The sequence below is a fragment of the Gorilla gorilla genome, chromosome 8 (assembly GCF_029281585.2).
Source record: "Gorilla gorilla gorilla isolate KB3781 chromosome 8, NHGRI_mGorGor1-v2.1_pri, whole genome shotgun sequence".
NCBI classification, from domain to species: domain Eukaryota; kingdom Metazoa; phylum Chordata; class Mammalia; order Primates; family Hominidae; genus Gorilla; species Gorilla gorilla.
In genome coordinates this window covers 75,638,008-75,710,096 of record NC_073232.2, presented here as the reverse complement: position 1 = coordinate 75,710,096, position 72,089 = coordinate 75,638,008, and positions in this window count along the sequence as shown.

Below are 72,089 nucleotides of genomic sequence, written 5' to 3'. Positions count from 1 at the left end.
TTCTTTTCATAGAGCAGTTTGGAAACACTCTGTTTGTGAAGTCTGCAAGTGGATATTTGGACCTCTTTGAGGATTTCGTTGGAAGCGGGATTTCTTCATCTAATGCTAGAAGGAAGAATTCTCAGAAACTTCTTTGATTTGTGTGTGTTCAACTCACAGAGTTGAACCTTCCTTTAGACAGAGCAGATTGGAAACCCTCTTTTTGAGGAATTTGCATGTGGAGATTTCAAGCGTTTTTGGGCCATCGGTAGAAAAGGAAATATCCTTGTATAAAAACTAGAGAGAATCATTCTCAGAAACCAGTTTGTGATGTGTGCGATCCACTCACAGAGTTTAACCTTTCTTTTCATAGAGCAGTTTGGAAACACTCTGTTTGTGAAGTCTGCAAGTGGATATTTGGACCTCTTGGAGGATTTCGTTGGAAGCGGGATTCCTTCATCTAATGCTAGAAGGAAGAATTCTCAGAAACTTCTTTGATTTGTGTGTGTTCAACTCACAGAGTTGAACCTTCCTTTAGACAGAGCAGATTGGAAACCCTCTTTTTGAGGAATATGCATGTGGAGATTTCAAGCATTTTGTGGCCAACGGTAGAAAAGGAAATATCCTCGTATAAAAACTAGAGAGAATCATTTTCAGAAACTACTTTGTGATGTGTGTGTTCCACTCACAGAGTTTAACCTTTCTTTTCATAGAGCAGTTTGGAAACACTCTGGTTTTGAAGTCTGCAAGGGGATATTTGGACCTCTTTGAGGATTTCATTGGAAGCGGGATTTCTTCATCTAATGCTAGAAGGAAGAATTCTCAGAAACTTCTTTGATTTGTGTGTGTTGAACTCACAGAGTTGAACCTTCCTTTAGACAGAGCAGATTGGAAACCCTCTTTTGGAGGAATTTGCACGTGGAGATTTCAAGCGTTTTGGGGCCATCGGTAGAAAAGGAAATATCCTCGTATAAAAACTAGAGAGAATCATTCTCAGCAACCACTTTGTGATGTGTGCGTTCCACTCACAGAGTTTAACCTTTCTTTTCATAGAGCAGTTTGTAAACACTCTGTTTGTAAAGTCTGCAGGTGGATATATGGACCTCTTTGTGGATTTCGTTGGAAGCGGTATTTCTTCATCTAATGCTACACAGAAGATTTCTCAGTAACTTCGTTGATTTGTGTGTGTTCAACTAACAGAGTTGAACCTTCCTTTAGACAGAGCAGATTGGAAACCCTCTTTTTGAGGAATATGCATGTGGAGATTTCAAGCACTATGGGGCCAACGGTAGAAAAGGAAATCTCCTCGTATAAAAACAAGAGAGAATCATTCTCAGAAACTACTTTGTGATGTGTGCGTTCCACTCACAGAGTTTAACCTTTCTTTTCATAGGGCTGTTTGTAAACACTCTGTTTGTAAAATCTGCAAGTGGATATGTGGACCTCTTTGTGGATTTCGTTGGAAGCGGGATTTCTTCATCTAATGCTACACAGAAGATTTCTCAGTAACTTCGTTGATTTGTGTGTGTTCAACTCACAGAGTTGAACCTTCCTTTAGACAGAGCAGATTGGAAACCCTCTTTTTGAGGAATATGCATGTGGAGATTTCAAGCACTTTGGGGCCAACGGTAGAAAAGGAAATCTCCTCGTATAAAAACAAGAGAGAATCATTCTCAGAAACTACTTTGTGATGTGTGCGTTCCACTCACAGAGTTTAACCTTTCTTTTGAAAGAGCAGTTTGTAAACACTCTGTTTGTAAAGTCTGCAATTGGATATTTGGACCTCTTTGAGGATTTCGTTGGAAGCGGGATTTCTTCATCTAATGCTAGAAGGAAGAATTCTCAGAAACTTCTTTGATTTTTGTGTGTTCAACTCACAGAGTTGAACCTTCCTTTAGACAGAGCCGATTGGAAACACTCTTTTTTAGGAATTTCCATGTGGAGATTTCAAGCGTTTTGGGGTCATCGGTAGAAAAGGAAATATCCTCGTATAAAAACTAGAGAGAATCATTCTCAGAAACCACTTTGTGATGTGTGCGTTCCACTCACAGAGTTTAACCTTTCTTTTCATAGAGCAGTTTGTAAACACTCTGTTTGTAAAGTCTGCAAGTGGATATTTGGACCTCTTTGAGGATTTCGTTGGAAGCGGGATTTCTTCATCTAACGCTAGAAGGAAGAATTCTCAGAAACTTCTTTGATTTTTGTGTGTTCAACTCACAGAGTTGAACCTTCCTTTAGACAGAGCAGATTGGAAACACTCTTTTTGAGGAATTTGCATGTGGAGATTTCAAGCGTTTTGGGGCCATCGGTAGAAAAGGAAATATCCTCGTATAAAAACTAGAGAGAATCATTCTCAGAAACCACTTTGAGACGTGTGCGTTCCACTCACAGAGTTTAACCTTTCTTTTCATAGAGCAGTTTGTAAACACTCTGTTTGTAAAGTCTGCAAGTGGATATTTGGACCTCTTTGTGGATTTCGTTGGAAGCGGGATTTCTTCATCTAATGCTACACAGAAGATTTCTCAATAACTTCTTTGATTTGTGTGTGTTCAACTAACAGAGTTGAACCTTCCTTTAGACAGAGCAGATTGGAAACCCTCTTTTTGAGGAATTTGCATGTGGAGATTTCAAGCGTTTTGGGGCCAAAGGTAGAAAAGGAAATATCCTCGTATAAAAACTAGAGAGAATCATTCTCAGTAACCACTTTGTGATGTGTGCGTTCCACTCACAGAGTTTAACCTTTCTTTTCATAGAGCAGTTTGTAAACACTCTGTTTGTAAAGTCTGCAGGTGGATATATGGACCTCTTTGTGGATTTCGTTGGAAGCGGTATTTCTTCATCTAATGCTACACAGAAGATTTCTCAGTAACTTCGTTGATTTGTGTGTGTTCAACTAACAGAGTTGAACCTTCCTTTAGACAGAGCAGATTGGAAACCCTCTTTTTGAGGAATATGCATGTGGAGATTTCAAGCACTTTGGGGCCAACGGTAGAAAAGGAAATCTCCTCGTATAAAAACAAGAGAGAATCATTCTCAGAAACTACTTTGTGATGTGTGCGTTCCACTCACAGATTTTAACCTTTCTTTTGAAAGAGCAGTTTGTAAACACTCTGTTTGTAAAGTCTGCAAGTGGATATTTGGACCTCTTTGAGGATTTCGTTGGAAGCGGGATTTCTTCATCTAATGCTAGAAGGAAGAATTCTCAGAAACTTCTTTGATTTGTGTGTGTTCAACTCACAGAATTGAACCTTCCTTTAGACAGAGCAGATTGGAAACACTCTTTTTTAGGAATTTGCATGTGGAGATTTCAAGCGTTTTGGGGCCATCGGTAGAAAAGGAAATATCCTCCTATAAAAACTAGAGAGAATCATTCTCAGAAACCACTTTGTGATGTGTGCATTCCACTCACAGAGTTTAACCTTTCTTTTCACAGAGCAGTCTGTAAACACTCTGATTGTAAAGTCTGCAGGTGGATATTTGGACCTCTTTGTGGATTTCGTTGGAAGCGGGATTTCTTCATCTAATGCTACACAGAAGATTTCTCAATAACTTCTTTGATTTGTGTGAGTTCAACTAACAGAGTTGAACCTTCCTTTAGACAGAGCAGATTGGAAACCCTCTTTTTGAGGAATTTGTATGTGGAGACTTCAAGCGTTTTTGGGCCATCGGTGGAAAAGGAAATATCCTCGTATAAAAACTAGAGAGAATCATTCTCAGAAACCACTTTGTGATGTGTGCGATCCACTCACAGAGTGTAACCTTTCTTTTCATAGAGCAGTTTGGAAACACTCTGTTTGTGAAGTCTGCAAGTGGATATTTGGACCTCTTGGAGGATTTTGCTGGAAGCGGGATTTCTTCATCTAATGCTAGAAGGAAGAATTCTCAGAAACTTCTTTGATTTGTGTGTGTTCAACTCACAGAGTTGAACCTTCCTTTAGACAGAGCAGATTGGAAACCCTCTTTTTGAGGAATTTGCATGTGGAGATTTCAAGCGTTTTGGGACCATCGGTAGAAAAGGAAATATCCTCGTATAAAAGGTAGAGAGAATCATTCTCATAAACTACTTTGTGATGTGTGCGTTCCACTCACAGAGTTTAACCTTTCTTTTCATAGGGCTGTTTGTAAACACTCTGTTTGTAAAGTCTGCAAGTGGATATGTGGACCTCTTTGTGGATTTTGTTGGAAGCGGGATTTCTTCATCTAATGCTACACAGAAGATTTCTCAGTAACTTCGTTGATTTGTGTGTGTTCAACTAACAGAGTTGAACCTTCCTTTAGACAGAGCAGATTGGAAACCCTCTTTTTGAGGAATATGCATGTGGAGATTTCAAGCACTTTGGGGCCAACGGTAGAAAAGGAAATCTCCTCGTATAAAAACAAGAGAGAATCATTCTCAGAAACCACTTTGTGATGTGTGCGATCCACTCACAGAGTTTAACCTTTCTTTTCATAGAGCAGTTTGGAAACACTCTGTTTGTGAAGTCTGCAAGTGGATATTTGGACCTCTTGGAGGATTTCGTTGGAAGCGGGATTTCTTCATCTAATGCTAGAAGGAAGAATTCTCAGAAACTTCTTTGATTTGTGTGTGTTCAACTCACAGAGTTGAACCTTCCTTTAGACAGAGCAGATTGGAAACCCTCTTTTTGAGGAATTTGCATGTGGAGATTTCAAGCGTTTTTGGGCCATCGGTAGAAAAGGAAATATCCTTGTATAAAAACTAGAGAGAATCATTCTCAGAAACTACTTTGTGATGTGTGCGTTCCACTCACAGAGTTTAAGCTTTCTTTTCATAGGGCTGTTTGTAAACACTCTGTTTGTAAAGTCTGCAAGTGGATATGTGGACCTCTTTGTGGATTTCGTTGGAAGCGGGATTTCTTCATCTAATGCTACACAGAAGATTTCTCAGTAACTTCGTTGATTTGTGTGTGTTCAACTAACAGAGTTGAACCTTCCTTTAGACAGAGCAGATTGGAAACCCTCTTTTTGAGGAATATGCATGTGGAGATTTAAAGCACTTTGGGGCCAACGGTAGAAAAGGAAATCTCCTCGTATAAAAACAAGAGAGAATCATTCTCAGAAACCACTTTGTGATGTGTGCGATCCACTCACAGAGTTTAACCTTTCTTTTCATAGAGCAGTTTGGAAACACTCTGTTTGTGAAGTCTGCAAGTGGATATTTGGACCTCTTGGAGGATTTCGTTGGAAGCGGGATTTCTTCATCTAATGCTAGAAGGAAGAATTCTCAGAAACTTCTTTGATTTGTGTGTGTTCAACTCACAGAGTTGAACCTTCCTTTAGACAGAGCAGATTGGAAACCCTCTTTTTGAGGAATTTGCATGTGGAGATTTCAAGCGTTTTTGGGCCATCGGTAGAAAAGGAAATATCCTTGTATAAAAACTAGAGAGAATCATTCTCAGAAACCAGTTTGTGATGTGTGCGATCCACTCACAGAGTTTAACCTTTCTTTTCATAGAGCAGTTTGGAAACACTCTGTTTGTGAAGTCTGCAAGTGGATATTTGGACCTCTTGGAGGATTTCGTTGGAAGCGGGATTCCTTCATCTAATGCTAGAAGGAAGAATTCTCAGAAACTTCTTTGATTTGTGTGTGTTCAACTCACAGAGTTGAACCTTCCTTTAGACAGAGCAGATTGGAAACCCTCTTTTTGAGGAATATGCATGTGGAGATTTCAAGCATTTTGTGGCCAACGGTAGAAAAGGAAATCTCCTCGTATAAAAACAAGAGAGAATCATTCTCAGAAACCACTTTGTGATGTGTGCGATCCACTCACAGAGTTTAACCTTTCTTTTCATAGAGCAGTTTGGAAACACTCTGTTTGTGAAGTCTGCAAGTGGATATTTGGACCTCTTGGAGGATTTCGTTGGAAGCGGGATTTCTTCATCTAATGCTAGAAGGAAGAATTCTCAGAAACTTCTTTGATTTGTGTGTGTTCAACTCACAGAGTTGAACCTTCCTTTAGACAGAGCAGATTGGAAACCCTCTTTTTGAGGAATTTGCATGTGGAGATTTCAAGCGTTTTTGGGCCATCGGTAGAAAAGGAAATATCCTTGTATAAAAACTAGAGAGAATCATTCTCAGAAACCAGTTTGTGATGTGTGCGATCCACTCACAGAGTTTAACCTTTCTTTTCATAGAGCAGTTTGGAAACACTCTGTTTGTGAAGTCTGCAAGTGGATATTTGGACCTCTTGGAGGATTTCGTTGGAAGCGGGATTCCTTCATCTAATGCTAGAAGGAAGAATTCTCAGAAACTTCTTTGATTTGTGTGTGTTCAACTCACAGAGTTGAACCTTCCTTTAGACAGAGCAGATTGGAAACCCTCTTTTTGAGGAATATGCATGTGGAGATTTCAAGCATTTTGTGGCCAACGGTAGAAAAGGAAATCTCCTCGTATAAAAACTAGAGAGAATCATTTTCAGAAACTACTTTGTGATGTGTGTGTTCCACTCACAGAGTTTAACCTTTCTTTTCATAGAGCAGTTTGGAAACACTCTGGTTTTGAAGTCTGCAACGGGATATTTGGACCTCTTTGAGGATTTCATTGGAAGCGGGATTTCTTCATCTAATGTTAGAAGGAAGAATTCTCAGAAACTTCTTTGATTTGTGTGTGTTGAACTCACAGAGTTGAACCTTCCTTTAGACAGAGCAGATTGGAAACCCTCTTTTGGAGGAATTTGCACGTGGAGATTTCAAGCGTTTTGGGGCCATCGGTAGAAAAGGAAATATCCTCGTATAAAAACTAGAGAGAATCATTCTCAGCAACCACTTTGTGATGTGTGCGTTCCACTCACAGAGTTTAACCTTTCTTTTCATAGAGCAGTTTGTAAACACTCTGTTTGTAAAGTCTGCAGGTGGATATATGGACCTCTTTGTGGATTTCGTTGGAAGCGGTATTTCTTCATCTAATGCTACACAGAAGATTTCTCAGTAACTTCGTTGATTTGTGTGTCTTCAACTAACAGAGTTGAACCTTCCTTTAGACAGAGCAGATTGGAAACCCTCTTTTTGAGGAATATGCATGTGGAGATTTCAAGCACTATGGGGCCAACGGTAGAAAAGGAAATCTCCTCGTATAAAAACAAGAGAGAATCATTCTCAGAAACTACTTTGTGATGTGTGCGTTCCACTCACAGAGTTTAACCTTTCTTTTCATAGGGCTGTTTGTAAACACTCTGTAAAGTCTGCAAGTGGATATGTGGACCTCTTTGTGGATTTCGTTGGAAGCGGGATTTCTTCATCTAATGCTACACAGAAGATTTCTCAGTAACTTCGTTGATTTGTGTGTGTTCAACTAACAGAGTTGAACCTTCCTTTAGACAGAGCAGATTGGAAACCCTCTTTTTGAGGAATATGCATGTGGAGATTTCAAGCACTTTGGGGCCAACGGTAGAAAAGGAAATCTCCTCGTATAAAAACAAGAGAGAATCATTCTCAGAAACTACTTTGTGATGTGTGCGTTCCACTCACAGAGTTTAACCTTTCTTTTGAAAGAGCAGTTTGTAAACACTCTGTTTGTAAAGTCTGCAATTGGATATTTGGACCTCTTTGAGGATTTCGATGGAAGCGGGATTTCTTCATCTAATGCTAGAAGGAAGAATTCTCAGAAACTTCTTTGATTTGTGTGTGTTCAACTCACAGAGTTGAACCTTCCTTTAGACAGAGCAGATTGGAAACCCTCTTTTTGAGGAATTTGCATGTGGAGATTTCAAGCGTTTTTGGGCCATCGGTAGAAAAGGAAATATCCTTGTATAAAAACTAGAGAGAATCATTCTCAGAAACTACTTTGTGATGTGTGCGTTCCACTCACAGAGTTTAACCTTTCTTTTCATAGGGCTGTTTGTAAACACTCTGTTTGTAAAGTCTGCAAGTGGATATGTGGACCTCTTTGTGGATTTCGTTGGAAGCGGGATTTCTTCATCTAATGCTACACAGAAGATTTCTCAGTAACTTCGTTGATTTGTGTGTGTTCAACTAACAGAGTTGAACCTTCCTTTAGACAGAGCAGATTGGAAACCCTCTTTTTGAGGAATATGCATGTGGAGATTTCAAGCACTTTGGGGCCAACGGTAGAAAAGGAAATCTCCTCGTATAAAAACAAGAGAGAATCATTCTCAGAAACCACTTTGTGATGTGTGCGATCCACTCACAGAGTTTAACCTTTCTTTTCATAGAGCAGTTTGGAAACAGTCTGTTTGTGAAGTCTGCAAGTGGATATTTGGACCTCTTGGAGGATTTCGTTGGAAGCGGGATTTCTTCATCTAATGCTAGAAGGAAGAATTCTCAGAAACTTCTTTGATTTGTGTGTGTTCAACTCACAGAGTTGAACCTTCCTTTAGACAGAGCAGATTGGAAACCCTCTTTTTGAGGAATTTGCATGTGGAGATTTCAAGCGTTTTGGGGCCATCGGTAGAAAAGGAAATATCCTCGTATAAAAGGTAGAGAGAATCATTCTCAGAAACTACTTTGTGATGTGTGCGTTCCACTCACAGAGTTTAACCTTTCTTTTCATAGGGCTGTTTGTAAACACTCTGTTTGTAAAGTCTGCAAGTGGATATGTGGACCTCTTTGTGGATTTTGTTGGAAGCGGGATTTCTTCATCTAATGCTACACAGAAGATTTCTCAGTAACTTCGTTGATTTGTGTGTGTTCAACTAACAGAGTTGAACCTTCCTTTAGACAGAGCAGATTGGAAACCCTCTTTTTGAGGAATATGCATGTGGAGATTTCAAGCACTTTGGGGCCAACGGTAGAAAAGGAAATCTCCTCGTATAAAAACAAGAGAGAATCATTCTCAGAAACCACTTTGTGATGTGTGCGATCCACTCACAGAGTTTAACCTTTCTTTTCATAGAGCAGTTTGGAAACACTCTGTTTGTGAAGTCTGCAAGTGGATATTTGGACCTCTTGGAGGATTTCGTTGGAAGCGGGATTTCTTCATCTAATGCTAGAAGGAAGAATTCTCAGAAACTTCTTTGATTTGTGTGTGTTCAACTCACAGAGTTGAACCTTCCTTTAGACAGAGCAGATTGGAAACCCTCTTTTTGAGGAATTTGCATGTGGAGATTTCAAGCGTTTTTGGGCCATCGGTAGAAAAGGAAATATCCTTGTATAAAAACTAGAGAGAATCATTCTCAGAAACTACTTTGTGATGTGTGCGTTCCACTCACAGAGTTTAACCTTTCTTTTCATAGGGCTATTTGTAAACACTCTGTTTGTAAAGTCTGCAAGTGGATATGTGGACCTCTTTGTGGATTTCGTTGGAAGCGGGATTTCTTCATCTAATGCTACACAGAAGATTTCTCAGTAACTTCGTTGATTTGTGTGTGTTCAACTAACAGAGTTGAACCTTCCTTTAGACAGAGCAGATTGGAAACCCTCTTTTTGAGGAATATGCATGTGGAGATTTCAAGCACTTTGGGGCCAACGGTAGAAAAGGAAATCTCCTCGTATAAAAACAAGAGAGAATCATTCTCAGAAACCACTTTGTGATGTGTGCGATCCACTCACAGAGTTTAACCTTTCTTTTCATAGAGCAGTTTGGAAACACTCTGTTTGTGAAGTCTGCAAGTGGATATTTGGACCTCTTGGAGGATTTCGTTGGAAGCGGGATTTCTTCATCTAATGCTAGAAGGAAGAATTCTCAGAAACTTCTTTGATTTGTGTGTGTTCAACTCACAGAGTTGAACCTTCCTTTAGACAGAGCAGATTGGAAACCCTCTTTTTGAGGAATTTGCATGTGGAGATTTCAAGCGTTTTGGGGCCATCGGTAGAAAAGGAAATATCCTCGTATAAAAGGTAGAGAGAATCATTCTCAGAAACTACTTTGTGATGTGTGCGTTCCACTCACAGAGTTTAACCTTTCTTTTCATAGGGCTGTTTGTAAACACTCTGTTTGTAAAGTCTGCAAGTGGATATGTGGACCTCTTTGTGGATTTTGTTGGAAGCGGGATTTCTTCATCTAATGCTACACAGAAGATTTCTCAGTAACTTCGTTGATTTGTGTGTGTTCAACTAACAGAGTTGAACCTTCCTTTAGACAGAGCAGATTGGAAACCCTCTTTTTGAGGAATATGCATGTGGAGATTTCAAGCACTTTGGGGCCAACGGTAGAAAAGGAAATCTCCTCGTATAAAAACAAGAGAGAATCATTCTCAGAAACCACTTTGTGATGTGTGCGATCCACTCACAGAGTTTAACCTTTCTTTTCATAGAGCAGTTTGGAAACACTCTGTTTGTGAAGTCTGCAAGTGGATATTTGGACCTCTTGGAGGATTTCGTTGGAAGCGGGATTTCTTCATCTAATGCTAGAAGGAAGAATTCTCAGAAACTTCTTTGATTTGTGTGTGTTCAACTCACAGAGTTGAACCTTCCTTTAGACAGAGCAGATTGGAAACCCTCTTTTTGAGGAATTTGCATGTGGAGATTTCAAGCGTTTTTGGGCCATCGGTAGAAAAGGAAATATCCTTGTATAAAAACTAGAGAGAATCATTCTCAGAAACCAGTTTGTGATGTGTGCGATCCACTCACAGAGTTTAACCTTTCTTTTCATAGAGCAGTTTGGAAACACTCTGTTTGTGAAGTCTGCAAGTGGATATTTGGACCTCTTGGAGGATTTCGTTGGAAGCGGGATTCCTTCATCTAATGCTAGAAGGAAGAATTCTCAGAAACTTCTTTGATTTGTGTGTGTTCATCTCACAGAGTTGAACCTTCCTTTAGACAGAGCAGATTGGAAACCCTCTTTTTGAGGAATATGCATGTGGAGATTTCAAGCATTTTGTGGCCAACGGTAGAAAAGGAAATCTCCTCGTATAAAAACTAGAGAGAATCATTTTCAGAAACTACTTTGTGATGTGTGTGTTCCACTCACAGAGTTTAACCTTTCTTTTCATAGAGCAGTTTGGAAACACTCTGGTTTTGAAGTCTGCAAGGGGATATTTGGACCTCTTTGAGGATTTCATTGGAAGCGGGATTTCTTCATCTAATGCTAGAAGGAAGAATTCTCAGAAACTTCTTTGATTTGTGTGTGTTGAACTCACAGAGTTGAACCTTCCTTTAGACAGAGCAGATTGGAAACCCTCTTTTGGAGGAATTTGCACGTGGAGATTTCAAGCGTTTTGGGGCCATCGGTAGAAAAGGAAATATCCTCGTATAAAAACTAGAGAGAATCATTCTCAGCAACCACTTTGTGATGTGTGTGTTCCACTCACAGAGTTTAACCTTTCTTTTCATAGAGCAGTTTGTAAACACTCTGTTTGTAAAGTCTGCAAGTGGATATTTGGACCTCTTTGAGGATTTCGTTGGAAGCGGGATTTCTTCATCTAATGCTAGAAGGAAGAATTCTCAGAAACTTCTTTGATTTGTGTGTGTTCAACTCACAGAGTTGAACCTTCCTTTAGACAGAGCAGATTGGAAACACTCTTTTTGAGGAATTTGCATGTGGAGATTTCAAGCGTTTTGGGGCCATCGGTAGAAAAGGAAATATCCTCGTATAAAAACTAGAGAGAATCATTCTCAGAAACCACTTTGAGACGTGTGCGTTCCACTCACAGAGTTTAACCTTTCTTTTCATAGAGCAGTTTGTAAACACTCTGTTTGTAAAGTCTGCAAGTGGATATTTGGACCTCTTTGTGGATTTCGTTGGAAGCGGGATTTCTTCATCTAATGCTACACAGAAGATTTCTCAATAACTTCGTTGATTTGTGTGTGTTCAACTAACAGAGTTGAACCTTCCTTTAGACAGAGCAGATTGGAAACCCTCTTTTTGAGGAATTTGCATGTGGAGATTTCAAGCGTTTTGGGGCCAAAGGTAGAAAAGGAAATATCCTCGTATAAAAACTAGAGAGAATCATTCTCAGTAACCACTTTGTGATGTGTGCGTTCCACTCACAGAGTTTAACCTTTCTTTTGAAAGAGCAGTTTGTAAACACTCTGTTTGTAAAGTCTGCAATTGGATATTTGGACCTCTTTGAGGATTTCGTTGGAAGCGGGATTTCTTCATCTAATGCTAGAAGGAAGAATTCTCAGAAACTTCTTTGATTTTTGTGTGTTCAACTCACAGAGTTGAACCTTCCTTTAGACAGAGCCGATTGGAAACACTCTTTTTTAGGAATTTGCATGTGGAGATTTCAAGCGTTTTGGGGTCATCGGTAGAAAAGGAAATATCCTCGTATAAAAACTAGAGAGAATCATTCTCAGAAACCACTTTGTGATGTGTGCGTTCCACTCACAGAGTTTAACCTTTCTTTTCATAGAGCAGTTTGTAAACACTCTCTTTGTAAAGTCTGCAAGTGGATATTTGGACCTCTTTGAGGATTTCGTTGGAAGCGGGATTTCTTCATCTAATGCTAGAAGGAAGAATTCTCAGAAACTTCTTTGATTTTTGTGTGTTCAACTCACAGAGTTGAACCTTCCTTTAGACAGAGCAGATTGGAAACACTCTTTTTGAGGAATTTGCATGTGGAGATTTCAAGCGTTTTGGGGCCAAAGGTAGAAAAGGAAATATCCTCGTATAAAAACTAGAGAGAATCATTCTCAGTAACCACTTTGTGATGTGTGCGTTCCACTCACAGAGTTTAACCTTTCTTTTCATAGAGCAGTTTGTAAACACTCTGTTTGTAAAGTCTGCAGGTGGATATATGGACCTCTTTGTGGATTTCGTTGGAAGCGGTATTTCTTCATCTAATGCTACACAGAAGATTTCTCAGTAACTTCGTTGATTTGTGTGTGTTCAACTAACAGAGTTGAACCTTCCTTTAGACAGAGCAGATTGGAAACCCTCTTTTTGAGGAATATGCATGTGGAGATTTCAAGCACTTTGGGGCCAACGGTAGAAAAGGAAATCTCCTCGTATAAAAACAAGAGAGAATCATTCTCAGAAACTACTTTGTGATGTGTGCGTTCCACTCACAGAGTTTAACCTTTCTTTTGAAAGAGCAGTTTGTAAACACTCTGTTTGTAAAGTCTGCAAGTGGATATTTGGACCTCTTTGAGGATTTCGTTGGAAGCGGGATTTCTTCATCTAATGCTAGAAGGAAGAATTCTCAGAAACTTCTTTGATTTGTGTGTGTTCAACTCACAGAATTGAACCTTCCTTTAGACAGAGCAGATTGGAAACACTCTTTTTTAGGAATTTGCATGTGGAGATTTCAAGCGTTTTGGGGCCATCGGTAGAAAAGGAAATATCCTCCTATAAAAACTAGAGAGAATCATTCTCAGAAACCACTTTGTGATGTGTGCATTTCACTCACAGAGTTTAACCTTTCTTTTCACAGAGCAGTCTGTAAACACTCTGATTGTAAAGTCTGCAGGTGGATATTTGGACCTCTTTGTGGATTTCGTTGGAAGCGGGATTTCTTCATCTAATGCTACACGGAAGATTTCTCAATAACTTCGTTGATTTGTGTGTGTTCAACTAACAGAGTTGAACCATCCTTTAGACAGAGCAGATTGGAAACCCTCTTTTTGAGGAATTTGCATGTGGAGACTTCAAGCGTTTTTGGGCCATCGGTGGAAAAGGAAATATCCTCGTATAAAAACTAGAGAGAATCATTCTCAGAAACCACTTTGTGAGGTGTGCGATCCACTCACAGAGTGTAACCTTTCTTTTCATAGAGCAGTTTGGAAACACTCTGTTTGTGAAGTCTGCAAGTGGATATTTGGACCTCTTGGAGGATTTTGTTGGAAGCGGGATTTCTTCATCTAATGCTAGAAGGAAGAATTCTCAGAAACTTCTTTGATTTGTGTGTGTTCAACTCACAGAGTTGAACCTTCCTTTAGACAGAGCAGATTGGAAACCCTCTTTTTGAGGAATTTGCATGTGGAGATTTCAAGCGTTTTGGGGCCATCGGTAGAAAAGGAAATATCCTCGTATAAAAGGTAGAGAGAATCATTCTCAGAAACTACTTTGTGATGTGTGCGTTCCACTCACAGAGTTTAACCTTTCTTTTCATAGGGCTGTTTGTAAACACTCTGTTTGTAAAGTCTGCAAGTGGATATGTGGACCTCTTTGTGGATTTTGTTGGAAGCGGGATTTCTTCATCTAATGCTACACAGAAGATTTCTCAGTAACTTCGATGATTTGTGTGTGTTCAACTAACAGAGTTGAACCTTCCTTTAGACAGAGCAGATTGGAAACCCTCTTTTTGAGGAATATGCATGTGGAGATTTCAAGCACTTTGGGGCCAACGGTAGAAAAGGAAATCTCCTCGTATAAAAACAAGAGAGAATCATTCTCAGAAACCACTTTGTGATGTGTGCGATCCACTCACAGAGTTTAACCTTTCTTTTCATAGAGCAGTTTGGAAACACTCTGTTTGTGAAGTCTGCAAGTGGATATTTGGACCTCTTGGAGGATTTCGTTGGAAGCGGGATTTCTTCATCTAATGCTAGAAGGAAGAATTCTCAGAAACTTCTTTGATTTGTGTGTGTTCAACTCACAGAGTTGAACCTTCCTTTAGACAGAGCAGATTGGAAACCCTCTTTTTGAGGAATTTGCATGTGGAGATTTCAAGCGTTTTTGGGCCATCGGTAGAAAAGGAAATATCCTTGTATAAAAACTAGAGAGAATCATTCTCAGAAACTACTTTGTGATGTGTGCGTTCCACTCACAGAGTTTAACCTTTCTTTTCATAGGGCTGTTTGTAAACACTCTGTTTGTAAAGTCTGCAAGTGGATATGTGGACCTCTTTGTGGATTTCGTTGGAAGAGGGATTTCTTCATCTAATGCTACACAGAAGATTTCTCAGTAACTTCGTTGATTTGTGTGTGTTCAACTAACAGAGTTGAACCTTCCTTTAGACAGAGCAGATTGGAAACCCTCTTTTTGAGGAATATGCATGTGGAGATTTCAAGCACTTTGGGGCCAACGGTAGAAAAGGAAATCTCCTCGTATAAAAACAAGAGAGAATCATTCTCAGAAACCACTTTGTGATGTGTGCGATCCACTCACAGAGTTTAACCTTTCTTTTCATAGAGCAGTTTGGAAACACTCTGTTTGTGAAGTCTGCAAGTGGATATTTGGACCTCTTGGAGGATTTCGTTGGAAGCGGGATTTCTTCATCTAATGCTAGAAGGAAGAATTCTCAGAAACTTCTTTGATTTGTGTGTGTTCAACTCACAGAGTTGAACCTTCCTTTAGACAGAGCAGATTGGAAACCCTCTTTTTGAGGAATTTGCATGTGGAGATTTCAAGCGTTTTTGGGCCATCGTTAGAAAAGGAAATATCCTTGTATAAAAACTAGAGAGAATCATTCTCAGAAACCAGTTTGTGATGTGTGCGATCCACTCACAGAGTTTAACCTTTCTTTTCATAGAGCAGTTTGGAAACACTCTGTTTGTGAAGTCTGCAAGTGGATATTTGGACCTCTTGGAGGATTTCGTTGGAAGCGGGATTCCTTCATCTAATGCTAGACGGAAGAATTCTCAGAAACTTCTTTGATTTGTGTGTGTTCAACTCACAGAGTTGAACCTTCCTTTAGACAGAGCAGATTGGAAACCCTCTTTTTGAGGAATATGCATGTGGAGATTTCAAGCATTTTGTGGCCAACGGTAGAAAAGGAAATCTCCTCGTATAAAAACAAGAGAGAATCATTCTCAGAAACCACTTTGTGATGTGTGCGATCCACTCACAGAGTTTAACCTTTCTTTTCATAGAGCAGTTTGGAAACACTCTGTTTGTGAAGTCTGCAAGTGGATATTTGGACCTCTTGGAGGATTTCGTTGGAAGCGGGATTTCTTCATCTAATGCTAGAAGGAAGAATTCTCAGAAACTTCTTTGATTTGTGTGTGTTCAACTCACAGAGTTGAACCTTCCTTTAGACAGAGCAGATTGGAAACCCTCTTTTTGAGGAATTTGCATGTGGAGGTTTCAAGCGTTTTTGGGCCATCGGTAGAAAAAGAAATATCCTTGTATAAAAACTAGAGAGAATCATTCTCAGAAACCAGTTTGTGATGTGTGCGATCCACTCACAGAGTTTAACCTTTCTTTTCATAGAGCAGTTTGGAAACACTCTGTTTGTGAAGTCTGCAAGTGGATATTTGGACCTCTTGGAGGATTTCGTTGGAAGCGGGATTCCTTCATCTAATGCTAGAAGGAAGAATTCTCAGAAACTTCTTTGATTTGTGTGTGTTCAACTCACAGAGTTGAACCTTCCTTTAGACAGAGCAGATTGGAAACCCTCTTTTTGAGGAATATGCATGTGGAGATTTCAAGCATTTTGTGGCCAACGGTAGAAAAGGAAATATCCTCGTATAAAAACTAGAGAGAATCATTTTCAGAAACTACTTTGTGATGTGTGTGTTCCACTCACAGAGTTTAACCTTTCTTTTCATAGAGCAGTTTGGAAACACTCTGGTTTTGAAGTCTGCAAGGGGATATTTGGACCTCTTTGAGGATTTCATTGGAAGCGGGATTTCTTCATCTAATGCTAGAAGGAAGAATTCTCAGAAACTTCTTTGATTTGTGTGTGTTGAACTCACAGAGTTGAACCTTCCTTTAGACAGAGCAGATTGGAAACCCTCTTTTGGAGGAATTTGCACGTGGAGATTTCAAGCGTTTTGGGGCCATCGGTAGAAAAGGAAATATCCTCGTATAAAAACTAGAGAGAATCATTCTCAGCAACCACTTTGTGATGTGTGCGTTCCACTCACAGAGTTTAACCTTTCTTTTCATAGAGCAGTTTGTAAACACTCTGTTTGTAAAGTCTGCAGGTGGATATATGGACCTCTTTGTGGATTTCGTTGGAAGCGGTATTTCTTCATCTAATGCTACACAGAAGATTTCTCAGTAACTTCGTTGATTTGTGTGTGTTCAACTAACAGAGTTGAACCTTCCTTTAGACAGAGCAGATTGGAAACCCTCTTTTTGAGGAATATGCATGTGGAGATTTCAAGCACTATGGGGCCAACGGTAGAAAAGGAAATCTCCTCGTATAAAAACAAGAGAGAATCATTCTCAGAAACTACTTTGTGATGTGTGCGTTCCACTCACAGAGTTTAACCTTTCTTTTCATAGGGCTGTTTGTAAACACTCTGTTTGTAAAGTCTGCAAGTGGATATGTGGACCTCTTTGAGGATTTCGTTGGAAGCGGGATTTCTTCATCTAATGCTACACAGAAGATTTCTCAGTAACTTCGTTGATTTGTGTGTGTTCAACTAACAGAGTTGAACCTTCCTTTAGACAGAGCAGATTGGAAACCCTCTTTTTGAGGAATATGCATGTGGAGATTTCAAGCACTTTGGGGCCAACGGTAGAAAAGGAAATCTCCTCGTATAAAAACAAGAGAGAATCATTCTCAGAAACTACTTTGTGATGTGTGCGTTCCACTCACAGAGTTTAACCTTTCTTTTGAAAGAGCAGTTTGTAAACACTCTGTTTGTAAAGTCTGCAATTGGATATTTGGACCTCTTTGAGGATTTCGTTGGAAGCGGGATTTCTTCATCTAATGCTAGAAGGAAGAATTCTCAGAAACTTCTTTGATTTGTGTGTGTTCAACTCACAGAGTTGAACCTTCCTTTAGACAGAGCCGATTGGAAACACTCTTTTTTAGGAATTTGCATGTGGAGATTTCAAGCGTTTTGGGGCCATCGGTAGAAAAGGAAATATCCTCGTATAAAAACTAGAGAGAATCATTCTCAGAAACCACTTTGAGACGTGTGCGTTCCACTCACAGAGTTTAACCTTTCTTTTCATAGAGCAGTTTGTAAACACTCTGTTTGTAAAGTCTGCAAGTGGATATTTGGACCTCTTTGTGGATTTCGTTGGAAGCGGGATTTCTTCATCTAATGCTACACAGAAGATTTCTCAATAACTTCGTTGATTTGTGTGTGTTCAACTAACAGAGTTGAACCTTCCTTTAGACAGAGCAGATTGGAAACCCTCTTTTTGAGGAATTTGCATGTGGAGATTTCAAGCGTTTTGGGGCCAAAGGTAGAAAAGGAAATATCCTCGTATAAAAGCTAGAGAGAATCATTCTCAGTAACCACTTTGTGATGTGTGCGTTCCACTCACAGAGTTTAACCTTTCTTTTCATAGAGCAGTTTGTAAACACTCTGTTTGTAAAGGCTGCAAGTGGATATTTGGACCTCTTTGAGGATTTCGTTGGAAGCGGGATTTCTTCATCTAATGCTAGAAGGAAGAATTCTCAGAAACTTCTTTGATTTGTGTGTGTTCAACTCACAGAATTGAACCTTCCTTTAGACAGAGCAGATTGGAAACACTCTTTTTTAGGAATTTGCATGTGGAGATTTCAAGCGTTTTGGGGCCATCGGTAGAAAAGGAAATATCCTCCTATAAAAACTAGAGAGAATCATTCTCAGAAACCACTTTGTGATGTGTGCATTCCACTCACAGAGTTTAACCTTTCTTTTCACAGAGCAGTCTGTAAACACTCTGATTGTAAAGTCTGCAGGTGGATATTTGGACCTCTTTGTGGATTTCGTTGGAAGCGGGATTTCTTCATCTAATGCTACACAGAAGATTTCTCAATAACTTCGTTGATTTGTGTGTGTTCAACTAACAGAGTTGAACCATCCTTTAGACAGAGCAGATTGGGAACCCTCTTTTTGAGGAATTTGCATGTGGAGACTTCAAGCGTTTTTGGGCCATCGGTGGAAAAGGTAATATCCTCGTATATAAACTAGACAGAATCATTCTCAGAAACCACTTTGTGATGTGTGCGATCCACTCACAGAGTGTAACCTTTCTTTTCATAGAGCAGTTTGGAAACACTCTGTTTGTGAAGTCTGCAAGTGGATATTTGGACCTCTTGGAGGATTTTGTTGGAAGCGGGATTTCTTCATCTAATGCTAGAAGGAAGAATTCTCAGAAACTTCTTTGATTTGTGTGTGTTCAACTCACAGAGTTGAACCTTCCTTTAGACAGAGCAGATTGGAAACCCTCTTTTTGAGGAATTTGCATGTGGAGATTTCAAGCGTTTTGGGGCCATCGGTAGAAAAGGAAATATCCTCGTATAAAAGGTAGAGAGAATCATTCTCAGAAACTACTTTGTGATGTGTGCGTTCCACTCACAGAGTTTAACCTTTCTTTTCATAGGGCTGTTTGTAAACACTCTGTTTGTAATGTCTGCAAGTGGATATGTGGACCTCTTTGTGGATTTTGTTGGAAGCGGGATTTCTTCATCTAATGCTACACAGAAGATTTCTCAGTAACTTCGTTGATTTGTGTGTGTTCAACTAACAGAGTTGAACCTTCCTTTAGACAGAGCAGATTGGAAACCCTCTTTTTGAGGAATATGCATGTGCAGATTTCAAGCACTTTGGGGCCAACGGTAGAAAAGGAAATCTCCTCGTATAAAAACAAGAGAGAATCATTCTCAGAAACCACTTTGTGATGTGTGCGATCCACTCACAGAGTTTAACCTTTCTTTTCATAGAGCAGTTTGGAAACACTCGGTTTGTGAAGTCTGCAAGTGGATATTTGGACCTCTTGGAGGATTTCGTTGGAAGCGGGATTTCTTCATCTAATGCTAGAAGGAAGAATTCTCAGAAACTTCTTTGATTTGTGTGTGTTCAACTCACAGAGTTGAACCTTCCTTTAGACAGAGCAGATTGGAAACCCTCTTTTTGAGGAATTTGCATGTGGAGATTTCAAGCGTTTTTGGGCCATCGGTAGAAAAGGAAATATCCTTGTATAAAAACTAGAGAGAATCATTCTCAGAAACTACTTTGTGATGTGTGCGTTCCACTCACAGAGTTTAACCTTTCTATTCATAGGGCTGTTTGTAAACACTCTGTTTGTAAAGTCTGCAAGTGGATATGTGGACCTCTTTGTGGATTTCGTTGGAAGCGGGATTTCTTCATCTAATGCTACACAGAAGATCTCTCAGTAACTTCGTTGATTTGTGTGTGTTCAACTAACAGAGTTGAACCTTCCTTTAGACAGAGCAGATTGGAAACCCTCTTTTTGAGGAATATGCATGTGGAGATTTCAAGCACTTTGGGGCCAACGGTAGAAAAGGAAATCTCCTCGTATAAAAACAAGAGAGAATCATTCTCAGAAACCACTTTGTGATGTGTGCGATCCACTCACAGAGTTTAACCTTTCTTTTCATAGAGCAGTTTGGAAACACTCTGTTTGTGAAGTCTGCAAGTGGATATTTGGACCTCTTGGAGGATTTCGTTGGAAGCGGGATTTCTTCATCTAATGCTAGAAGGAAGAATTCTCAGAAACTTCTTTGATTTGTGTGTGTTCAACTCACAGAGTTGAACCTTCCTTTAGACAGAGCAGATTGGAAACCCTCTTTTTGAGCAATTTGCATGTGGAGATTTCAAGCGTTTTGGGGCCATCGGTAGAAAAGGAAATATCCTCGTATAAAAGGTAGAGAGAATCATTCTCAGAAACTACTTTGTGATGTGTGCGTTCCACTCACAGAGTTTAACCTTTCTTTTCATAGGGCTGTTTGTAAACACTCTGTTTGTAAAGTCTGCAAGTGGATATGTGGACCTCTTTGTGGATTTTGTTGGAAGCGGGATTTCTTCATCTAATGCTACACAGAAGATTTCTCAGTAACTTCGTTGATTTGTGTGTGTTCAACTAACAGAGTTGAACCTTCCTTTAGACAGAGCAGATTGGAAACCCTCTTTTTGAGGAATATGCATGTGGAGATTTCAAGCACTTTGGGGCCAACGGTAGAAAAGGAAATCTCCTCGTATAAAAACAAGAGAGAATCATTCTCAGAAACCACTTTGTGATGTGTGCGATCCACTCACAGAGTTTAACCTTTCTTTTCATAGAGCAGTTTGGAAACACTCTGTTTGTGAAGTCTGCAAGTGGATATTTGGACCTCTTGGAGGATTTCGTTGGAAGCGGGATTTCTTCATCTAATGCTAGAAGGAAGAATTCTCAGAAACTTCTTTGATTTGTGTGTGTTCAACTCACAGAGTTGAACCTTCCTTTAGACAGAGCAGATTGGAAACCCTCTTTCTGAGGAATTTGCATGTGGAGATTTCAAGCGTTTTTGGGCCATCGGTAGAAAAGGAAATATCCTTGTATAAAAACTAGAGAGAATCATTCTGAGAAACCAGTTTGTGATGTGTGCGATCCACTCACAGAGTTTAACCTTTCTTTTCATAGAGCAGTTTGGAAACACTCTGTTTGTGAAGTCTGCAAGTGGATATTTGGACCTCTTGGAGGATTTCGTTGGAAGCGGGATTCCTTCATCTAATGCTAGAAGGAAGAATTCTCAGAAACTTCTTTGATTTGTGTGTGTTCAACTCACAGAGTTGAACCTTCCTTTAGACAGAGCAGATTGGAAACCCTCTTTTTGAGGAATATGCATGTGGAGATTTCAAGCATTTTGTGGCCAACGGTTGAAAAGGAAATCTCCTCGTATAAAAACAAGAGAGAATCATTCTCAGAAACCACTTTGTGATGTGTGCGATCCACTCACAGAGTTTAACCTTTCTTTTCATAGAGCAGTTTGGAAACACTCTGTTTGTGAAGTCTGCAAGTGGATATTTGGACCTCTTGGAGGATTTCGTTAGAAGCGGGATTTCTTCATCTAATGCTAGAAGGAAGAATTCTCAGAAACTTCTTTGATTTGTGTGTGTTCAACTCACAGAGTTGAACCTTCCTTTAGACAGAGCAGATTGGAAACCCTCTTTTTGAGGAATTTGCATGTGGAGATTTCAAGCGTTTTTGGGCCATCGGTAGAAAAGGAAATATCCTTGTATAAAAACTAGAGAGAATCATTCTCAGAAACCAGTTTGTGATGTGTGCGATCCACTCACAGAGTTTAACCTTTCTTTTCATAGAGCAGTTTGGAAACACTCTGTTAGTGAAGTCTGCAAGTGGATATTTGGACCTCTTGGAGGATTTCGTTGGAAGCGGGATTCCTTCATCTAATGCTAGAAGGAAGAATTCTCAGAAACTTCTTTGATTTGTGTGTGTTCAACTCACAGAGTTGAACCTTCCTTTAGACAGAGCAGATTGGAAACCCTCTTTTTGAGGAATATGCATGTGGAGATTTCAAGCATTTTGTGGCCAACGGTAGAAAAGGAAATATCCTCGTATAAAAACTAGAGAGAATCATTTTCAGAAACTACTTTGTGATGTGTGTGTTCCACTCACAGAGTTTAACCTTTCTTTTCATAGAGCAGTTTGGAAACACTCTGGTTTTGAAGTCTGCAAGGGGATATTTGGACCTCTTTGAGGATTTCATTGGAAGCGGGATTTCTTCATCTAATGCTAGAAGGAAGAATTCTCAGAAACTTCTTTGATTTGTGTGTGTTGAACTCACAGAGTTGAACCTTCCTTTAGACAGAGCAGATTGGAAACCCTCTTTTGGAGGAATTTGCACGTGGAGATTTCAAGCGTTTTGGGGCCATCGGTAGAAAAGGAAATATCCTCGTATAAAAACTAGAGAGAATCATTCTCAGCAACCACTTTGTGATGTGTGCGTTCCACTCACAGAGTTTAACCTTTCTTTTCATAGAGCAGTTTGTAAACACTCTGTTTGTAAAGTCTGCAGGTGGATATATGGACCTCTTTGTGGATTTCGTTGGAAGCGGTATTTCTTCATCTAATGCTACACAGAAGATTTCTCAGTAACTTCGTTGATTTGTGTGTGTTCAACTAACAGAGTTGAACCTTCCTTTAGACAGAGCAGATTGGAAACCCTCTTTTTGAGGAATATGCATGTGGAGATTTCAAGCACTATGGGGCCAACGGTAGAAAAGGAAATCTCCTCGTATAAAAACAAGAGAGAATCATTCTCAGAAACTACTTTGTGATGTGTGCGTTCCACTCACAGAGTTTAACCTTTCTTTTCATAGGGCTGTTTGTAAACACTCTGTATGTAAAGTCTGCAAGTGGATATGTGGACCTCTTTGTGGATTTCGTTGGAAGCGGGATTTCTTCATCTAATGCTACACAGAAGATTTCTCAATAACTTCTTTGATTTGTGTGTGTTCAACTAACAGAGTTGAACCTTCCTTTAGACAGAGCAGATTGGAAACCCTCTTTTTGAGGAATTTGCATTGGAGATTTCAAGCGTTTTGGGGCCAAAGGTAGAAAAGGAAATATCCTCGTATAAAAACTAGAGAGAATCATTCTCAGTAACCACTTTGTGATGTGTGCGTTCCACTCACAGAGTTTAACCTTTCTTTTCATAGAGCAGTTTGTAAACACTCTGTTTGTAAAGTCTGCAGGTGGATTTATGGACCTCTTTGTGGATTTCGTTGGAAGCGGTATTTCTTCATCTAATGCTACCCAGAAGATTTCTCAGTAACTTCGTTGATTTGTGTGTGTTCAACTAACAGAGTTGAACCTTCCTTTAGACAGAGCAGATTGGAAACCCTCTTTTTGAGGAATTCGCATGTGGAGATTTCAAGCACTTTGGGGCCAACGGTAGAAAAGGAAATCTCCTGGTATAAAAACATGAGAGAATCATTCTCAGAAACTACTTTGTGATGTGTGCGTTCCACTCACAGAGTTTAACCTTTCTTTTGAAAGAGCAGATTGTAAACACTCTGTTTGTAAAGTCTGCAAGTGGATATTTGGACCTCTTTGAGGATTTCGTTGGAAGCGGGATTTCTTCATCTAATGCTAGAAGGAAGAATTCTCAGAAACTTCTTTGATTTGTGTGTGTTCAACTCACAGAGTTGAACCTTCCTTTAGACAGAGCAGATTGGAAACCCTCTTTTTGAGGAATTTGCATGTGGAGATTTCAAGCGTTTTTGGGCCATCGGTAGAAAAGGAAATATCCTTGTATAAAAACTAGAGAGAATCATTCTCAGAAACCACTTTGTGATGTGTGCGTTCCACTCACAGAGTTTAACCTTTCTTTTCATAGAGCAGTTTGTAAACACTCTGTTTGTAAAGTCTGCAAGTGGATATTTGGACCTCTTTGTGGATTTCGTTGGAAGCGGGATTTCTTCATCTAATGCTACACAGAAGATTTCTCAGTAACTTCGTTGATTTGTGTGTGTTCAACTAACAGAGTTGAACCTTCCTTTAGACAGAGCAGATTGGAAACCCTCTTTTTGAGGAATATGCATGTGGAGATTTCAAGCACTTTGGGGCCAACGGTAGAAAAGGAAATCTCCTCGTATAAAAACAAGAGAGAATCATTCTCAGAAACCACTTTGTGATGTGTGCGATCCACTCACAGAGTTTAACCTTTCTTTTCATAGAGCAGTTTGGAAACACTCTGTTTGTGAAGTCTGCAAGTGGATATTTGGACCTCTTGGAGGATTTCGTTGGAACCGGGATTTCTTCATCTAATGCTAGAAGGAAGAATTCTCAGAAACTTCTTTGATTTGTGTGTGTTCAACTCACAGAGTTGAACCTTCCTTTAGACAGAGCAGATTGGAAACCCTCTTTTTGAGGAATTTGCATGTGGAGATTTCAAGCGTTTTTGGGCCATCGGTAGAAAAGGAAATATCCTTGTATAAAAACTAGAGAGAATCATTTTCAGTAACCAGTTTGTGATGTGTGCGATCCACTCACAGAGTTTAACCTTTCTTTTCATAGAGCAGTTTGGAAACACTCTGTTTGTGAAGTCTGCAAGTGGATATTTGGACCTCTTGGAGGATTTCGTTGGAAGCGGGATTCCTTCATCTAATGCTAGAAGGAAGAATTCTCAGAAACTTCTTTGATTTGTGTGTGTTCAACTCACAGAGTTGAACCTTCCTTTAGACAGAGCAGATTGGAAACCCTCTTTTTGAGGAATATGCATGTGGAGATTTCAAGCATTTTGTGGCCAACGGTAGAAAAGGAAATATCCTCGTATAAAAACTAGAGAGAATCATTTTCAGAAACTACTTTGTGATGTGTGTGTTCCACTCACAGAGTTTAACCTTTCTTTTCATAGAGCAGTTTGGAAACACTCTGGTTTTGAAGTCTGCAAGGGGATATTTGGACCTCTTTGAGGATTTCATTGGAAGCGGGATTTCTTCATCTAATGCTAGAAGGAAGAATTCTCAGAAACTTCTTTGATTTGTGTGTGTTGAACTCACAGAGTTGAACCTTCCTTTAGACAGAGCAGATTGGAAACCCTCTTTTGGAGGAATTTGCACGTGGAGATTTCAAGCGTTTTGGGGCCATCGGTAGAAAAGGAAATATCCTCGTATAAAAACTAGAGAGAGTCATTCTCAGCAACCACTTTGTGATGTGTGCGTTCCACTCACAGAGTTTAACCTTTCTTTTCATAGAGCAGTTTGTAAACACTCTGTTTGTAAAGTCTGCAGGTGGATATATGGACCTCTTTGTGGATTTCGTTGGAAGCGGTATTTCTTCATCTAATGCTAAACAGAAGATTTCTCAGTAACTTCTTTGATTTGTGTGTGTTCAACTAACAGAGTTGAACCTTCCTTTAGGCAGAGCAGATTGGAAACCCTCTTTTTGAGGAATATGCATGTGGAGATTTCAAGCACTATGGGGCCAACGGTAGAATAGGAAATCTCCTCGTATAAAAACAAGAGAGAATCATTCTCAGAAACTACTTTGTGATGTGTGCGTTCCACTCACAGAGTTTAACCTTTCTTTTCATAGGGCTGTTTGTAAACACCCTGTATGTAAAGTCTGCAAGTGGATATGTGGACCTCTTTGTGGATTTCGTTGGAAGCGGGATTTCTTCATCTAATGCTACACAGAAGATTTCTCAGTAACTTCGTTGATTTGTGTGTGTTCAACTAACAGAGTTGAACCTTCCTTTAGACAGAGCAGATTGGAAACCCTCTTTTTGAGGAATATGCATGTGGAGATTTCAAGCACTTTGGGGCCAACGGTAGAAAAGGAAATCTCCTAGTATAAAAACAAGAGAGAATCATTCTCAGAAACTACTTTGTGATGTGTGCGTTCCACTCACAGAGTTTAACCTTTCTTTTGAAAGAGCAGTTTGTAAACACTCTGTTTGTAAAGTCTGCAATTGGATATTTGGACCTCTTTGAGGATTTCGTTGGAAGCGGGATTTCTTCATCTAATGCTAGAAGGAAGAATTCTCAGAAACTTCTTTGATTTTTGTGTGTTCAACTCACAGAGTTGAACCTTCCTTTAGACAGAGCCGATTGGAAACACTCTTTTTTAGGAATTTGCATGTGGAGATTTCAAGCGTTTTGGGGTCATCGGTAGAAAAGGAAATATCCTCGTATAAAAACTAGAGAGAATCATTCTCAGAAACCACTTTGTGATGTGTGCGTTCCACTCACAGAGTTTAACCTTTCTTTTCATAGAGCAGTTTGTAAACACTCTGTTTGTAAAGTCTGCAAGTGGATATTTGGACCTCTTTGAGGATTTCGTTGGAAGCGGGATTTCTTCATCTAATGCTAGAAGGAAGAATTCTCAGAAACTTCTTTGATTTTTGTGTGTTCAACTCACAGAGTTGAACCTTCCTTTAGACAGAGCAGATTGGAAACACTCTTTTTGAGGAATTTGCATGTGGAGATTTCAAGCGTTTTGGGGCCATCGGTAGAAAAGGAAATATCCTCGTATAAAAACTAGAGAGAATCATTCTCAGAAACCACTTTGAGACGTGTGCGTTCCACTCACAGAGTTTAACCTTTCTTTTCATAGAGCAGTTTGTAAACACTCTGTTTGTAAAGTCTGCAAGTGGATATTTGGACCTCTTTGTGGATTTCGTTGGAAGCGGGATTTCTTCATCTAATGCTACACAGAAGATTTCTCAATAACTTCTTTGATTTGTGTGTGTTCAACTAACAGAGTTGAACCTTCCTTTAGACAGAGCAGATTGGAAACCCTCTTTTTGAGGAATTTGCATTGGAGATTTCAAGCGTTTTGGGGCCAAAGGTAGAAAAGGAAATATCCTCGTATAAAAACTAGAGAGAATCATTCTCAGTAACCACTTTGTGATGTGTGCGTTCCACTCACAGAGTTTAACCTTTCTTTTCATAGAGCAGTTTGTAAACACTCTGTTTGTAAAGTCTGCAGGTGGATATATGGACCTCTTTGTGGATTTCGTTGGAAGCGGTATTTCTTCATCTAATGCTACACAGAAGATTTCTCAGTAACTTCGTTGATTTGTGTGTGTTCAACTAACAGAGTTGAACCTTCCTTTAGACAGAGCAGATTGGAAACCCTCTTTTTGAGGAATATGCATGTGGAGATTTCAAGCACTATGGGGCCAACGGTAGAAAAGGAAATCTCCTCGTATAAAAACAAGAGAGAATCATTCTCAGAAACTACTTTGTGATGTGTGCGTTCCACTCACAGAGTTTAACCTTTCTTTTCATAGGGCTGTTTGTAAACACTCTGTATGTAAAGTCTGCAAGTGGATATGTGGACCTCTTTGTGGATTTCGTTGGAAGCGGGATTTCTTCATCTAATGCTACACAGAAGATTTCTCAGTAACTTCGTTGATTTGTGTGTGTTCAACTAACAGAGTTGAACCTTCCTTTAGACAGAGCAGATTGGAAACCCTCTTTTTGAGGAATATGCATGTGGAGATTTCAAGCACTTTGGGGCCAACGGTAGAAAAGGAAATCTCCTAGTATAAAAACAAGAGAGAATCATTCTCAGAAACTACTTTGTGATGTGTGCGTTCCACTCACAGAGTTTAACCTTTCTTTTGAAAGAGCAGTTTGTAAACACTCTGTTTGTAAAGTCTGCAATTGGATATTTGGACCTCTTTGAGGATTTCGTTGGAAGCGGGATTTCTTCATCTAATGCTAGAAGGAAGAATTCTCAGAAACTTCTTTGATTTTTGTGTGTTCAACTCACAGAGTTGAACCTTCCTTTAGACAGAGCCGATTGGAAACACTCTTTTTTAGGAATTTGCATGTGGAGATTTCAAGCGTTTTGGGGTCATCGGTAGAAAAGGAAATATCCTCGTATAAAAACTAGAGAGAATCATTCTCAGAAACCACTTTGTGATGTGTGCGTTCCACTCACAGAGTTTAACCTTTCTTTTCATAGAGCAGTTTGTAAACACTCTGTTTGTAAAGTCTGCAAGTGGATATTTGGACCTCTTTGAGGATTTCGTTGGAAGCGGGATTTCTTCATCTAATGCTAGAAGGAAGAATTCTCAGAAACTTCTTTGATTTTTGTGTGTTCAACTCACAGAGTTGAACCTTCCTTTAGACAGAGCAGATTGGAAACACTCTTTTTGAGGAATTTGCATGTGGAGATTTCAAGCGTTTTGGGGCCATCGGTAGAAAAGGAAATATCCTCGTATAAAAACTAGAGAGAATCATTCTCAGAAACCACTTTGAGACGTGTGCGTTCCACTCACAGAGTTTAACCTTTCTTTTCATAGAGCAGTTTGTAAACACTCTGTTTGTAAAGTCTGCAAGTGGATATTTGGACCTCTTTGTGGATTTCGTTGGAAGCGGGATTTCTTCATCTAATGCTACACAGAAGATTTCTCAATAACTTCTTTGATTTGTGTGTGTTCAACTAACAGAGTTGAACCTTCCTTTAGACAGAGCAGATTGGAAACCCTCTTTTTGAGGAATTTGCATTGGAGATTTCAAGCGTTTTGGGGCCAAAGGTAGAAAAGGAAATATCCTCGTATAAAAACTAGAGAGAATCATTCTCAGTAACCACTTTGTGATGTGTGCGTTCCACTCACAGAGTTTAACCTTTCTTTTCATAGAGCAGTTTGTAAACACTCTGTTTGTAAAGTCTGCAGGTGGATATATGGACCTCTTTGTGGATTTCGTTGGAAGCGGTATTTCTTCATCTAATGCTACACAGAAGATTTCTCAGTAACTTCGTTGATTTGTGTGTGTTCAACTAACAGAGTTGAACCTTCCTTTAGACAGAGCAGATTGGAAACCCTCTTTTTGAGGAATATGCATGTGGAGATTTCAAGCACTATGGGGCCAACGGTAGAAAAGGAAATCTCCTCGTATAAAAACAAGAGAGAATCATTCTCAGAAACTACTTTGTGATGTGTGCGTTCCACTCACAGAGTTTAACCTTTCTTTTCATAGGGCTGTTTGTAAACACTCTGTATGTAAAGTCTGCAAGTGGATATGTGGACCTCTTTGTGGATTTCGTTGGAAGCGGGATTTCTTCATCTAATGCTACACAGAAGATTTCTCAGTAACTTCGTTGATTTGTGTGTGTTCAACTAACAGAGTTGAACCTTCCTTTAGACAGAGCAGATTGGAAACCCTCTTTTTGAGGAATATGCATGTGGAGATTTCAAGCACTTTGGGGCCAACGGTAGAAAAGGAAATCTCCTAGTATAAAAACAAGAGAGAATCATTCTCAGAAACTACTTTGTGATGTGTGCGTTCCACTCACAGAGTTTAACCTTTCTTTTGAAAGAGCAGTTTGTAAACACTCTGTTTGTAAAGTCTGCAATTGGATATTTGGACCTCTTTGAGGATTTCGTTGGAAGCGGGATTTCTTCATCTAATGCTAGAAGGAAGAATTCTCAGAAACTTCTTTGATTTTTGTGTGTTCAACTCACAGAGTTGAACCTTCCTTTAGACAGAGCCGATTGGAAACACTCTTTTTTAGGAATTTGCATGTGGAGATTTCAAGCGTTTTGGGGTCATCGGTAGAAAAGGAAATATCCTCGTATAAAAACTAGAGAGAATCATTCTCAGAAACCACTTTGTGATGTGTGCGTTCCACTCACAGAGTTTAACCTTTCTTTTCATAGAGCAGTTTGTAAACACTCTGTTTGTAAAGTCTGCAAGTGGATATTTGGACCTCTTTGAGGATTTCGTTGGAAGCGGGATTTCTTCATCTAATGCTAGAAGGAAGAATTCTCAGAAACTTCTTTGATTTTTGTGTGTTCAACTCACAGAGTTGAACCTTCCTTTAGACAGAGCAGATTGGAAACACTCTTTTTGAGGAATTTGCATGTGGAGATTTCAAGCGTTTTGGGGCCATCGGTAGAAAAGGAAATATCCTCGTATAAAAACTAGAGAGAATCATTCTCAGAAACCACTTTGAGACGTGTGCGTTCCACTCACAGAGTTTAACCTTTCTTTTCATAGAGCAGTTTGTAAACACTCTGTTTGTAAAGTCTGCAAGTGGATATTTGGACCTCTTTGTGGATTTCGTTGGAAGCGGGATTTCTTCATCTAATGCTACACAGAAGATTTCTCAATAACTTCTTTGATTTGTGTGTGTTCAACTAACAGAGTTGAAACTTCCTTTAGACAGAGCAGATTGGAAACCCTCTTTTTGAGGAATTTGCATTGGAGATTTCAAGCGTTTTGGGGCCAAAGGTAGAAAAGGAAATATCCTCGTATAAAAACTAGAGAGAATCATTCTCAGTAACCACTTTGTGATGTGTGCGTTCCACTCACAGAGTTTAACCTTTCTTTTCATAGAGCAGTTTGTAAACACTCTGTTTGTAAAGTCTGCAGGTGGATATATGGACCTCTTTGTGGATTTCGTTGGAAGCGGTATTTCTTCATCTAATGCTACACAGAAGATTTCTCAGTAACTTCGTTGATTTGTGTGTGTTCAACTAACAGAGTTGAACCTTCCTTTAGACAGAGCAGATTGGAAACCCTCTTTTTGAGGAATATGCATGTGGAGATTTCAAGCACTATGGGGCCAACGGTAGAAAAGGAAATCTCCTCGTATAAAAACAAGAGAGAATCATTCTCAGAAACTACTTTGTGATGTGTGCGTTCCACTCACAGAGTTTAACCTTTCTTTTCATAGGGCTGTTTGTAAACACTCTGTATGTAAAGTCTGCAAGTGGATATGTGGACCTCTTTTTGGATTTCGTTGGAAGCGGGATTTCTTCATCTAATGCTACACAGAAGATTTCTCAGTAACTTCGTTGATTTGTGTGTGTTCAACTAACAGAGTTGAACCTTCCTTTAGACAGAGCAGATTGGAAACCCTCTTTTTGAGGAATATGCATGTGGAGATTTCAAGCACTTTGGGGCCAACGGTAGAAAAGGAAATCTCCTAGTATAAAAACAAGAGAGAATCATTCTCAGAAACTACTTTGTGATGTGTGCGTTCCACTCACAGAGTTTAACCTTTCTTTTGAAAGAGCAGTTTGTAAACACTCTGTTTGTAAAGTCTGCAATTGGATATTTGGACCTCTTTGAGGATTTCGTTGGAAGCGGGATTTCTTCATCTAATGCTAGAAGGAAGAATTCTCAGAAACTTCTTTGATTTTTGTGTGTTCAACTCACAGAGTTGAACCTTCCTTTAGACAGAGCCGATTGGAAACACTCTTTTTTAGGAATTTGCATGTGGAGATTTCAAGCGTTTTGGGGTCATCGGTAGAAAAGGAAATATCCTCGTATAAAAACTAGAGAGAATCATTCTCAGAAACCACTTTGTGATGTGTGCGTTCCACTCACAGAGTTTAACCTTTCTTTTCATAGAGCAGTTTGTAAACACTCTGTTTGTAAAGTCTGCAAGTGGATATTTGGACCTCTTTGAGGATTTCGTTGGAAGCGGGATTTCTTCATCTAATGCTAGAAGGAAGAATTCTCAGAAACTTCTTTGATTTTTGTGTGTTCAACTCACAGAGTTGAACCTTCCTTTAGACAGAGCAGATTGGAAACACTCTTTTTGAGGAATTTGCATGTGGAGATTTCAAGCGTTTTGGGGCCATCGGTAGAAAAGGAAATATCCTCGTATAAAAACTAGAGAGAATCATTCTCAGAAACCACTTTGAGACGTGTGCGTTCCACTCACAGAGTTTAACCTTTCTTTTCATAGAGCAGTTTGTAAACACTCTGTTTGTAAAGTCTGCAAGTGGATATTTGGACCTCTTTGTGGATTTCGTTGGAAGCGGGATTTCTTCATCTAATGCTACACAGAAGATTTCTCAATAACTTCTTTGATTTGTGTGTGTTCAACTAACAGAGTTGAAACTTCCTTTAGACAGAGCAGATTGGAAACCCTCTTTTTGAGGAATTTGCATTGGAGATTTCAAGCGTTTTGGGGCCAAAGGTAGAAAAGGAAATATCCTCGTATAAAAACTAGAGAGAATCATTCTCAGTAACCACTTTGTGATGTGTGCGTTCCACTCACAGAGTTTAACCTTTCTTTTCATAGAGCAGTTTGTAAACACTCTGTTTGTAAAGTCTGCAGGTGGATATATGGACCTCTTTGTGGATTTCGTTGGAAGCGGTATTTCTTCATCTAATGCTACACAGAAGATTTCTCAGTAACTTCGTTGATTTGTGTGTGTTCAACTAACAGAGTTGAACCTTCCTTTAGACAGAGCAGATTGGAAACCCTCTTTTTGAGGAATATGCATGTGGAGATTTCAAGCACTATGGGGCCAACGGTAGAAAAGGAAATCTCCTCGTATAAAAACAAGAGAGAATCATTCTCAGAAACTACTTTGTGATGTGTGCGTTCCACTCACAGAGTTTAACCTTTCTTTTCATAGGGCTGTTTGTAAACACTCTGTATGTAAAGTCTGCAAGTGGATATGTGGACCTCTTTTTGGATTTCGTTGGAAGCGGGATTTCTTCATCTAATGCTACACAGAAGATTTCTCAGTAACTTCGTTGATTTGTGTGTGTTCAACTAACAGAGTTGAACCTTCCTTTAGACAGAGCAGATTGGAAACCCTCTTTTTGAGGAATATGCATGTGGAGATTTCAAGCACTTTGGGGCCAACGGTAGAAAAGGAAATCTCCTAGTATAAAAACAAGAGAGAATCATTCTCAGAAACTACTTTGTGATGTGTGCGTTCCACTCACAGAGTTTAACCTTTCTTTTGAAAGAGCAGTTTGTAAACACTCTGTTTGTAAAGTCTGCAATTGGATATTTGGACCTCTTTGAGGATTTCGTTGGAAGCGGGATTTCTTCATCTAATGCTAGAAGGAAGAATTCTCAGAAACTTCTTTGATTTTTGTGTGTTCAACTCACAGAGTTGAACCTTCCTTTAGACAGAGCCGATTGGAAACACTCTTTTTTAGGAATTTGCATGTGGAGATTTCAAGCGTTTTGGGGTCATCGGTAGAAAAGGAAATATCCTCGTATAAAAACTAGAGAGAATCATTCTCAGAAACCACTTTGTGATGTGTGCGTTCCACTCACAGAGTTTAACCTTTCTTTTCATAGAGCAGTTTGTAAACACTCTGTTTGTAAAGTCTGCAAGTGGATATTTGGACCTCTTTGAGGATTTCGTTGGAAGCGGGATTTCTTCATCTAATGCTAGAAGGAAGAATTCTCAGAAACTTCTTTGATTTTTGTGTGTTCAACTCACAGAGTTGAACCTTCCTTTAGACAGAGCAGATTGGAAACACTCTTTTTGAGGAATTTGCATGTGGAGATTTCAAGCGTTTTGGGGCCATCGGTAGAAAAGGAAATATCCTCGTATAAAAACTAGAGAGAATCATTCTCAGAAACCACTTTGAGACGTGTGCGTTCCACTCACAGAGTTTAACCTTTCTTTTCATAGAGCAGTTTGTAAACACTCTGTTTGTAAAGTCTGCAAGTGGATATTTGGACCTCTTTGTGGATTTCGTTGGAAGCGGGATTTCTTCATCTAATGCTACACAGAAGATTTCTCAATAACTTCTTTGATTTGTGTGTGTTCAACTAACAGAGTTGAAACTTCCTTTAGACAGAGCAGATTGGAAACCCTCTTTTTGAGGAATTTGCATTGGAGATTTCAAGCGTTTTGGGGCCAAAGGTAGAAAAGGAAATATCCTCGTATAAAAACTAGAGAGAATCATTCTCAGTAACCACTTTGTGATGTGTGCGTTCCACTCACAGAGTTTAACCTTTCTTTTCATAGAGCAGTTTGTAAACACTCTGTTTGTAAAGTCTGCAAGTGGATATTTGGACCTCTTTGAGGATTTCGTTGGAAGCGGGATTTCTTCATCTAATGCTAGAAGGAAGAATTCTCAGAAACTTCTTTGATTTGTGTGTGTTCAACTCACAGAATTGAACCTTCCTTTAGACAGAGCAGATTGGAAACACTCTTTTTTAGGAATTTACATGTGGAGATTTCAAGCGTTTTGGGGCCATCGGTAGAAAAGGAAATATCCTCCTATAAAAACTAGAGAGAATCATTCTCAGAAACCACTTTGTGATGTGTGCATTCCACTCACAGAGTTTAACCTTTCTATTCACAGAGCAGTCTGTAAACACTCTGATTGTAAAGTCTGCAGGTGGATATTTGGACCTCTTTGTGGATTTCGTTGGAAGCGGGATTTCTTCATCTAATGCTACACAGAAGATTTCTCAATAACTTCGTTGATTTGTGTGTGTTCAACTAACAGAGTTGAACCTTCCTTTAGACAGAGCAGATTGGAAACCCTCTTTTTGAGGAATTTGCATGTGGAGACTTCAAGCGTTTTTGAGCCATCGGTGGAAAAGGAAATATCCTCGTATAAAAACTAGAGAGAATCATTCTCAGAAACCACTTTGTGATGTGTGCGATCCACTCACAGAGTGTAACCTTTCTTTTCATAGAGCAGTTTGGAAACACTCTGTTTGTGAAGTCTGCAAGTGGATATTTGGACCTCTTGGAGGATTTTGTTGGAAGCGGGATTTCTTCATCTAATGCTAGAAGGAAGAATTCTCAGAAACTTCTTTGATTTGTGTGTGTTCAACTCACAGAGTTGAACCTTCCTTTAGACAGAGCAGATTGGAAACCCTCTTTTTGAGGAATTTGCATGTGGAGATTTCAAGCGTTTTGGGGCCATCGGTAGAAAAGGAAATATCCTCGTATAAAAGGTAGAGAGAATCATTCTCAGAAACTACTTTGTGATGTGTGCGTTCCAGTAACAGAGTTTAACCTTTCTTTTCATAGAGCAGTTTGTAAACACTCTGTTTGTAAAGTCTGCAGGTGGATATATGGACCTCTTTGTGGATTTCGTTGGAAGCGGTATTTCTTCATCTAATGCTACACAGAAGATTTCTCAGTAACTTCGTTGATTTGTGTGTGTTCAACTAACAGAGTTGAACCTTCCTTTAGACAGAGCAGATTGGAAACCCTCTTTTTGAGGAATATGCATGTGGAGATTTCAAGCACTATGGGGCCAACGGTAGAAAAGGAAATCTCCTCGTATAAAAACAAGAGAGAATCATTCTCAGAAACTACTTTGTGATGTGTGCGTTCCACTCACAGAGTTTAACCTTTCTTTTCATAGGGCTGTTTGTAAACACTCTGTTTGTAAAGTCTGCAAGTGGATATGTGGACCTCTTTGTGGATTTCCTTGGAAGCGGGATTTCTTCATCTAAGCTACACAGAAGATTTCTCAGTAACTTCGTTGATTTGTGTGTGTTCAACTAACAGAGTTGAACCTTCCTTTAGACAGAGCAGATTGGAAACTCTCTTTTTGAGGAATATGCATGTGGAGATTTCAAGCACTTTGGGGCCAACGGTAGAAAAGGAAATCTCCTCGTATAAAAACAAGAGAGAATCATTCTCAGAAACTACTTTGTGATGTGTGCGTTCCACTCACAGAGTTTAACCTTTCTTTTGAAAGAGCAGTTTGTAAACACTCTGTTTGTAAAGTCTGCAATTGGATATTTGGACCTCTTTGAGGATTTCGTTGGAAGCGGGATTTCTTCATCTAATGCTAGAAGGAAGAATTCTCAGAAACTTCTTTGATTTTTGTGTGTTCAACTCACAGAGTTGAACCTTCCTTTAGACAGAGCCGATTGGAAACACTCTTTTTTAGGAATTTGCATGTGGAGATTTCAAGCGTTTTGGGGTCATCGGTAGAAAAGGAAATATCCTCCTATAAAAACTAGAGAGAATCATTCTCAGAAACCACTTTGTGATGTGTGCATTCCACTCACAGAGTTTAACCTTTCTTTTCACAGAGCAGTCTGTAAACACTCTGATTGTAAAGTCTGCAGGTGGATATTTGGACCTCTTTGTGGATTTCGTTGGAAGCGGGATTTCTTCATCTAATGCTACACAGAAGATTTCTCAATAACTTCGTTGATTTGTGTGTGTTCAACTAACAGAGTTGAACCATCCTTTAGACAGAGCAGATTGGAAACCCTCTTTTTGAGGAATTTGCATGTGGAGACTTCAAGCGTTTTTGGGCCATCGGTGGAAAAGGAAATATCCTCGTATAAAAACTAGAGAGAATCATTCTCAGAAACCACTTTGTGATGTGTGCGATCCACTCACAGAGTGTAACCTTTCTTTTCATAGAGCAGTTTGGAAACACTCTGTTTGTGAAGTCTGCAAGTGGATATTTGGACCTCTTGGAGGATTTTGTTGGAAGCGGGATTTCTTCATCTAATGCTAGAAGGAAGAATTCTCAGAAACTTCTTTGATTTGTGTGTGTTCAACTCACAGAGTTGAACCTTCCTTTAGACAGAGCAGATTGGAAACCCTCTTTTTGAGGAATTTGCATGTGGAGATTTCAAGCGTTTTGGGGCCATCGGTAGAAAAGGAAATATCCTCGTATAAAAGGTAGAGAGAATCATTCTCAGAAACTACTTTGTGATGTGTGCGTTCCACTCACAGAGTTTAACCTTTCTTTTCATAGGGCTGTTTGTAAACACTCTGTTTGTAAAGTCTGCAAGTGGAAATGTGGACCTCTTTGTGGATTTTGTTGGAAGCGGGATTTCTTCATCTAATGCTACACAGAAGATTTCTCAGTAACTTCGTTGATTTGTGTGTGTTCAACTAACAGAGTTGAACCTTCCTTTAGACAGAGCAGATTGGAAACCCTCTTTTTGAGGAATATGCATGTGGAGATTTCAAGCACTTTGGGGCCAACGGTAGAAAAGGAAATCTCCTCGTATAAAAACAAGAGAGAATCATTCTCAGAAACCACTTTGTGATGTGTGCGATCCACTCACAGAGTTTAACCTTTCTTTTCATAGAGCAGTTTGGAAACACTCGGTTTGTGAAGTCTGCAAGTGGATATTTGGACCTCTTGGAGGATTTCGTTGGAAGCGGGATTTCTTCATCTAATGCTAGAAGGAAGAATTCTCAGAAACTTCTTTGATTTGTGTGTGTTCAACTCACAGAGTTGAACCTTCCTTTAGACAGAGCAGATTGGAAACCCTCTTTTTGAGGAATTTGCATGTGGAGATTTCAAGCGTTTTTGGGCCATCGGTAGAAAAGGAAATATCCTTGTATAAAAACTAGAGAGAATCATTCTCAGAAACTACTTTGTGATGTGTGCGTTCCACTCACAGAGTTTAACCTTTCTTTTCATAGGGCTGTTTGTAAACACTCTGTTTGTAAAGTCTGCAAGTGGATATGTGGACCTCTTTGTGGATTTCGTTGGAAGCGGGATTTCTTCATCTAATGCTACACAGAAGATCTCTCAGTAACTTCGTTGATTTGTGTGTGTTCAACTAACAGAGTTGAACCTTCCTTTAGACAGAGCAGATTGGAAACCCTCTTTTTGAGGAATATGCATGTGGAGATTTCAAGCACTTTGGGGCCAACGGTAGAAAAGGAAATCTCCTCGTATAAAAACAAGAGAGAATCATTCTCAGAAACCACTTTGTGATGTGTGCGATCCACTCACAGAGTTTAACCTTTCTTTTCATAGAGCAGTTTGGAAACACTCTGTTTGTGAAGTCTGCAAGTGGATATTTGGACCTCTTGGAGGATTTCGTTGGAAGCGGGATTTCTTCATCTAATGCTAGAAGGAAGAATTCTCAGAAACTTCTTTGATTTGTGTGTGTTCAACTCACAGAGTTGAACCTTCCTTTAGACAGAGCAGATTGGAAACCCTCTTTTTGAGGAATTTGCATGTGGAGATTTCAAGCGTTTTGGGGCCATCGGTAGAAAAGGAAATATCCTCGTATAAAAGGTAGAGAGAATCATTCTCAGAAACTACTTTGTGATGTGTGCGTTCCACTCACAGAGTTTAACCTTTCTTTTCATAGGGCTGTTTGTAAACACTCTGTTTGTAAAGTCTGCAAGTGGATATGTGGACCTCTTTGTGGATTTTGTTGGAAGCGGGATTTCTTCATCTAATGCTACACAGAAGATTTCTCAGTAACTTCGTTGATTTGTGTGTGTTCAACTAACAGAGTTGAACCTTCCTTTAGACAGAGCAGATTGGAAACCCTCTTTTTGAGGAATATGCAAGTGGAGATTTCAAGCACTTTGGGGCCAACGGTAGAAAAGGAAATCTCCTCGTATAAAAACAAGAGAGAATCATTCTCAGAAACCACTTTGTGATGTGTGCGATCCACTCACAGAGTTTAACCTTTCTTTTCATAGAGCAATTTGGAAACACTCTGTTTGTGAAGTCTGCAAGTGGATATTTGGACCTCTTGGAGGATTTCGTTGGAAGCGGGATTTCTTCATCTAATGCTAGAAGGAAGAATTCTCAGAAACTTCTTTGATTTGTGTGTGTTCAACTCACAGAGTTGAACCTTCCTTTAGACAGAGCAGATTGGAAACCCTCTTTTTGAGGAATTTGCATGTGGAGATTTCAAGCGTTTTTGGGCCATCGGTAGAAAAGGAAATATCCTTGTATAAAAACTAGAGAGAATCATTCTGAGAAACCAGTTTGTGATGTGTGCGATCCACTCACAGAGTTTAACCTTTCTTTTCATAGAGCAGTTTGGAAACACTCTGTTTGTGAAGTCTGCAAGTGGATATTTGGACCTCTTGGAGGATTTCGTTGGAAGCGGGATTCCTTCATCTAATGGTAGAAGGAAGAATTCTCAGAAACTTCTTTGATTTGTGTGTGTTCAACTCACAGAGTTGAACCTTCCTTTAGACAGAGCAGATTGGAAACCCTCTTTTTGAGGAATATGCATGTGGAGATTTCAAGCATTTTGTGGCCAACGGTAGAAAAGGAAATCTCCTCGTATAAAAACAAGAGAGAATCATTCTCAGAAACCACTTTGTGATGTGTGCGATCCACTCACAGAGTTTAACCTTTCTTTTCATAGAGCAGTTTGGAAACACTCTGTTTGTGAAGTCTGCAAGTGGATATTTGGACCTCTTGGAGGATTTCGTTAGAAGCGGGATTTCTTCATCTAATGCTAGAAGGAAGAATTCTCAGAAACTTCTTTGATTTGTGTGTGTTCAACTCACAGAGTTGAACCTTCCTTTAGACAGAGCAGATTGGAAACCCTCTTTTTGAGGAATTTGCATGTGGAGATTTCAAGCGTTTTTGGGCCATCGGTAGAAAAGGAAATATCCTTGTATAAAAACTAGAGAGAATCATTCTCAGAAACCAGTTTGTGATGTGTGCGATCCACTAACAGAGTTTAACCTTTCTTTTCATAGAGCAGTTTGGAAACACTCTGTTAGTGAAGTCTGCAAGTGGATATTTGGACCTCTTGGAGGATTTCGTTGGAAGCGGGATTCCTTCATCTAATGCTAGAAGGAAGAATTCTCAGAAACTTCTTTGATTTGTGTGTGTTCAACTCACAGAGTTGAACCTTCCTTTAGACAGAGCAGATTGGAAACCCTCTTTTTGAGGAATATGCATGTGGAGATTTCAAGCATTTTGTGGCCAACGGTAGAAAAGGAAATATCCTTGTATAAAAACTAGAGAGAATCATTTTCAGAAACTACTTTGTGATGTGTGTGTTCCACTCACAGAGTTTAACCTTTCTTTTCATAGAGCAGTTTGGAAACACTCTGGTTTTGAAGTCTGCAAGGGGATATTGGGACCTCTTTGAGGATTTCATTGGAAGCGGGATTTCTTCATCTAATGCTAGAGGGAAGAATTCTCAGAAACTTCTTTGATTTGTGTGTGTTGAACTCACAGAGTTGAACCTTCCTTTAGACAGAGCAGATTGGAAACCCTCTTTTGGAGGAATTTGCACGTGGAGATTTCAAGCGTTTTGGGGCCATCGGTAGAAAAGGAAATATCCTCGTATAAAAACTAGAGAGAATCATTCTCAGCAACCACTTTGTGATGTGTGCGTTCCACTCACAGAGTTTAACCTTTCTTTTCATAGAGCAGTTTGTAAACACTCTGTTTGTAAAGTCTGCAGGTGGATATATGAACCTCTTTGTGGATTTCGTTGGAAGCGGTATTTCTTCATCTAATGCTACACAGAAGATTTCTCAGTAACTTCGTTGATTTGTGTGTGTTCAACTAACAGAGTTGAACCTTCCTTTAGACAGAGCAGATTGGAAACCCTCTTTTTGAGGAATATGCATGTGGAGATTTCAAGCACTATGGGGCCAACGGTAGAAAAGGAAATCTCCTCGTATAAAAACAAGAGAGAATCATTCTCAGAAACTACTTTGTGATGTGTGCGTTCCACTCACAGAGTTTAACCTTTCTTTTCATAGGGCTGTTTGTAAACACTCTGTTTGTAAAGTCTGCAAGTGGATATGTGGACCTCTTTGTGGATTTCGTTGGAAGCGGGATTTCTTCATCTAATGCTACACAGAAGATTTCTCAGTAACTTCGTTGATTTGTGTGTGTTCAACTAACAGAGTTGAACCTTCCTTTAGACAGAGCAGATTGGAAACCCTCTTTTTGAGGAATATGCATGTGGAGATTTCAAGCACTTTGGGGCCAACGGTAGAAAAGGAAATCTCCTAGTATAAAAACAAGAGAGAATCATTCTCAGAAACTACTTTGTGATGTGTGCGTTCCACTCACAGAGTTTAACCTTTCTTTTGAAAGAGCAGTTTGTAAACACTCTGTTTGTAAAGTCTGCAATTGGATATTTGGACCTCTTTGAGGATTTCGTTGGAAGCGGGATTTCTTCATCTAATGCTAGAAGGAAGAATTCTCAGAAACTTCTTTGATTTTTGTGTGTTCAACTCACAGAGTTGAACCTTCCTTTAGACAGAGCCGATTGGAAACACTCTTTTTTAGGAATTTGCATGTGGAGATTTCAAGCGTTTTGGGGCCATCGGTAGAAAAGGAAATATCCTCGTATAAAAACTAGAGAGAATCATTCTCAGAAACCACTTTGTGATGTGTGCGTTCCACTCACAGAGTTTAACCTTTCTTTTCATAGAGCAGTTTGTAAACACTCTGTTTGTAAAGTCTGCAAGTGGATATTTGGACCTCTTTGAGGATTTCGTTGGAAGCGGGATTTCTTCATCTAATGCTAGAAGGAAGAATTCTCAGAAACTTCTTTGATTTTTGTGTGTTCAACTCACAGAGTTGAACCTTCCTTTAGACAGAGCAGATTGGAAACACTCTTTTTGAGGAATTTGCATGTGGAGATTTCAAGCGTTTTGGGGCCATCGGTAGAAAAGGAAATATCCTCGTATAAAAACTAGAGAGAATCATTCTCAGAAACCACTTTGAGACGTGTGCGTTCCACTCACAGAGTTTAACCTTTCTTTTCATAGAGCAGTTTGTAAACACTCTGTTTGTAAAGTCTGCAAGTGGATATTTGGACCTCTTTGTGGATTTCGTTGGAAGCGGGATTTCTTCATCTAATGCTACACAGAAGATTTCTCAATAACTTCTTTGATTTGTGTGTGTTCAACTAACAGAGTTGAACCTTCCTTTAGACAGAGCAGATTGGAAACCCTCTTTTTGAGGAATTTGCATTGGAGATTTCAAGCGTTTTGGGGCCAAAGGTAGAAAAGGAAATATCCTCGTATAAAAACTAGAGAGAATCATTCTCAGTAACCACTTTGTGATGTGTGCGTTCCACTCACAGAGTTTAACCTTTCTTTTCATAGAGCAGTTTGTAAACACTCTGTTTGTAAAGTCTGCAGGTGGATATATGGACCTCTTTGAGGATTTCGTTGGAAGCGGTATTTCTTCATCTAATGCTACCCAGAAGATTTCTCAGTAACTTCGTTGATTTGTGTGTGTTCAACTAACAGAGTTGAACCTTCCTTTAGACAGAGCAGATTGGAAACCCTCTTTTTGAGGAATTCGCATGTGGAGATTTCAAGCACTTTGGGGCCAACGGTAGAAAAGGAAATCTCCTCGTATAAAAACAAGAGAGAATCATTCTCAGAAACTACTTTGTGATGTGTGCGTTCCACTCACAGAGTTTAACCTTTCTTTTGAAAGAGCAGTTTGTAAACACTCTGTTTGTAAAGTCTGCAAGTGGATATTTGGACCTCTTTGAGGATTTCGTTGGAAGCGGGATTTCTTCATCTAATGCTAGAAGGAAGAATTCTCAGAAACTTCTCTGATTTGTGTGTGTTCAACTCACAGAATTGAACCTTCCTTTAGACAGAGCAGATTGGAAACACTCTTTTTTAGGAATTTACATGTGGAGATTTCAAGCGTTTTGGGGCCATCGGTAGAAAAGGAAATATCCTCCTATAAAAACTAGAGAGAATCATTCTCAGAAACCACTTTGTGATGTGTGCGATCCACTCACAGAGTTTAACCTTTCTTTTCACAGAGCAGTCTGTAAACACTCTGACTGTAAAGTCTGCAGGTGGATATTTGGACCTCTTTGTGGATTTCGTTGGAAGCGGGATTTCTTCATCTAATGCTACACAGAAGATTTCTCAATAACTTCGTTGATTTGTGTGTGTTCAACTAACAGAGTTGAACCTTCCTTTAGACAGAGCAGATTGGAAACCCTCTTTTTGAGGAATTTGCATGTGGAGACTTCAAGCGTTTTTGGGCCATCGGTGGAAAAGGAAATATCCTCGTATAAAAACTAGAGAGAATCATTCTCAGAAACCACTTTGTGATGTGTGCGATCCACTCACAGAGTTTAACCTTTCTTTTCATAGAGCAGTTTGGAAACACTCTGTTTGTGAAGTCTGCAAGTGGATATTTGGACCTCTTGGAGGATTTTGTTGGAAGCGGGATTTCTTCGTCTAATGCTAGAAGGAAGAATTCTCAGAAACTTCTTTGATTTGTGTGTGTTCAACTCACAGAGTTGAACCTTCCTTTAGACAGAGCAGATTGGAAACCCTCTTTTTGAGGAATTTGCATGTGGAGATTTCAAGCGTTTTGGGGCCATCGGTAGAAAAGGAAATATCCTCGTATAAAAGGTAGAGAGAATCATTCTCAGAAACTACTTTGTGATGTGTGCGTTCCACTCACAGAGTTTAACCTTTCTTTTCATAGAGCAGTTTGTAAACACTCTGTTTGTAAAGTCTGCAGGTGGATATATGGACCTCTTTGTGGATTTCGTTGGAAGCGGTATTTCTTCATCTAATGCTACACAGAAGATTTCTCAGTAACTTCGTTGATTTGTGTGTGTTCAACTAACAGAGTTGAACCTTCCTTTAGACAGAGCAGATTGGAAACCCTCTTTTTGAGGAATATGCATGTGGAGATTTCAAGCACTATGGGGCCAACGGTAGAAAAGGAAATCTCCTCGTATAAAAACAAGAGAGAATCATTCTCAGAAACTACTTTGTGATGTGTGCGTTCCACTCACAGAGTTTAACCTTTCTTTTCATAGGGCTGTTTGTAAACACTCTGTTTGTAAAGTCTGCAAGTGGATATGTGGACCTCTTTGTGGATTTCGTTGGAAGCGGGATTTCTTCATCTAAGCTACACAGAAGATTTCTCAGTAACTTCGTTGATTTGTGTGTGTTCAACTAACAGAGTTGAACCTTCCTTTAGACAGAGCAGATTGGAAACCCTCTTTTTGAGGAATATGCATGTGGAGATTTCAAGCACTTTGGGGCCAACGGTAGAAAAGGAAATCTCCTCGTATAAAAACAAGAGAGAATCATTCTCAGAAACTACTTTGTGATGTGTGCGTTCCACTCACAGAGTTAAACCTTTCTTTTGAAAGAGCAGTTTGTAAACACTCTGTTTGTAAAGTCTGCAATTGGATATTTGGACCTCTTTGAGGATTTCGTTGGAAGCGGGATTTCTTCATCTAATGCTAGAAGGAAGAATTCTCAGAAACTTCTTTGATTTTTGTGTGTTCAACTCACAGAGTTGAACCTTCCTTTAGACAGAGCCGATTGGAAACACTCTTTTTTAGGAATTTGCATGTGGAGATTTCAAGCGTTTTGGGGTCATCGGTAGAAAAGGAAATATCCTCGTATAAAAATTACAGAGAATCATTCTCAGAAACCACTTTGTGATGTGTGTGTTCCACTCACAGAGCTTAACCTTTCTTTTCATAGAGCAGTTTGTAAACACTCTGTTTGTAAAGTCTGCAAGTGGATATTTGGACCTCTTTGAGGATTTCGTTGGAAGCGGGATTTCTTCATCTAATGCTAGAAGGAAGAATTCTCAGAAACTTCTTTGATTTTTGTGTGTTCAACTCACAGAGTTGAACCTTCCTTTAGACAGAGCAGATTGGAAACACTCTTTTTGAGGAATTTGCATGTGGAGATTTCAAGCGTTTTGGGGCCATCGGTAGAAAAGGAAATATCCTCGTATAAAAACTAGAGAGAATCATTCTCAGAAACCACTTTGAGACGTGTGCGTTCCACTCACAGAGTTTAACCTTTCTTTTCATAGAGCAGTTTGTAAACACTCTGTTTGTAAAGTCTGCAAGTGGATATTTAGACCTCTTTGTGGATTTCGTTGGAAGCGGGATTTCTTCATCTAATGCTACACAGAAGATTTCTCAATAACTTCTTTGATTTGTGTGTGTTCAACTAACAGAGTTGAACCTTCCTTTAGACAGAGCAGATTGGAAACCCTCTTTTTGAGGAATTTGCATGTGGAGATTTCAAGCGTTTTGGGGCCAAAGGTAGAAAAGGAAATATCCTCGTATAAAAACTAGAGAGAATCATTCTCAGTAACCACTTTGTGATGTGTGCGTTCCACTCACAGAGTTTAACCTTTCTTTTCATAGAGCAGTTTGTAAACACTCTGTTTGTAAAGTCTGCAGGTGGATATATGGACCTCTTTGTGGATTTCGTTGGAAGCGGTATTTCTTCATCTAATGCTACTCAGAAGATTTCTCAGTAACTTCGTTGATTTGTGTGTGTTCAACTAACAGAGTTGAACCTTCCTTTAGACAGAGCAGATTGGAAACCCTCTTTTTGAGGAATATGCATGTGGAGATTTCAAGCACTTTGGGGCCAACGGTAGAAAAGGAAATCTCCTCGTATAAAAACAAGAGAGAATCATTCTCAGAAACTACTTTGTGATGTGTGCGTTCCACTCACAGAGTTTAACCTTTCTTTTGAAAGAGCAGTTTGTAAACACTCTGTTTGTAAAGTCTGCAAGTGGATATTTGGACCTCTTTGAGGATTTCGTGGGAAGCGGGATTTCTTCATCTAATGCTAGAAGGAAGAATTCTCAGAAACTTCTGTGATTTGTGTGTGTTCAACTCACAGAATTGAACCTTCCTTTAGACAGAGCAGATTGGAAACACTCTTTTTTAGGAATTTACATGTGGAGATTTCAAGCGTTTTGGGGCCATCGGTAGAAAAGGAAATATCCTCCTATAAAAACTAGAGAGAATCATTCTCAGAAACCACTTTGTGATGTGTGCATTCCACTCACAGAGTTTAACCTTTCTTTTCACAGAGCAGTCTGTAAACACTCTGATTGTAAAGTCTGCAGGTGGATATTTGGACCTCTTTGTGGATTTCGTTGGAAGCGGGATTTCTTCGTCTAATGCTACACAGAAGATTTCTCAATAACTTCGTTGATTTGTGTGTGTTCAACTAACAGAGTTGAACCTTCCTTTAGACAGAGCAGATTGGAAACCCTCTTTTTGAGGAATTTGCATGTGGAGACTTCAAGCGTTTTTGGGCCATCGGTGGAAAAGGAAATATCCTCGTATAAAAACTAGAGAGAATCATTCTCAGAAACCACTTTGTGATGTGTGCGATCCACTCACAGAGTTTAACCTTTCTTTTCATAGAGCAGTTTGGAAACACTCTGTTTGTGAAGTCTGCAAGTGGATATTTGGACCTCTTGGAGGATTTTGTTGGAAGCGGGATTTCTTCATCTAATGCTAGAAGGAAGAATTCTCAGAAACTTCTTTGATTTGTGTGTGTTCAACTCACAGAGTTGAACCTTCCTTTAGACAGAGCAGATTGGAAACCCTCTTTTTGAGGAATTTGCATGTGGAGATTTCAAGCGTTTTGGGGCCATCGGTAGAAAAGGAAATATCCTCGTATAAAAGGTAGAGAGAATCATTCTCAGAAACTACTTTGTGATGTGTGCGTTCCACTCACAGAGTTTAACCTTTCTTTTCATAGGGCTGTTTGTAAACACTCTGTTTGTAAAGTCTGCAAGTGGATATGTGGACCTCTTTGTGGATTTCGTTTGAAGCGGGATTTCTTCATCTAATGCTACACAGAAGATTTCTCAGTAACTTCGTTGATTTGTGTGTGTTCAACTAACAGAGTTGAACCTTCCTTTAGACAGAGCAGATTGGAAACCCTCTTTTTGAGGAATATGCATGTGGAGATTTCAAGCACTTTGGGGCCAACGGTAGAAAAGGAAATCTCCTCGTATAAAAACAAGAGAGAATCATTCTCAGAAACCACTTTGTGATGTGTGCGATCCACTCACAGAGTTTAACCTTTCTTTTCATAGAGCAGTTTGGAAACACTCTGTTTGTGAAGTCTGCAAGTGGATATTTGGACCTCTTGGAGGATTTCGTTGGAAGCGGGATTTCTTCATCTAATGCTAGAAGGAAGAATTCTCAGAAACTTCTTTGATTTGTGTGTGTTCAACTCACAGAGTTGAACCTTCCTTTAGACAGAGCAGATTGGAAACCCTCTTTTGAGGAATTTGCATGTGGAGATTTCAAGCGTTTTTGGGCCATCGGTAGAAAAGGAAATATCCTTGTATAAAAATTAGAGAGAATCATTCTCAGAAACCAGTTTGTGATGTGTGCGATCCACTCACAGAGTTTAACCTTTCTTTTCATAGAGCAGTTTGGAAACACTCTGTTTGTGAAGTCTGCAAGTGGATATTTGGACCTCTTGGAGGATTTCGTTGGAAGCGGGATTCCTTCATCTAATGCTAGAAGGAAGAATTCTCAGAAACTTCTTTGATTTGTGTGTGTTCAACTCACAGAGTTGAACCTTCCTTTAGACAGAGCAGATTGGAAACCCTCTTTTTGAGGAATATGCATGTGGAGATTTCAAGCATTTTGCGGCCAACGGTAGAAAAGGAAATATCCTCGTATAAAAACTAGAGAGAATCATTTTCAGAAACTACTTTGTGATGTGTGTGTTCCACTCACAGAGTTTAACCTTTCTTTTCATAGAGCAGTTTGGAAACACTCTGGTTTTGAAGTCTGCAAGGGGATATTAGGACCTCTTTGAGGATTTCATTGGAAGCGGGATTTCTTCATCTAATGCTAGAAGGAAGAATTCTCAGAAACTTCTTTGATTTGTGTGTGTTGAACTCACAGAGTTGAACCTTCCTTTAGACAGAGCAGATTGGAAACCCTCTTTTGGAGGAATTTGCACGTGGAGATTTCAAGCGTTTTGGGGCCATCGGTAGAAAAGGAAATATCCTCGTATAAAAACTAGAGAGAATCATTCTCAGCAACCACTTTGTGATGTGTGCGTTCCACTCACAGAGTTTAACCTTTCTTTTCATAGAGCAGTTTGTAAACACTCTGTTTGTAAAGTCTGCAGGTGGATATATGGACCTCTTTGTGGATTTCGTTGGAAGCGGTATTTCTTCATCTAATGCTACACAGAAGATTTCTCAGTAACTTCGTTGATTTGTGTGTGTTCAACTAACAGAGTTGAACCTTCCTTTAGGCAGAGCAGATTGGAAACCCTCTTTTTGAGGAATATGCATGTGGAGATTTCAAGCACTATGGGGCCAACGGTAGAATAGGAAATCTCCTCGTATAAAAACAAGAGAGAATCATTCTCAGAAACTACTTTGTGATGTGTGCGTTCCACTCACAGAGTTTAACCTTTCTTTTCATAGGGCTGTTTGTAAACACCCTGTATGTAAAGTCTGCAAGTGGATATGTGGACCTCTTTGTGGATTTCGTTGGAAGCGGGATTTCTTCATCTAATGCTACACAGAAGATTTCTCAGTAACTTCGTTGATTTGTGTGTGTTCAACTAACAGAGTTGAACCTTCCTTTAGACAGAGCAGATTGGAAACCCTCTTTTTGAGGAATATGCATGTGGAGATTTCAAGCACTTTGGGGCCAACGGTAGAAAAGGAAATCTCCTAGTATAAAAACAAGAGAGAATCATTCTCAGAAACTACTTTGTGATGTGTGCGTTCCACTCACAGAGTTTAACCTTTCTTTTGAAAGAGCAGTTTGTAAACACTCTGTTTGTAAAGTCTGCAATTGGATATTTGGACCTCTTTGAGGATTTCGTTGGAAGCGGGATTTCTTCATCTAATGCTAGAAGGAAGAATTCTCAGAAACTTCTTTGATTTTTGTGTGTTCAACTCACAGAGTTGAACCTTCCTTTAGACAGAGCCGATTGGAAACACTCTTTTTTAGGAATTTGCATGTGGAGATTTCAAGCGTTTTGGGGTCATCGGTAGAAAAGGAAATATCCTCGTATAAAAACTAGAGAGAATCATTCTCAGAAACCACTTTGTGATGTGTGCGTTCCACTCACAGAGTTTAACCTTTCTTTTCATAGAGCAGTTTGTAAACACTCTGTTTGTAAAGTCTGCAAGTGGATATTTGGACCTCTTTGAGGATTTCGTTGGAAGCGGGATTTCTTCATCTAATGCTAGAAGGAAGAATTCTCAGAAACTTCTTTGATTTTTGTGTGTTCAACTCACAGAGTTGAACCTTCCTTTAGACAGTGCAGATTGGAAACACTCTTTTTGAGGAATTTGCATGTGGAGATTTCAAGCGTTTTGGGGCCATCGGTAGAAAAGGAAATATCCTCGTATAAAAACTAGAGAGAATCATTCTCAGAAACCACTTTGAGACGTGTGCGTTCCACTCACAGAGTTTAACCTTTCTTTTCATAGAGCAGTTTGTAAACACTCTGTTTGTAAAGTCTGCAAGTGGATATTTGGACCTCTTTGTGGATTTCGTTGGAAGCGGGATTTCTTCATCTAATGCTACACAGAAGATTTCTCAATAACTTCTTTGATTTGTGTGTGTTCAACTAACAGAGTTGAACCTTCCTTTAGACAGAGCAGATTGGAAACCCTCTTTTTGAGGAATTTGCATTGGAGATTTCAAGCGTTTTGGGGCCAAAGGTAGAAAAGGAAATATCCTCGTATAAAAACTAGAGAGAATCATTCTCAGTAACCACTTTTTGATGTGTGCGTTCCACTCACAGAGTTTAACCTTTCTTTTCATAGAGCAGTTTGTAAACACTCTGTTTGTAAAGTCTGCAGGTGGATATATGGACCTCTTTGTGGATTTCGTTGGAAGCGGTATTTCTTCATCTAATGCTACACAGAAGATTTCTCAGTAACTTCGTTGATTTGTGTGTGTTCAACTAACAGAGTTGAACCTTCCTTTAGACAGAGCAGATTGGAAACCCTCTTTTTGAGGAATATGCATGTGGAGATTTCAAGCACTATGGGGCCAACGGTAGAAAAGGAAATCTCCTCGTATAAAAACAAGAGAGAATCATTCTCAGAAACTACTTTGTGATGTGTGCGTTCCACTCACAGAGTTTAACCTTTCTTTTCATAGGGCTGTTTGTAAACACTCTGTATGTAAAGTCTGCAAGTGGATATGTGGACCTCTTTGTGGATTTCGTTGGAAGCGGGATTTCTTCATCTAATGCTACACAGAAGATTTCTCAGTAACTTCGTTGATTTGTGTGTGTTCAACTAACAGAGTTGAACCTTCCTTTAGACAGAGCAGATTGGAAACCCTCTTTTTGAGGAATATGCATGTGGAGATTTCAAGCACTTTGGGGCCAACGGTAGAAAAGGAAATCTCCTAGTATAAAAACAAGAGAGAATCATTCTCAGAAACTACTTTGTGATGTGTGCGTTCCACTCACAGAGTTTAACCTTTCTTTTGAAAGAGCAGTTTGTAAACACTCTGTTTGTAAAGTCTGCAATTGGATATTTGGACCTCTTTGAGGATTTCGTTGGAAGCGGGATTTCTTCATCTAATGCTAGAAGGAAGAATTCTCAGAAACTTCTTTGATTTTTGTGTGTTCAACTCACAGAGTTGAACCTTCCTTTAGACAGAGCCGATTGGAAACACTCTTTTTTAGGAATTTGCATGTGGAGATTTCAAGCGTTTTGGGGTCATCGGTAGAAAAGGAAATATCCTCGTATAAAAACTAGAGAGAATCATTCTCAGAAACCACTTTGTGATGTGTGCGTTCCACTCACAGAGTTTAACCTTTCTTTTCATAGAGCAGTTTGTAAACACTCTGTTTGTAAAGTCTGCAAGTGGATATTTGGACCTCTTTGAGGATTTCGTTGGAAGCGGGATTTCTTCATCTAATGCTAGAAGGAAGAATTCTCAGAAACTTCTTTGATTTTTGTGTGTTCAACTCACAGAGTTGAACCTTCCTTTAGACAGAGCAGATTGGAAACACTCTTTTTGAGGAATTTGCATGTGGAGATTTCAAGCGTTTTGGGGCCATCGGTAGAAAAGGAAATATCCTCGTATAAAAACTAGAGAGAATCATTCTCAGAAACCACTTTGAGACGTGTGCGTTCCACTCACAGAGTTTAACCTTTCTTTTCATAGAGCAGTTTGTAAACACTCTGTTTGTAAAGTCTGCAAGTGGATATTTGGACCTCTTTGTGGATTTCGTTGGAAGCGGGATTTCTTCATCTAATGCTACACAGAAGATTTCTCAATAACTTCTTTGATTTGTGTGTGTTCAACTAACAGAGTTGAACCTTCCTTTAGACAGAGCAGATTGGAAACCCTCTTTTTGAGGAATTTGCATTGGAGATTTCAAGCGTTTTGGGGCCAAAGGTAGAAAAGGAAATATCCTCGTATAAAAACTAGAGAGAATCATTCTCAGTAACCACTTTGTGATGTGTGCGTTCCACTCACAGAGTTTAACCTTTCTTTTCATAGAGCAGTTTGTAAACACTCTGTTTGTAAAGTCTGCAGGTGGATATATGGACCTCTTTGTGGATTTCGTTGGAAGCGGTATTTCTTCATCTAATGCTACACAGAAGATTTCTCAGTAACTTCGGTGATTTGTGTGTGTTCAACTAACAGAGTTGAACCTTCCTTTAGACAGAGCAGATTGGAAACCCTCTTTTTGAGGAATATGCATGTGGAGATTTCAAGCACTATGGGGCCAACGGTAGAAAAGGAAATCTCCTCGTATAAAAACAAGAGAGAATCATTCTCAGAAACTACTTTGTGATGTGTGCGTTCCACTCACAGAGTTTAACCTTTCTTTTCATAGGGCTGTTTGTAAACACTCTGTATGTAAAGTCTGCAAGTGGATATGTGGACCTCTTTGTGGATTTCGTTAGAAGCGGGATTTCTTCATCTAATGCTACACAGAAGATTTCTCAGTAACTTCGTTGATTTGTGTGTGTTCAACTAACAGAGTTGAACCTTCCTTTAGACAGAGCAGATTGGAAACCCTCTTTTTGAGGAATATGCATGTGGAGATTTCAAGCACTTTGGGGCCAACGGTAGAAAAGGAAATCTCCTAGTATAAAAACAAGAGAGAATCATTCTCAGAAACTACTTTGTGATGTGTGCGTTCCACTCACAGAGTTTAACCTTTCTTTTGAAAGAGCAGTTTGTAAACACTCTGTTTGTAAAGTCTGCAATTGGATATTTGGACCTCTTTGAGGATTTCGTTGGAAGCGGGATTTCTTCATCTAATGCTAGAAGGAAGAATTCTCAGAAACTTCTTTGATTTTTGTGTGTTCAACTCACAGAGTTGAACCTTCCTTTAGACAGAGCCGATTGGAAACACTCTTTTTTAGGAATTTGCATGTGGAGATTTCAAGCGTTTTGGGGTCATTGGTAGAAAAGGAAATATCCTCGTATAAAAACTAGAGAGAATCATTCTCAGAAACCACTTTGTGATGTGTGCGTTCCACTCACAGAGTTTAACCTTTCTTTTCATAGAGCAGTTTGTAAACACTCTGTTTGTAAAGTCTGCAAGTGGATATTTGGAACTCTTTGAGGATTTCGTTGGAAGCGGGATTTCTTCATCTAATGCTAGAAGGAAGAATTCTCAGAAACTTCTTTGATTTTTGTGTGTTCAACTCACAGAGTTGAACCTTCCTTTAGACAGAGCAGATTGGAAACACTCTTTTTGAGGAATTTGCATGTGGAGATTTCAAGCGTTTTGGGGCCATCGGTAGAAAAGGAAATATCCTCGTATAAAAACTAGAGAGAATCATTCTCAGAAACCACTTTGAGAGGTGTGCGTTCCACTCACAGAGTTTAACCTTTCTTTTCATAGAGCAGTTTGTAAACACTCTGTTTGTAAAGTCTGCAAGTGGATATTTGGACCTCTTTGTGGATTTCGTTGGAAGCGGGATTTCTTCATCTAATGCTACACAGAAGATTTCTCAATAACTTCTTTGATTTGTGTGTGTTCAACTAACAGAGTTGAAACTTCCTTTAGACAGAGCAGATTGGAAACCCTCTTTTTGAGGAATTTGCATTGGAGATTTCAAGCGTTTTGGGGCCAAAGGTAGAAAAGGAAATATCCTCGTATAAAAACTAGAGAGAATCATTCTCAGTAACCACTTTGTGATGTGTGCGTTCCACTCACAGAGTTTAACCTTTCTTTTCATAGAGCAGTTTGTAAACACTCTGTTTGTAAAGTCTGCAAGTGGATATTTGGACCTCTTCGAGGATTTCGTTGGAAGCGGGATTTCTTCATCTAATGCTAGAAGGAAGAATTCTCAGAAACTTCTTTGATTTGTGTGTGTTCAACTCACAGAATTGAACCTTCCTTTAGACAGAGCAGATTGGAAACACTCTTTTTTAGGAATTTACATGTGGAGATTTCAAGCGTTTTGGGGCCATCGGTAGAAAAGGAAATATCCTCCTATAAAAACTAGAGAGAATCATTCTCAGAAACCACTTTGTGATGTGTGCATTCCACTCACAGAGTTTAACCTTTCTTTTCACAGAGCAGTCTGTAAACACTCTGATTGTAAAGTCTGCAGGTGGATATTTGGACCTCTTTGTGGATTTCGTTGGAAGCGGGATTTCTTCATCTAATGCTACACAGAAGATTTCTCAATAACTTCGTTGATTTGTGTGTGTTCAACTAACAGAGTTGAACCTTCCTTTAGACAGAGCAGATTGGAAACCCTCTTTTTGAGGAATTTGCATGTGGAGACTTCAAGCGTTTTTGAGCCATCGGTGGAAAAGGAAATATCCTCGTATAAAAACTAGAGAGAATCATTCTCAGAAACCACTTTGTGATGTGTGCGATCCACTCACAGAGTGTAACCTTTCTTTTCATAGAGCAGTTTGGAAACACTCTGTTTGTGAAGTCTGCAAGTGGATATTTGGACCTCTTGGAGGATTTTGTTGGAAGCGGGATTCCTTCATCTAATGCTAGAAGGAAGAATTCTCAGAAACTTCTTTGATTTGTGTGTGTTCAACTCACAGAGTTGAACCTTCCTTTAGACAGAGCAGATTGGAAACCCTCTTTTTGAGGAATTTGCATGTGGAGATTTCAAGCGTTTTGGGGCCATCGGTAGAAAAGGAAATATCCTCGTATAAAAGGTAGAGAGAATCATTCTCAGTAACCACTTTGTGATGTGTGCGTTCCACTCACAGAGTTTAACCTTTCTTTTCATAGAGCAGTTTGTAAACACTCTGTTTGTAAAGTCTGCAGGTGGATATATGGACCTCTTTGTGGATTTCGTTGGAAGCGGTATTTCTTCATCTAATGCTACACAGAAGATTTCTCAGTAACTTCGTTGATTTGTGTGTGTTCAACTAACAGAGTTGAACCTTCCTTTAGACAGAGCAGATTGGAAACCCTCTTTTTGAGGAATATGCATGTGGAGATTTCAAGCACTATGGGGCCAACGGTAGAAAAGGAAATCTCCTCGTATAAAAACAAGAGAGAATCATTCTCAGAAACTACTTTGTGATGTGTGCGTTCCACTCACAGAGTTTAACCTTTCTTTTCATAGGGCTGTTTGTAAACACTCTGTATGTAAAGTCTGCAAGTGGATATGTGGACCTCTTTGTGGATTTCGTTGCAAGCGGGATTTCTTCATCTAATGCTACACAGAAGATTTCTCAGTAACTTCGTTGATTTGTGTTTGTTCAACTAACAGAGTTGAACCTTCCTTTAGACAGAGCAGATTGGAAACCCTCTTTTTGAGGAATATGCATGTGGAGATTTCAAGCACTTTGGGGCCAACGGTAGAAAAGGAAATCTCCTAGTATAAAAACAAGAGAGAATCATTCTCAGAAACTACTTTGTGATGTGTGCGTTCCACTCACAGAGTTTAACCTTTCTTTTGAAAGAGCAGTTTGTAAACACTCTGTTTGTAAAGTCTGCAATTGGATATTTGGACCTCTTTGAGGATTTCGTTGGAAGCGGGATTTCTTCATCTAATGCTAGAAGGAAGAATTCTCAGAAACTTCTTTGATTTTTGTGTGTTCAACTCACAGAGTTGAACCTTCCTTTAGACAGAGCCGATTGGAAACACTCTTTTTTAGGAATTTGCATGTGGAGATTTCAAGCGTTTTGGGGTCATTGGTAGAAAAGGAAATATCCTCGTATAAAAACTAGAGAGAATCATTCTCAGAAACCACTTTGAGACGTGTGCGTTCCACTCACAGAGTTTAACCTTTCTTTTCATAGAGCAGTTTGTAAACACTCTGTTTGTAAAGTCTGCAAGTGGATATTTGGACCTCTTTGTGGATTTCGTTGGAAGCGGGATTTCTTCATCTAATGCTACACAGAAGATTTCTCAATAACTTCGTTGATTTGTGTGTGTTCAACTAACAGAGTTGAACCTTCCTTTAGACAGAGCAGATTGGAAACCCTCTTTTTGAGGAATTTGCATGTGGAGATTTCAAGCGTTTTTGGGCCATCGGTGGAAAAGGAAATATCCTCGTATAAAAACTAGAGAGAATCATTCTCAGAAACCACTTTGTGATGTGTGCGATCCACTCACAGAGTTTAACCTTTCTTTTCATAGAGCAGTTTGGAAACACTCTGTTTGTGAAGTCTGCAAGTGGATATTTGGACCTCTTGGAGGATTTTGTTGGAAGCGGGATTTCTTCATCTAATGCTAGAAGGAAGAATTCTCAGAAACTTCTTTGATTTGTGTGTGTTCAACTCACAGAGTTGAACCTTCCTTTAGACAGAGCAGATTGGAAACCCTCTTTTTGAGGAATTTGCATGTGGAGATTTCAAGCGTTTTGGGGCCATCGGTAGAAAAGGAAATATCCTCGTATAAAAGGTAGAGAGAATCATTCTCAGAAACTACTTTGTGATGTGTGCGTTCCACTCACAGAGTTTAACCTTTCTTTTCATAGGGCTGTTTGTAAACACTCTGTTTGTAAAGTCTGCAAGTGGATATGTGGACCTCTTTGTGGATTTCGTTGGAAGCGGGATTTCTTCATCTAATGCTACACAGAAGATTTCTCAGTAACTTCGTTGATTTGTGTGTGTTCAACTCACAGAGTTGAACCTTCCTTTAGACAGAGCAGATTGGAAACCCTCTTTTTGAGGAATATGCATGTGGAGATTTCAAGCACTTTGGGGCCAACGGTAGAAAAGGAAATCTCCTCGTATAAAAACAAGAGAGAATCATTCTCAGAAACCACTTTGTGATGTGTGCGATCCACTCACAGAGTTTAACCTTTCTTTTCATAGAGCAGTTTGGAAACACTCTGTTTGTGAAGTCTGCAAGTGGATATTTGGACCTCTTGGAGGATTTCGTTGGAAGCGGGATTTCTTCATCTAATGCTAGAAGGAAGAATTCTCAGAAACTTCTTTGATTTGTGTGTGTTCAACTCACAGAGTTCAACCTTCCTTTAGACAGAGCAGATTGGAAACCTTCTTTTTGAGGAATTTGCATGTGGAGATTTCAAGCGTTTTTGGGCCATCGGTAGAAAAGGAAATATCCTTGTATTAAAAACTAGAGAGAATCATTCTCAGAAACTACTTTGTGATGTGTGCGTTCCACTCACAGAGTTTAACCTTTCTTTTCATAGGGCTGTTTGTAAACACTCTGTTTGTAAAGTCTGCAAGTGGATATGTGGACCTCTTTGTGGATTTCGTTGGAAGCGGGATTTCTTCATCTAATGCTACACAGAAGATTTCTCAGTAACTTCGTTGATTTGTGTGTGTTCAACTCACAGAGTTGAACCTTCCTTTAGACAGAGCAGATTGGAAACCCTCTTTTTGAGGAATATGCATGTGGAGATTTCAAGCACTTTGGGGCCAACGGTAGAAAAGGAAATCTCCTCGTATAAAAACAAGAGAGAATCATTCTCAGAAACCACTTTGTGATGTGTGCGATCCACTCACAGAGTTTAACCTTTCTTTTCATAGAGCAGTTTGGAAACACTCTGTTTGTGAAGTCTGCAAGTGGATATTTGGACCTCTTGGAGGATTTCGTTGGAAGCGGGATTTCTTCATCTAATGCTAGAAGGAAGAATTCTCAGAAACTTCTTTGATTTGTGTGTGTTCAACTCACAGAGTTGAACCTTCCTTTAGACAGAGCAGATTGGAAACCCTCTTTTTGAGGAATTTGCATGTGGAGATTTCAAGCGTTTTTGGGCCATCGGTAGAAAAGGAAATATCCTTGTATAAAAACTAGAGAGAATCATTCTCAGAAACCAGTTTGTGATGTGTGCGATCCACTCACAGAGTTTAACCTTTCTTTTCATAGAGCAGTTTGGAAACACTCTGTTTGTGAAGTCTGCAAGTGGATATTTGGACCTCTTGGAGGATTTCGTTGGAAGCGGGATTCCTTCATCTAATGCTAGAAGGAAGAATTCTCAGAAACTTCTTTGATTTGTGTGTGTTCAACTCACAGAGTTGAACCTTCCTTTAGACAGAGCAGATTGGAAACCCTCTTTTTGAGGAATATGCATGTGGAGATTTCAAGCATTTTGTGGCCAACGGTAGAAAAGGAAATCTCCTCGTATAAAAACAAGAGAGAATCATTCTCAGAAACCACTTTGTGATGTGTGCGATCCACTCACAGAGTTTAACCTTTCTTTTCATAGAGCAGTTTGGAAACACTCTGTTTGTGAAGTCTGCAAGTGGATATTTGGACCTCTTGGAGGATTTCGTTGGAAGCGGGATTTCTTCATCTAATGCTAGAAGGAAGAATTCTCAGAAACTTCTTTGATTTGTGTGTGTTCAACTAACAGAGTTGAACCTTCCTTTAGACAGAGCAGATTGGAAACCCTCTTTTTGAGGAATTTGCATGTGGAGATTTCAAGCGTTTTTGGGCCATCGGTAGAAAAGGAAATATCCTTGTATAAAAACTAGAGAGAATCATTCTCAGTAACCAGTTTGTGATGTGTGCGATCCACTCACAGAGTTTAACCTTTCTTTTCATAGAGCAGTTTGGAAACACTCTGTTTGTGAAGTCTGCAAGTGGATATTTGGACCTCTTGGAGGATTTCGTTGGAAGCGGGATTCCTTCATCTAATGCTAGAAGGAAGAATTCTCAGAAACTTCTTTGATTTGTGTGTGTTCAACTCACAGAGTTGAACCTTCCTTTAGACAGAGCAGATTGGAAACCCTCTTTTTGAGGAATATGCATGTGGAGATTTCAAGCATTTTGTGGCCAACGGTAAAAAAGGAAATATCCTCGTATAAAAACTAGAGAGAATCATTTTCAGAAACTACTTTGTGATGTGTGTGTTCCACTCACAGAGTTTAACCTTTCTTTTCATAGAGCAGTTTGGAAACACTCTGGTTTTGAAGTCTGCAAGGGGATATTTGGACCTCTTTGAGGATTTCATTGGAAGCGGGATTTCTTCATCTAATGCTAGAAGGAAGAATTCTCAGAAACTTCTTTGATTTGTGTGTGTTGAACTCACAGAGTTGAACCTTCCTTTAGACAGAGCAGATTGGAAACCCTCTTTTGGAGGAATTTGCACGTGGAGATTTCAAGCGTTTTGGGGCCATCGGTAGAAAAGGAAATATCCTCGTATAAAAACTAGAGAGAATCATTCTCAGCAACCACTTTGTGATGTGTGCGTTCCACTCACAGAGTTTAACCTTTCTGTTCATAGAGCAGTTTGTAAACACTCTGTTTGTAAAGTCTGCAGGTGGATATATGGACCTCTTTGTGGATTTCGTTGGAAGCGGTATTTCTTCATCTAATGCTACACAGAAGATTTCTCAGTAACTTCGTTGATTTGTGTGTGTTCAACTAACAGAGTTGAACCTTCCTTTAGACAGAGCAGATTGGAAACCCTCTTTTTGAGGAATATGCATGTGGAGATTTCAAGCACTATGGGGCCAACGGTAGAAAAGGAAATCTCCTCGTATAAAAACAAGAGAGAATCATTCTCAGAAACTACTTTGTGATGTGTGCGTTCCACTCACAGAGTTTAACCTTTCTTTTCATAGGGCTGTTTGTAAACACTCTGTTTGTAAAGTCTGCAAGTGGATATGTGGACCTCTTTGAGGATTTCGTTGGAAGCGGGATTTCTTCATCTAATGCTAGAAGGAAGAATTCTCAGAAACTTCTTTGATTTTTGTGTGTTCAACTCACAGAGTTGAACCTTCCTTTAGATAGAGCCGATTGGAAACACTCTTTTTTAGGAATTTGCATGTGGAGATTTCAAGCGTTTTGGGGTCATCGGTAGAAAAGGAAATATCCTCGTATAAAAACTAGAGAGAATCATTCTCAGAAACCACTTTGTGATGTGTGCGTTCCACTCACAGAGTTTAACCTTTCTTTTCATAGAGCAGTTTGTACACACTCTGTTTGTAAAGTCTGCAAGTGGATATTTGGACCTCTTTGAGGATTTCATTGGAAGCGGGATTTCTTCATCTAATGCTAGAAGGAAGAATTCTCAGAAACTTCTTTGATTTTTGTGTGTTCAACTCACAGAGTTGAACCTTCCTTTAGACAGAGCAGATTGGAAACACTCTTTTTGAGGAATTTGCATGTGGAGATTTCAAGCGTTTTGGGGCCATCGGTAGAAAAGGAAATATCCTCGTATAAAAACTAGAGAGAATCATTCTCAGAAACCACTTTGAGACGTGTGCGTTCCACTCACAGAGTTTAACCTTTCTTTTCATAGAGCAGTTTGTAAACACTCTGTTTGTAAAGTCTGCAAGTGGATATTTGGACCTCTTTGTGGATTTCGTTGGAAGCGGGATTTCTTCATCTAATGCTACACAGAAGATTTCTCAATAACTTCTTTGATTTGTGTGTGTTCAACTAACAGAGTTGAACCTTCCTTTAGACAGAGCAGATTGGAAACCCTCTTTTTGAGGAATATGCATGTGGAGATTTCAAGCACTTTGGGGCCAACGGTAGAAAAGGAAATCTCCTCGTATAAAAACTAGAGAGAATCATTCTCAGTAACCACTTTGTGATGTGTGCGTTCCACTCACAGAGTTTAACCTTTCTTTTCATAGAGCAGTTTGTAAACACTCTGTTTGTAAAGTCTGCAGGTGGATATATGGACCTCTTTGTGGATTTCGTTGGAAGCGGTATTTCTTCATCTAATGCTACACAGAAGATTTCTCAGTAACTTCGTTGATTTGTGTGTGTTCAACTAACAGAGTTGAACCTTCCTTTAGACAGAGCAGATTGGAAACCCTCTTTTTGAGGAATATGCATGTGGAGATTTCAAGCACTTTGGGGCCAACGGTAGAAAAGGAAATCTCCTCGTATAAAAACAAGAGAGAATCATTCTCAGAAACTACTTTGTGATGTGTGCGTTCCACTCACAGAGTTTAACCTTTCTTTTGAAAGAGCAGTTTGTAAACACTCTGTTTGTAAAGTCTGCAAGTGGATATTTGGACCTCTTTGAGGATTTCGTTGGAAGCGGGATTTCTTCATCTAATGCTAGAAGGAAGAATTCTCAGAAACTTCTTTGATTTGTGTGTGTTTAACTCACAGAATTGAACCTTCCTTTAGACAGAGCAGATTGGAAACACTCTTTTTTAGGAATTTGCATGTGGAGATTTCAAGCGTTTTGGGGCCATCGGTAGAAAAGGAAATATCCTCGTATAAAAACTAGAGAGAATCATTCTCAGAAACCACTTTGTGATGTGTGCGTTCCACTCACAGAGTTTAACCTTTCTTTTCATAGAGCAGTCTGTAAACACTCTGATTGTAAAGTCTGCAAGTGGATATTTGGACCTCTTTGTGGATTTCTTTGGAAGCGGGATTTCTTCATCTAATGTTACACAGAAGATTTCTCAATAACTTCGTTGATTTGTGTGTGTTCAACTAACAGAGTTGAACCTTCCTTTAGACAGAGCAGATTGGAAACCCTCTTTTTGAGGAATTTGCATGTGGAGATTTCAAGCGTTTTTGGGCCATCGGTGGAAAAGGAAATATCCTCGTATAAAAACTAGAGAGAATCATTCTCAGAAACCACTTTGTGATGTGTGCGATCCACTCACAGAGTTTAACCTTTCTTTTCATAGAGCAGTTTGGAAACACTCTGTTTGTGAAGTCTGCAAGTGGATATTTGGACCTCTTGGAGGATTTTGTTGGAAGCGGGATTTCTTCATCTAATGCTAGAAGGAAGAATTCTCAGAAACTTCTTTGATTTGTGTGTGTTCAACTCACAGAGTTGAACCTTCCTTTAGACAGAGCAGATTGGAAACCCTCTTTTTGAGGAATTTGCATGTGGAGATTTCAAGCGTTTTGGGGCCATCGGTAGAAAAGGAAATATCCTCGTATAAAAGGTAGAGAGAATCATTCTCAGAAACTACTTTGTGATGTGTGCGTTCCACTCACAGAGTTTAACCTTTCTTTTCATAGGGCTGTTTGTAAACACTCTGTTTGTAAAGTCTGCAAGTGGATATGTGGACCTCTTTGTGGATTTCGTTGGAAGCGGGATTTCTTCATCTAATGCTACACAGAAGATTTCTCAGTAACTTCGTTGATTTGTGTGTGTTCAACTCACAGAGTTGAACCTTCCTTTAGACAGAGCAGATTGGAAACCCTCTTTTTGAGGAATATGCATGTGGAGATTTCAAGCACTTTGGGGCCAACGGTAGAAAAGGAAATCTCCTCGTATAAAAACAAGAGAGAATCATTCTCAGAAACCACTTTGTGATGTGTGCGATCCACTCACAGAGTTTAACCTTTCTTTTCATAGAGCAGTTTGGAAACACTCTGTTTGTGAAGTCTGCAAGTGGATATTTGGACCTCTTGGAGGATTTCGTTGGAAGCGGGATTTCTTCATCTAATGCTAGAAGGAAGAATTCTCAGAAACTTCTTTGATTTGTGTGTGTTCAACTCACAGAGTTGAACCTTCCTTTAGACAGAGCAGATTGGAAACCTTCTTTTTGAGGAATTTGCATGTGGAGATTTCAAGCGTTTTTGGGCCATCGGTAGAAAAGGAAATATCCTTGTATTAAAAACTAGAGAGAATCATTCTCAGAAACTACTTTGTGATGTGTGCGTTCCACTCACAGAGTTTAACCTTTCTTTTCATAGGGCTGTTTGTAAACACTCTGTTTGTAAAGTCTGCAAGTGGATATGTGGACCTCTTTGTGGATTTCGTTGGAAGCGGGATTTCTTCATCTAATGCTACACAGAAGATTTCTCAGTAACTTCGTTGATTTGTGTGTGTTCAACTAACAGAGTTGAACCTTCCTTTAGACAGAGCAGATTGGAAACCCTCTTTTTGAGGAATATGCATGTGGAGATTTCAAGCACTTTGGGGCCAACGGTAGAAAAGGAAATCTCCTCGTATAAAAACAAGAGAGAATCATTCTCAGAAACCACTTTGTGATGTGTGCGATCCACTCACAGAGTTTAACCTTTCTTTTCATAGAGCAGTTTGGAAACACTCTGTTTGTGAAGTCTGCAAGTGGATATTTGGACCTCTTGGAGGATTTCGTTGGAAGCGGGATTTCTTCATCTAATGCTAGAAGGAAGAATTCTCAGAAACTTCTTTGATTTGTGTGTGTTCAACTCACAGAGTTGAACCTTCCTTTAGACAGAGCAGATTGGAAACCCTCTTTTTGAGGAATTTGCATGTGGAGATTTCAAGCGTTTTTGGGCCATCGGTAGAAAAGGAAATATCCTTGTATAAAAACTAGAGAGAATCATTCTCAGAAACCAGTTTGTGATGTGTGCGATCCACTCACAGAGTTTAACCTTTCTTTTCATAGAGCAGTTTGGAAACACTCTGTTTGTGAAGTCTGCAAGTGGATATTTGGACCTCTTGGAGGATTTCGTTGGAAGCGGGATTCCTTCATCTAATGCTAGAAGGAAGAATTCTCAGAAACTTCTTTGATTTGTGTGTGTTAAACTCACAGAGTTGAACCTTCCTTTAGACAGAGCAGATTGGAAACCCTCTTTTTGAGGAATATGCATGTGGAGATTTCAAGCATTTTGTGGCCAACGGTAGAAAAGGAAATCTCCTCGTATAAAAACAAGAGAGAATCATTCTCAGAAACCACTTTGTGATGTGTGCGATCCACTCACAGAGTTTAACCTTTCTTTTCATAGAGCAGTTTGGAAACACTCTGTTTGTGAAGTCTGCAAGTGGATATTTGGACCTCTTGGAGGATTTCGTTGGAAGCGGGATTTCTTCATCTAATGCTAGAAGGAAGAATTCTCAGAAACTTCTTTGATTTGTGTGTGTTCAACTAACAGAGTTGAACCTTCCTTTAGACAGAGCAGATTGGAAACCCTCTTTTTGAGGAATTTGCATGTGGAGATTTCAAGCGTTTTTGGGCCATCGGTAGAAAAGGAAATATCCTTGTATAAAAACTAGAGAGAATCATTCTCAGTAACCAGTTTGTGATGTGTGCGATCCACTCACAGAGTTTAACCTTTCTTTTCATAGAGCAGTTTGGAAACACTCTGTTTGTGAAGTCTGCAAGTGGATATTTGGACCTCTTGGAGGATTTCGTTGGAAGCGGGATTCCTTCATCTAATGCTAGAAGGAAGAATTCTCAGAAACTTCTTTGATTTGTGTGTGTTCAACTCACAGAGTTGAACCTTCCTTTAGACAGAGCAGATTGGAAACCCTCTTTTTGAGGAATATGCATGTGGAGATTTCAAGCATTTTGTGGCCAACGGTAGAAAAGGAAATATCCTCGTATAAAAACTAGAGAGAATCATTTTCAGAAACTACTTTGTGATGTGTGTGTTCCACTCACAGAGTTTAACCTTTCTTTTCATAGAGCAGTTTGGAAACACTCTGGTTTTGAAGTCTGCAAGGGGATATTTGGACCTCTTTGAGGATTTCATTGGAAGCGGGAATTCTTCATCTAATGCTAGAAGGAAGAATTCTCAGAAACTTCTTTGATTTGTGTGTGTTGAACTCACAGAGTTGAACCTTCCTTTAGACAGAGCAGCTTGGAAACCCTCTTTTGGAGGAATTTGCACGTGGAGATTTCAAGCGTTTTTGGGCCATCGGTAGAAAAGGAAATATCCTCGTATAAAAACTAGAGAGAATCATTCTCAGCAACCACTTTGTGATGTGTGCGTTCCACTCACAGAGTTTAACCTTTCTTTTCATAGAGCAGTTTGTAAACACTCTGTTTGTAAAGTCTGCAGGTGGATATATGGACCTCTTTGTGGATTTCGTTGGAAGCGGTATTTCTTCATCTAATGCTACACAGAAGATTTCTCAGTAACTTCGTTGATTTGTGTGTGTTCAACTAACAGAGTTGAACCTTCCTTTAGACAGAGCAGATTGGAAACCCTCTTTTTGAGGAATATGCATGTGGAGATTTCAAGCACTATGGGGCCAACGGTAGAAAAGGAAATCTCCTCGTATAAAAACAAGAGAGAATCATTCTCAGAAACTACTTTGTGATGTGTGCGTTCCACTCACAGAGTTTAACCTTTCTTTTCATAGGGCTGTTTGTAAACACTCTGTTTGTAAAGTCTGCAAGTGGATATGTGGACCTCTTTGTGGATTTCGTTGGAAGCGGGATTTCTTCATCTAATGCTACACAGAAGATTTCTCAGTAACTTCGTTGATTTGTGTGTGTTCAATTAACAGAGTTGAACCTTCCTTTAGACAGAGCAGATTGGAAACCCTCTTTTTGAGGAATATGCATGTGGAGATTTCAAGCACTTTGGGGCCAACGGTAGAAAAGGAAATCTCCTCGTATAAAAACAAGAGAGAATCATTCTCAGAAACTACTTTGTGATGTGTGCGTTCCACTCACAGAGTTTAACCTTTCTTTTGAAAGAGCAGTTTGTAAACACTCTGTTTGTAAAGTCTTCTATTGGATATTTGGACCTCTTTGAGGATTTCGTTGGAAACGGGATTTCTTCATCTAATGCTAGAAGGAAGAATTCTCAGAAACTTCTTTGATTTTTGTGTGTTCAACTCACAGAGTTGAACCTTCCTTTAGACAGAGCCGATTGGAAACACTCTTTTTTTGGAATTTGCATGTGGAGATTTCAAGCGTTTTGGGGTCATCGGTAGAAAAGGAAATATCCTCGTATAAAAACTAGAGAGAATCATTCTCAGAAACCACTTTGTGATGTGTGCGTTCCACTCACAGAGTTTAACCTTTCTTTTCATAGAGCAGTTTGTAAACACTCTGTTTGTAAAGTCTGCAAGTGGATATTTGGACCTCTTTGAGGATTTCGTTGGAAGCGGGATTTCTTCATCTAATGCTAGAAGGAAGAATTCTCAGAAACTTCTTTGATTTTTGTGTGTTCAACTCACAGAGTTGAACCTTCCTTTAGACAGAGCAGATTGGAAACACTCTTTTTGAGGAATTTGCATGTGGAGATTTCAAGCGTTTTGGGGCCATCGGTAGAAAAGGAAATATCCTCGTATAAAAACTAGAGAGAATCATTCTCAGAAACCACTTTGAGACGTGTGCGTTCCACTCACAGAGTTTAACCTTTCTTTTCATAGAGCAATTTGTAAACACTCTGTTTGTAAAGTCTGCAAGTGGATATTTGGACCTCTTTGTGGATTTCGTTGGAAGTGGGATTTCTTCATCTAATGCTACACAGAAGATTTCTCAATAACTTCTTTGATTTGTGTGTGTTCAACTAACAGAGTTGAACCTTCCTTTAGACAGAGCAGATTGGAAACCCTCTTTTTGAGGAATTTGCATGTGGAGATTTCAAGCGTTTTGGGGCCAAATGTAGAAAAGGAAAAATCCTCGTATAAAAACTAGAGAGAATCATTCTCAGTAACCACTTTGTGATGTGTGCGTTCCACTCACAGAGTTTAACCTTTCTTTTCATAGAGCAGTTTGTAAACACTCTGTTTGTAAAGTCTGCAGGTGGATATGTGGACCTCTTTGTGGATTTCGTTGGAAGCGGTATTTCTTCATCTAATGCTACACAGAAGATTTCTCAGTAACTTCGTTGATTTGTGTGTGTTCAACTAACAGAGTTGAACCTTCCTTTAGACAGAGCAGATTGGAAACCCTCTTTTTGAGGAATATGCATGTGGAGATTTCAAGCACTTTGGGGCCAACGGTAGAAAAGGAAATCTCCTCGTATAAAAACAAGAGAGAATCATTCTCAGAAACTACTTTGTGATGTGTGCATTCCACTCACAGAGTTTAACCTTTCTTTTGAAAGAGCAGTTTGTAAACACTCTGTTTGTAAAGTCTGCAATTGGATATTTGGACCTCTTTGAGGATTTCGTTGGAAGCGGGATTTCTTCATCTAATGCTAGAAGGAAGAATTCTCAGAAACTTCTTTGATTTTTGTGTGTTCAACTCACAGAGTTGAACCTTCCTTTAGACAGAGCCGATTGGAAACACTCTTTTTTAGGAATTTGCATGTGGAGATTTCAAGCGTTTTGGGGTCATCGGTAGAAAAGGAAATATCCTCGTATAAAAACTAGAGAGAATCATTCTCAGTAACCACTTTGTGATGTGTGCGTTCCACTCACAGAGTTTAACCTTTCTTTTCATAGAGCAGTTTGTAAACACTCTGTTTGTAAAGTCTGCAGGTGGATATATGGACCTCTTTGTGGATTTCGTTGGAAGCGGGATTTCTTCATCTAATGCTACACAGAAGATTTCTCAGTAACTTCGTTGATTTGTGTGTGTTCAACTAACAGAGTTGAACCTTCCTTTAGACAGAGCAGATTGGAAACCCTCTTTTTGAGGAATATGCATGTGGAGATTTCAAGCGATTTTGGGCCATCGGTGGAAAAGGAAATATCCTCGTATAAAAACTAGAGAGAATCATTCTCAGAAACCACTTTGTGATGTGTGCGATCCACTCACAGAGTTTAACCTTTCTTTTCATAGAGCAGTTTGGAAACACTCTGTTTGTGAAGTCTGCAAGTGGATATTTGGACCTCTTGGAGGATTTTGTTGGAAGCGGGATTTCTTCATCTAATGCTAGAGGGAAGAATTCTCAGAAACTTCTTTGATTTGTGTGTGTTCAACTCACAGAGTTGAACCTTCCTTTAGACAGAGCAGATTGGAAACCCTCTTTTTGAGGAATTTGCATGTGGAGATTTCAAGCGTTTTGGGGCCATCGGTAGAAAAGGAAATATCCTCGTATAAAAGGTAGAGAGAATCATTCTCAGAAACTACTTTGTGATGTGTGCGTTCCACTCACAGAGTTTAACCTTTCTTTTCATAGGGCTGTTTGTAAACACTCTGTTTGTAAAGTCTGCAAGTGGATATGTGGACCTCTTTGTGGATTTCGTTGGAAGCGGGATTTCTTCATCTAATGCTACACAGAAGATTTCTCAGTAACTTCGTTGATTTGTGTGTGTTCAACTAACAGAGTTGAACCTTCCTTTAGACAGAGCAGATTGGAAACCCTCTTTTTGAGGAATATGCATGTGGAGATTTCAAGCACTTTGGGGCCAACGGTAGAAAAGGAAATCTCCTCGTATAAAAACAAGAGAGAATCATTCTCAGAAACCACTTTGTGATGTGTGCGATCCACTCACAGAGTTTAACCTTTCTTTTCATAGAGCAGTTTGGAAACACTCTGTTTGTGAAGTCTGCAAGTGGATATTTGGACCTCTTGGAGGATTTCGTTGGAAGCGGGATTTCTTCATCTAATGCTAGAAGGAAGAATTCTCAGAAACTTCTTTGATTTGTGTGTGTTCAACTCACAGAGTTGAACCTTCCTTTAGACAGAGCAGATTGGAAACCCTCTTTTTGAGGAATTTGCATGTGGAGATTTCAAGCGTTTTTGGGCCATCGGTAGAAAAGGAAATATCCTTGTATAAAAACTAGAGAGAATCATTCTCAGAAACCACTTTGAGACGTGTGCGTTCCACTCACAGAGTTTAACCTTTCTTTTCATAGAGCAATTTGTAAACACTCTGTTTGTAAAGTCTGCAAGTGGATATTTGGACCTCTTTGTGGATTTCGTTGGAAGTGGGATTTCTTCATCTAATGCTACACAGAAGATTTCTCAATAACTTCTTTGATTTGTGTGTGTTCAACTAACAGAGTTGAACCTTCCTTTAGACAGAGCAGATTGGAAACCCTCTTTTTGAGGAATTTGCATGTGGAGATTTCAAGCGTTTTGGGGCCAAATGTAGAAAAGGAAAAATCCTCGTATAAAAACTAGAGAGAATCATTCTCAGTAACCACTTTGTGATGTGTGCGTTCCACTCACAGAGTTTAACCTTTCTTTTCATAGAGCAGTTTGTAAACACTCTGTTTGTAAAGTCTGCAGGTGGATATATGGACCTCTTTGTGGATTTCGTTGGAAGCGGTATTTCTTCATCTAATGCTACACAGAAGATTTCTCAGTAACTTCGTTGATTTGTGTGTGTTCAACTAACAGAGTTGAACCTTCCTTTAGACAGAGCAGATTGGAAACCCTCTTTTTGAGGAATATGCATGTGGAGATTTCAAGCACTTTGGGGCCAACGGTAGAAAAGGAAATCTCCTCGTATAAAAACAAGAGAGAATCATTCTCAGAAACTACTTTGTGATGTGTGCATTCCACTCACAGAGTTTAACCTTTCTTTTGAAAGAGCAGTTTGTAAACACTCTGTTTGTAAAGTCTGCAATTGGATATTTGGACCTCTTTGAGGATTTCGTTGGAAGCGGGATTTCTTCATCTAATGCTAGAAGGAAGAATTCTCAGAAACTTCTTTGATTTTTGTGTGTTCAACTCACAGAGTTGAACCTTCCTTTAGACAGAGCCGATTGGAAACACTCTTTTTTAGGAATTTGCATGTGGAGATTTCAAGCGTTTTGGGGTCATCGGTAGAAAAGGAAATATCCTCGTATAAAAACTAGAGAGAATCATTCTCAGTAACCACTTTGTGATGTGTGCGTTCCACTCACAGAGTTTAACCTTTCTTTTCATAGAGCAGTTTGTAAACACTCTGTTTGTAAAGTCTGCAGGTGGATATATGGACCTCTTTGTGGATTTCGTTGGAAGCGGGATTTCTTCATCTAATGCTACACAGAAGATTTCTCAGTAACTTCGTTGATTTGTGTGTGTTCAACTAACAGAGTTGAACCTTCCTTTAGACAGAGCAGATTGGAAACCCTCTTTTTGAGGAATATGCATGTGGAGATTTCAAGCGTTTTTGGGCCATCGGTGGAAAAGGAAATATCCTCGTATAAAAACTAGAGAGAATCATTCTCAGAAACCACTTTGTGATGTGTGCGATCCACTCACAGAGTGTAACCTTTCTTTTCATAGAGCAGTTTGGAAACACTCTGTTTGTGAAGTCTGCAAGTGGATATTTGGACCTCTTGGAGGATTTTGTTGGAAGCGGGATTTCTTCATCTAATGCTAGAGGGAAGAATTCTCAGAAACTTCTTTGATTTGTGTGTGTTCAACTCACAGAGTTGAACCTTCCTTTAGACAGAGCAGATTGGAAACCCTCTTTTTGAGGAATTTGCATGTGGAGATTTCAAGCGTTTTGGGGCCATCGGTAGAAAAGGAAATATCCTCGTATAAAAGGTAGAGAGAATCATTCTCAGAAACTACTTTGTGATGTGTGCGTTCCACTCACAGAGTTTAACCTTTCTTTTCATAGGGCTGTTTGTAAACACTCTGTTTGTAAAGTCTGCAAGTGGATATGTGGACCTCTTTGTGGATTTCGTTGGAAGCGGGATTTCTTCATCTAATGCTACACAGAAGATTTCTCAGTAACTTCGTTGATTTGTGTGTGTTCAACTAACAGAGTTGAACCTTCCTTTAGACAGAGCAGATTGGAAACCCTCTTTTTGAGGAATATGCATGTGGAGATTTCAAGCACTTTGGGGCCAACGGTAGAAAAGGAAATCTCCTCGTATAAAAACAAGAGAGAATCATTCTCAGAAACCACTTTGTGATGTGTGCGATCCACTCACAGAGTTTAACCTTTCTTTTCATAGAGCAGTTTGGAAACACTCTGTTTGTGAAGTCTGCAAGTGGATATTTGGACCTCTTGGAGGATTTCGTTGGAAGCGGGATTTCTTCATCTAATGCTAGAAGGAAGAATTCTCAGAAACTTCTTTGATTTGTGTGTGTTCAACTCACAGAGTTGAACCTTCCTTTAGACAGAGCAGATTGGAAACCCTCTTTTTGAGGAATTTGCATGTGGAGATTTCAAGCGTTTTTGGGCCATCGGTAGAAAAGGAAATATCCTTGTATAAAAACTAGAGAGAATCATTCTCAGAAACTACTTTGTGATGTGTGCGTTCCACTCACAGAGTTTAACCTTTCTTTTCATAGGGCTGTTTGTAAACACTCTGTTTGTAAAGTCTGCAAGTGGATATGTGGACCTCTTTGTGGATTTCGTTGGAAGCGGGATTTCTTCATCTAATGCTACACAGAAGATTTCTCAGTAACTTCGTTGATTTGTGTGTGTTCAACTAACAGAGTTGAACCTTCCTTTAGACAGAGCAGATTGGAAACCCTCTTTTTGAGGAATATGCATGTGGAGATTTCAAGCACTTTGGGGCCAACGGTAGAAAAGGAAATCTCCTCGTATAAAAACAAGAGAGAATCATTCTCAGAAACCACTTTGTGATGTGTGCGATCCACTCACAGAGTTTAACCTTTCTTTTCATAGAGCAGTTTGGAAACACTCTGTTTGTGAAGTCTGCAAGTGGATATTTGGACCTCTTGGAGGATTTCGTTGGAAGCGGGATTTCTTCATCTAATGCTAGAAGGAAGAATTCTCAGAAACTTCTTTGATTTGTGTGTGTTCAACTCACAGAGTTGAACCTTCCTTTAGACAGAGCAGATTGGAAACCCTCTTTTTGAGGAATTTGCATGTGGAGATTTCAAGCGTTTTTGGGCCATCGGTAGAAAAGGAAATATCCTTGTATAAAAACTAGAGAGAATCATTCTCAGAAACCAGTTTGTGATGTGTGCGATCCACTCACAGAGTTTAACCTTTCTTTTCATAGAGCAGTTTGGAAACACTCTGTTTGTGAAGTCTGCAAGTGGATATTTGGACCTCTTGGAGGATTTCGTTGGAAGCGGGATTCCTTCATCTAATGCTAGAAGGAAGAATTCTCAGAAACTTCTTTGATTTGTGTGTGTTCAACTCACAGAGTTGAACCTTCCTTTAGACAGAGCAGATTGGAAACCCTCTTTTTGAGGAATATGCATGTGGAGATTTCAAGCATTTTGTGGCCAACGGTAGAAAAGGAAATCTCCTCGTATAAAAACAAGAGAGAATCATTCTCAGAAACCACTTTGTGATGTGTGCGATCCACTCACAGAGTTTAACCTTTCTTTTCATAGAGCAGTTTGGAAACACTCTGTTTGTGAAGTCTGCAAGTGGATATTTGGACCTCTTGGAGGATTTCGTTGGAAGCGGGATTTCTTCATCTAATGCTAGAAGGAAGAATTCTCAGAAACTTCTTTGATTTGTGTGTGTTCAACTCACAGAGTTGAACCTTCCTTTAGACAGAGCAGATTGGAAACCCTCTTTTTGAGGAATTTGCATGTGGAGATTTCAAGCGTTTTTGGGCCATCGGTAGAAAAGGAAATATCCTTGTATAAAAACTAGAGAGAATCATTCTCAGAAACCAGTTTGTGATGTGTGCGATCCACTCACAGAGTTTAACCTTTCTTTTCATAGAGCAGTTTGGAAACACTCTGTTTGTGAAGTCTGCAAGTGGATATTTGGACCTCTTGGAGGATTTCGTTGGAAGCGGGATTCCTTCATCTAATGCTAGAAGGAAGAATTCTCAGAAACTTCTTTGATTTGTGTGTGTTGAACTCACAGAGTTGAACCTTCCTTTAGACAGAGCAGATTGGAAACCCTCTTTTTGAGGAATATGCATGTGGAGATTTCAAGCATTTTGTGGCCAACGGTAGAAAAGGAAATATCCTCGTATAAAAACTAGAGAGAATCATTTTCAGAAACTACTTTGTGATGTGTGTGTTCCACTCACAGAGTTTAACCTTTCTTTTCATAGAGCAGTTTGGAAACACTCTGGTTTTGAAGTCTGCAAGGGGATATTTGGACCTCTTTGAGGATTTCATTGGAAGCGGGATTTCTTCATCTAATGCTAGAAGGAAGAATTCTCAGAAACTTCTTTGATTTGTGTGTGTTGAACTCACAGAGTTGAACCTTCCTTTAGACAGAGCAGATTGGAAACCCTCTTTTGGAGGAATTTGCACGTGGAGATTTCAAGCGTTTTTGGGCCATCGGTAGAAAAGGAAATATCCTCGTATAAAAACTAGAGAGAATCATTCTCAGCAACCACTTTGTGATGTGTGCGTTCCACTCACAGAGTTTAACCTTTCTTTTCATAGAGCAGTTTGTAAACACTCTGTTTGTAAAGTCTGCAGGTGGATATATGGACCTCTTTGTGGATTTCGTTGGAAGCGGTATTTCTTCATCTAATGCTACACAGAAGATTTCTCAGTAACTTCGTTGATTTGTGTGTGTTCAACTAACAGAGTTGAACCTTCCTTTAGACAGAGCAGATTGGAAACCCTCTTTTTGAGGAATATGCATGTGGAGATTTCAAGCACTATTGGGCCAACGGTAGAAAAGGAAATCTCCTCGTATAAAAACAAGAGAGAATCATTCTCAGAAACTACTTTGTGATGTGTGCGTTCCACTCACAGAGTTTAACCTTTCTTTTCATAGGGCTGTTTGTAAACACTCTGTTTGTAAAGTCTGCAGGTGGATATATGGACCTCTTTGTGGATTTCGTTGGAAGCGGTATTTCTTCATCTAATGCTACACAGAAGATTTCTCAGTAACTTCGTTGATTTGTGTGTGTTCAACTAACAGAGTTGAATCTTCCTTTAGACAGAGCAGATTGGAAACCCTCTTTTTGAGGAATATGCATGTGGAGATTTCAAGCACTTTGGGGCGAACGGTAGAAAAGGAAATCTCCTCGTATAAAAACAAGAGAGAATCATTCTCAGAAACTACTTTGTGATGTGTGCATTCCACTCACAGAGTTTAACCTTTCTTTTGAAAGAGCAGTTTGTAA